General features: G+C 33.0%; 6 protein-coding genes across 12 annotated transcripts in view; 3 read left to right on the forward strand and 3 right to left on the reverse strand.

Moving 5' to 3' along the window:
* Positions 1 to 1,147: 1,147 nt before the first annotated feature.
* LOC101209718 (peroxisome biogenesis protein 5) lies at positions 1,148 to 13,836 on the forward strand. The gene is made up of 15 exons (XM_004147925.3): positions 1,148 to 1,576; positions 1,755 to 1,877; positions 1,972 to 2,149; positions 2,866 to 3,059; positions 3,646 to 3,897; positions 5,826 to 5,948; positions 6,197 to 6,352; positions 7,336 to 7,517; positions 7,615 to 7,861; positions 8,618 to 8,702; positions 9,396 to 9,505; positions 10,625 to 10,849; positions 12,797 to 12,862; positions 13,059 to 13,153; positions 13,237 to 13,836. The coding sequence occupies exons 1-15, from the start codon at positions 1,460 to 1,462 to the stop codon at positions 13,313 to 13,315; spliced, it is 2,232 nt and encodes a 743-aa protein (XP_004147973.2). The 5' UTR covers positions 1,148 to 1,459; the 3' UTR covers positions 13,316 to 13,836.
* Positions 13,837 to 24,585: 10,749 nt separating this feature from the next.
* On the reverse strand, positions 24,586 to 27,383 carry LOC101213853 (scarecrow-like protein 18; the record flags this gene model as incomplete). The annotated part of the gene is given in 2 exon segments (NM_001308923.1): positions 24,586 to 25,559; positions 26,228 to 27,383. Coding segments are annotated over 2 exon segments (1,182 nt in total). The 3' UTR covers positions 24,586 to 25,074.
* Positions 27,384 to 36,356: 8,973 nt separating this feature from the next.
* LOC101209961 (probable protein phosphatase 2C 6) lies at positions 36,357 to 44,358 on the reverse strand. The gene is made up of 5 exons (XM_004147926.3): positions 43,498 to 44,358; positions 41,101 to 41,478; positions 38,978 to 39,095; positions 37,390 to 37,613; positions 36,357 to 37,111 (listed from the first exon to the last, which is right to left on the reverse strand). Exons 1-5 carry the CDS (start codon positions 43,819 to 43,821, stop codon positions 36,584 to 36,586), a joined length of 1,572 nt encoding a protein of 523 aa, XP_004147974.1. The 5' UTR covers positions 43,822 to 44,358; the 3' UTR covers positions 36,357 to 36,583.
* Positions 44,359 to 44,858: 500 nt separating this feature from the next.
* Positions 44,859 to 48,477, forward strand: LOC101214095. 3 transcript variants are annotated; one of them, XM_031882541.1, is made up of 4 exons: positions 44,859 to 45,300; positions 45,385 to 46,204; positions 47,035 to 47,201; positions 47,928 to 48,061. In XM_031882541.1, the coding sequence occupies exons 1-4, from the start codon at positions 45,119 to 45,121 to the stop codon at positions 47,989 to 47,991; spliced, it is 1,233 nt and encodes a 410-aa protein (XP_031738401.1). In that variant the 5' UTR covers positions 44,859 to 45,118; the 3' UTR covers positions 47,992 to 48,061. The 3 variants fall into 3 exon arrangements, with proteins under 3 accessions (XP_031738401.1, XP_031738400.1, XP_004147991.1); XM_031882540.1 differs by having other exon boundaries at positions 47,897 to 48,036; XM_004147943.3 differs by having other exon boundaries at positions 44,869 to 45,300; positions 48,036 to 48,477.
* Positions 48,478 to 51,357: 2,880 nt separating this feature from the next.
* Positions 51,358 to 57,176, forward strand: LOC101214338 (glutamyl-tRNA(Gln) amidotransferase subunit A). 2 transcript variants are annotated; one of them, XM_011652143.2, is made up of 13 exons: positions 51,358 to 51,614; positions 53,354 to 53,431; positions 53,514 to 53,615; positions 53,707 to 53,931; positions 54,298 to 54,380; positions 54,459 to 54,559; positions 54,774 to 54,897; positions 55,016 to 55,170; positions 55,490 to 55,626; positions 55,699 to 55,869; positions 55,948 to 56,172; positions 56,450 to 56,686; positions 56,789 to 57,176. In XM_011652143.2, exons 1-13 carry the CDS (start codon positions 51,480 to 51,482, stop codon positions 56,924 to 56,926), a joined length of 1,911 nt encoding a protein of 636 aa, XP_011650445.1. In that variant the 5' UTR covers positions 51,358 to 51,479; the 3' UTR covers positions 56,927 to 57,176. The 2 variants fall into 2 exon arrangements, with proteins under 2 accessions (XP_011650445.1, XP_011650446.1); XM_011652144.2 differs by lacking the exon at positions 53,354 to 53,431.
* Positions 57,177 to 59,915: 2,739 nt separating this feature from the next.
* The window catches only part of LOC101214578 (DNA-directed RNA polymerase IV subunit 1), a 16,083-nt gene continuing 4,861 nt past the window's right edge, over positions 59,916 to 71,137 (reverse strand). For 2 of the 4 annotated variants that reach the window (XM_011652147.2, XM_011652149.2), the window contains 15 exons: positions 69,164 to 69,217; positions 68,831 to 69,058; positions 67,905 to 68,060; positions 67,692 to 67,787; positions 65,680 to 67,599; positions 65,022 to 65,191; positions 64,855 to 64,921; positions 64,646 to 64,764; positions 64,360 to 64,508; positions 63,192 to 63,445; positions 62,893 to 63,066; positions 62,663 to 62,800; positions 61,787 to 62,049; positions 61,394 to 61,505; positions 60,702 to 61,033 (listed from right to left, as the gene is read on the reverse strand). In XM_011652147.2, coding sequence (XP_011650449.1) covers positions 60,863 to 61,033; positions 61,394 to 61,505; positions 61,787 to 62,049; positions 62,663 to 62,800; positions 62,893 to 63,066; positions 63,192 to 63,445; positions 64,360 to 64,508; positions 64,646 to 64,764; positions 64,855 to 64,921; positions 65,022 to 65,191; positions 65,680 to 67,599; positions 67,692 to 67,787; positions 67,905 to 68,060; positions 68,831 to 69,058; positions 69,164 to 69,217 — 4,071 coding nt within the window. In that variant the 3' untranslated portion in view covers positions 60,702 to 60,862. Of the gene's footprint in view, positions 60,245 to 60,266; positions 61,034 to 61,393; positions 61,506 to 61,786; positions 62,050 to 62,662; positions 62,801 to 62,892; positions 63,067 to 63,191; positions 63,446 to 64,359; positions 64,509 to 64,645; positions 64,765 to 64,854; positions 64,922 to 65,021; positions 65,192 to 65,679; positions 67,600 to 67,691; positions 67,788 to 67,904; positions 68,061 to 68,830; positions 69,059 to 69,163; positions 69,218 to 71,137 lie in introns of those variants that run through there. The other 2 variants (XR_004214942.1, XM_011652145.2) reach the window with 2 other exon arrangements.

The following is a 71,137-nucleotide window of genomic DNA, read 5'->3' on the forward strand; positions in this document are numbered from 1 at the left end:
ACAGAATTTTAGAAGTTGTATAAATTTAAATCCTAATTCATAATTGCACTAGTTTAGATCCTAAAATTTCATAAATGTATCAATTTAAACTCTAAACTTATATAAATGCATCAATTTAAACCCTCAATTATATTTTTTGGAATATATTTATGTTTAAGTTGGTACACGTATGAAATTAGTTTAGAGTTTAAATTGATATGTTTCATGTCTAAATTGATACAACTATAAGCTTAAAATTTAAATTAATATAATTATTTATTTATGATTTAAATCGATATCAAGAGGTATAAATTGAGATATGGTCGAAACAATTACATTGGAGTGTACAATATCTAAAAGATAAGAGAGGAAAGCCCATCATGGGCAAATTATTAGCCCAACTTCTAATAGTCCAAATGTAGCCCTTTTATCAAAGGGATTTCTATATAAATACTAAATAGCCTAAAGTTGGACACAATATTACATGAACATTGAAAATTTTCAACATTTTCAAATTTGTCTCTATACACATTTTATATAATATATAAAAGTTCTTTCTAAAAAAATTAATAAACTAAACTTTAAAATTATCATTTTGTGGAATTATAATTCGTGAAAGAAGGAGAAAGTGGAAAAATAAAAAATAATAAAGCATTTACACTTTATATAAAATTTAGATGAAATGAGTTTTGTTTTTAGTGATTATTCTTTTAAATAATTCTCTTTTTTTTCTTTCTATTTTTTTAAAAGAAACCCAATAATAAAACTATCAATTATTTGAATTAAGTAAAACTTGGTGTGTCAAATATGAAGTTTTAAAGTACATTTTTATTTAACAATGAAAAAACATATAGTAAATAGTAAAAAGGAAAAGAAAATGGGTTGGAATTGTAAAATCGTCACGTGTTTGTTTATTTTTCATGGAAATGAAATCTGTAATCATTATCGTAATACTCTTTTATATTTTTAGTTAATTTTATGACTCTCTATTCAATTTTTTCTAATTCTTCAAATTCTTTAAAGAAATTTTATTTAGCAACTTAAATTATATATTTTACATTATTTAATATCTCAACCAAGAAACGTAGGATTTAATAATTTAGAAGGAGAAAAATCCTAATCAGAGATTAAAACACATAATCATCCATTTTGGTTTAGGGATTGGATGGATGTTCTTGGAACTTCTTAACTATGGCGGTGAAAGGAATAAAGAAAGATGATCATTTTTTAATTTAATTTTGGTGGACTCGGCTCCAGTCCACAGGGAGGGAAGGTTCGCAATTCACAATTCACAATTCACAATTCACAATTCACAATTGTGGCTCTAAGTGTTCAAACAGAACACACCCAGAGCCCATCCCGTTATCGCCTTTCCCTGCAATTTCACCTCAAAACACATCCTCTACTTACGTAATCGATTCCAGTTCTTGGGAAAGGGAACCAATTTGAAACAGCTAACGGAAAATTCAAATCGATAGATATGGCGATGCGTGACTTGGTTACCGGTGGAGCTGATTGTGCTGTTCCTGGTTCTTCTTCTTCTAATCCACTCGGTGCTCTTGCCAACGCTCTAATTGGCTCCTCTTCCAAGACCCAGGTTGGGTTTCAATTTGGTATTTTTGTTGCTTTCTATTATCTGGGGTTCTTTGGGATTGTGTTTTTTTTTTTCTTTTTCAGTATATTGATATGTTAATTCATGAATTCGCTGTCTTTTTTTGTGCCTTGTGGAATCAGATTGGTTTTTCATCTTATGTTTTCAACTATATTCTGAGCAGGAAAGGTTACGGGAAATTCCTACATCGCAGCTCACAGGTCCTGGAAGGCCTTTTGCCCCTGAGACTCATGGGCAGCTTCCTGGGTCTGAGTTTGATCACCCACCGCTTCAACCCAATCAGCAGGTTCTCTTTGTTTCTTTTTTTTTTCCCCATTTTTTTAAAGAATTCTCATGGAATTTTCAACTTATCTGATTTTTTCTGCTTTGCTTAATGTCAGGCGTCTAATTTTTTGAATGCCTTTCACTCGGCTGCTGATCCTGGTCTGGCCTCTGCATGGAATGAGGTTCAGGCTGGTCCTCCTCCTGCCCACTTGAGGGAAATGCAACCAAGTCTTGCTGAATTTGATCGAATTTATGACCAAGTACCTGGTTCTCAGCATCAACCGATTTTGGATGGTACTTCTAAGTTTTCTCTTTAGGCTTTCCTTAAGATTCTGGATGGTTGACATCGTTGGCATTGCCTTTTGTGTTGTTGTGAAACCTTGTTCAAGGGACTGGTGTTGACAACAAAATTTTAGTTCAGCAACATTCGTTGTCCATTAATTCAGGGTTCCCCATTCAGGACATGAACTCAACTACTTAAAGCCATAAGTAAATTAAGGGAACCCCAAGTTGTAGTTCAATGCATGAGAAGATTTAGTTTAGCTAGAGACATGGAGTTCCAGGTTTTTGACCTGGAAGGCCTTTCATCCATAACTTGGCTTGTGAAGATACTTCATACTTGCGTATATACTAGTTGATGCAATACCTTGTCGGTGTAGTATTTTTAATCGAAGAACTTCCGGATCATAGTCTTGAAACTCTAATTCATGGGTATTATTGCCAGAATCAACAACTGTTGAATTTCCAATCTCTGAATTTCATTTTGAATTATCTAAAATTTTCATTCAGAGACTAAATCCTAATTAAATTTGTGTCAGTGTGCTGGGTCTTGTACAAACCTAAATAATGCTATGAAATATGCAGAATTTTCAACCACTATTGGCTTGGAAGAATAGAGGATTTTTTTAGTTCATCGCAAAGTTCTAACATTTAACCTTGACTATGTGACATGACACCTATTTGTGTTAGAGCTTGAATTTAATATTTAACTTCACCTTTACTGTAACCAGGGCCACCGCAGAGAGTGCTGTCAACCTTTTTGCACTCATTTGTAGAAAGTAGCCGTGGCGGAGTGCCTTTTCATCCAACACCTCTGCCTTTATTGGGACTATCTGAGGGTGATAAACAATGTATACGAGATCGTAGTAGCATAATGGCTCGACATTTTTTTGCAGATAAGAGTGAAGACTTCATAAATGCACAGGTTTTGAGAATTTTATCTTTAGTACCTATTCATGAGAAAGCATGTCGTTAATTTTTCCATATAGATCATACCAAATTTCCAAGCATTATCCAACCACTAGTTTAAAGTGCAATAGGATTTCACCATCTTCATGTCTCGTGCTCTTGTCTCATGTTTAGCTCTCAACTTTTCCCATTTTGTTCAACTCCATGTTTTCATTTTATTTTATATTTCTTACAGATTTATTTTTTTGTGGGTTAAGAAACACTAATTCCGTTTATCTTGAAAGAATGAACTACAGATCATGAAAAAGTATTGTTGCTCGAAATATTTATGATTTCTTAGTCAAGAGACAATTCATTAATGGAAAAAGAAGTATGTGAAAAGGGGGAGTCATTGGCCCTAGACACCAAATGTATTAAAAAAGTCATTCTCTAATTGTGGTTGTAAGAAGAACTATAGTCTCAAGAAAAGAGATTGTAGACCTTTTTATGATTCTTCCAATTGTGTTGCAAAGAGAAGGATTCACATATCAACTTTCTGTTAATTCAATTGGTAAATTGCAAATGAAAACTTATGTGAGTTTCTTTGATTTCAATTCCTTCAGTTAAATGCACTTCTATCTTCCTTGGACATCGACACCAGTAAACAGGTTGGGGGGCCTCAACCTGGTAGGTTCCGCGAGATGGAGGATTATTGGAATGAATCTCAAGCTCTCCAGAGACCTGGTGGTCATGTTGCAGATGGGTGGGCTTCTGAATATAGCCTAAACAGGGAAAAGTTTGCTGATCATGACGCTTGGGCTCAATCCTTTGAACAACAATATGGTGCCAATGGTTGGGCCTCTGAGTTTGAGCAGGTAAGGAGCTGCAGCTTGTTCTACAAGTTGCAACTATAGTACTGATCTTCATATGACTTTTCCATACTACATGACCTGTGGCTGTTATGTTTATTGGCTTTCTAATAATCATTTTATAATTAATTCTTTGAATTTGAGTGATCAACTGAATCGTTTGTTTTTCTTATTCAAAAGGAAAAGATAGAAAAATGACAATGTGTTTTTTAATGATAATCATGAAACTGTCAATCTTGTCATTAGGTAGGCATCACATCGTAAGCTTATGATCCTTGGTAGTTATTCAATTAGAAACATAAGTTTCTGCTGGATCAATTGTGAAGTTTAGCCTGTAGACTTGGTTAACATAGTTATTTTAGCATTTTAGACAATCTGGTCATACAGAGTTATTTAAGCCATGCCTTTTGATTTTTCATGTTTAGACTATGATAAGACTTCTTAATAGTTGTTTTGGCCAGTTTATATCTTGGTTTACCACCATAGGATTGTGGCGAGTAAGCATGGTAATCACCTTTTGAATGGGTGGAGAAAGGGGTTAAAGGCACACACTGGAACCCTTGGAAAGATATATCTTCCTACCTTTTCTCATTTTGTGAGGTGTGCTGTGGGAAATGGTAGGGATACATATTTCTGGGAGGATCAGTGGGTGGGAGATGGTACTCTTTCTACAGCTTTTCCTCATCTGTATCACCTTTCTTCCCTTAAAAACTGTTCCATCTCTGATTTTTTGGTTTGATCTAAGAACTCTGTTTCTTTTTCCTTTGGATTCCGTCCTAATTTGTCCAATAGGGAAACAATGGAGGTTGCCTCTTTGCTTTCTGTATTGGAGGGGTACTCTTTTAGGGAGGAGAGAGGGGATGTTTGCATTTGGAATCCAAATCCTACAGAGGGGTTTTCTTGTAAATCCTTTTTCAGACTGTTATTAGATCCTCTTGTTTGATATTATTTGAAGGATTAAGATCCCTAAGATAGTTAGGTTTTTTATTTGGCAAGAATTGCTCAGTTGTGTGAACACTTATGATACGCTGGTTCGGAGAAGAACTACACTTGTGGGACCTTTTTGTTACATTCCGTGTCAGAAATGGAAGAGGACATGAATCATCTTTTTTTGTGATTGCCAGGATACAAAGACAGTTTGGAGTTCTTTCTTGCAGGAGTTCAGTGTTAGCATCGGTGGGAGAGACATTTGAGCCACAGTCGAGGAGTTCCTTCTCCATCCAGCTTTTGGAGAGAGAGTCGTTTTCTGTGGCTTGCTGGGGTGTGTGCAATTATGTGGGATATGTGGGGGGAGAGGAATGACAAAGTTTTTAGAGGAAAGGAAAAGGACCCTTGTGAGGTGTGGTCCTTGATGAGATTTCATGTCTCTCTTTGGGCTTCGGTGTTGAAGATTTTTTGTAATTATTCGCCAGCAAACATCTTTCTGGGTTGGAATCCTTCCTTTAGTGGGAGCCGGGAGGTCTATTGAGGATGTTTTGTTAGCCATAGTAATATTTCATCTTTATTCAATGAAAGTTGTTTTGATAAAAAAATCTTGGTTTACCATCATCAACTACACACTATGGCCTTTGTGTTACTGATGTAAGAAGACTAAGAGTTAATTAGGTAATATTCTAGGTTAATTCCCCTTTTACCCCCCACTTGTAATAGAACTCTATAAATAGGAGTCTTCTCCTCTTGTATGAAGCATACTATTCATTCTAATAAAAGATCCACAATCTTGGTTCTTGGAGGATTTCTCCTTGAGGTTACTTAGGCTACACCAGTTACTGGACCTCGTTTTACTTTCTATGTGAAACTCATGTCCTTCATTCTTGGTTAGTATAATAATAGATTATATATGCACAGTGCCTAATGTGACTCTCATTCAATTATAATAACTTCTATTTGACTTTATGGTCGTGGATTGTAATTCTCTTGATATATTGCCACAGGAGAAGTTTCAGTTAGCATCGGCACAAAATATGGCAGGTGGTAATATGATGAACTTATCTGCAATGGAGCAGACTCGCAAGCTTGCAAATACATTAGCTGAAAACAATGACCCTAAATTCCAGGTTGATATTTTGTAACATGTTTTAGTATTTCAGTCATCTAAAACATATCTAATGTTTTTCATTTTCCTGTCATATTTGATAAAAGATTGCAACAGCCAAGACATAATTAAATGTTGACAAACAGTTGGTTTGATCAACTATGTTTGGCTGCGTTGTAAAATTAGTCTTACTAGAAAAATGTTCAAAAATGCATAACCATTTTTAATATAAAAAAACCATATTTGATCTCTGAACTTTCTGGGATGCAGAACTCAAAGTTTCTTCAGTTTGTTTCAAAGATGAGTAGGGGTGAACTTATTATTGATGACAATCAAGTCAAGCCAAACTCTTTATCTCCAACAGATAACTGGGCTTCCGAGTATCAGCAACAGTATAGTGGGGGTCTTCCCTGGGCTGATGAATTTGTAAGTCATGAAAAAAGTTGTATCCCTTCCCTTTGTTCCCCACCCCACAATCTTGACAATCTGTTGGGTGGGTGGGTGTTTCTATGAACAATTTTCTTGTTTGGATATTGTTTTGTTTTTTGTTCTGTTTTCATTGTTCATTGATAAAAATGAAAGAATGAAATGTCGAGAGTGCTAGAAAATTTTCCCATAACTAGGGGTGAAGCAAAAGTTTTTAATGAGGCCAAACTTTTCATTAGGCATTTGTGTCACATGTATATGTATATATAATTTTTCAACTCTTACAAATTTGTGAGAGAAAATTAGATGGAAATGTCAAAATTGTTTGAGTTATAGGCAAACTCAGGGGCAGCAGCCCTAGCTTGCTTGAGGAGAGGAAGTTATACTACAGGCTTCCAATTGTCCAAAATTTTGACAAATCCAGAACCTTTAAAATGTTCTAGGTAGCGTTGGAAACCCACCTGGATTTAGACAAGTAGACTTGTTCCTATTCCGACCGCCCCACCAAAACTCTACCAGAGTCTATCTACAGAATTCTCTTACCTCTTTCCAAATGATTAAGAATATCTGAAATTAAATCACTAAGGTCCCATTCGATTACCATTTGGTTTTTGGTTTTTGAAAATCAAGCTTATAAACACTACTTCTACCCATGAACTTATGTTTTGTCATCCATTTTCTACTCATGTTTTTAAAAACTAAGCTAAGTATGAACACCAAAAAATAGCTTTCAAAATCTTGTTTTTGTTTTTAGAATTTGCCCAAACATGGTCTATGTCTTTAGGGTTTAGGGTTCAAGTGTTTCTTTAAGATAGGTAAATTTTGTAATGGAGAAATTGGAAGAAAACAGGCATAAATTTAAAAAACTGAAAACTAAAGACAAAGTCGTTATGAAACAGGGTCTATTTTATCTCTGTGTCCATGTGTCATGGTGTTTTAATGCTCTTACAAAATTTAAACTTTCTAATAAAAAATGGTTTCAGGTTTCTAATCAAACTAATCGGTGGGCTGATGAGTTTGCTGAAGAGAAGCAAAATGTGTCGAATGATCCATGGGTAAATGAATTTTCCAAGTTGCACATGCAAGACTGGGTGGAAGAATTTGGTCAGCAGGTTGGAGAAGGGGTTTCTGGAGAAGCAGATAATTGGGCAAATGCATACGATGAGTAAGTCTCATGTTTCACTTCAAGCGCCTACATTGTAATGCTGTAACACCTGTCTATGATAAATTATTTTCTGCATTCTGCTCTTCCCTTCTGACAGGTTCGTAAATGAACAAGTAGCTGCCAAAGGAAAAATGGATGCTTCCAAGGGGATATACGTCTTTTCTGATATGAACCCATATGTCGGTCATCCTAATCCCTTGAAGGAAGGTCAGGATCTGTTCCGTAAAGGCCTTCTGAGTGAGGCAGTGCTTGCTTTAGAGGCTGAAGTTATGAAAAACCCTGAAAATTCGGAAGGTTGGAGGCTTCTTGGAATTGCACATGCTGAAAACGATGATGATCAACAGGTATTATATGTTCTTGATGTAGAATTTTTGGCTTGTAAGAGTAAGACCAAGTGGGTATTCTTTTTTTTTTAAAAGGGCACCGAGTAGGTATTTAAAATTCTTGATGTGAAATGTTTAGAAATAGAAGACCAATTAGGTATTTAACATTCTGGATGTGAAATGTCTAGAAATAGAAGATCAAATAGGAACTTAATAAATTTTATACAAAACAGAATGATTAGTTTGATAAATTTTTGCTTATACCGGTTAGTAGTATTTTGCTGGAATTTCTATGTTTCTTCCGGATTGTGAACTAAATTATTAATTGAAAGCACTCTCTCTTCTGTCAATGTTGTTTTTATTCACCATTTTTGGTCAACTTGTCAATTCCTCTTATGAAATCACTTGATTATGGCAGTCAGAAGGCAACAAAAAACTATTAGTTTACTAATTTCTTATGATGAGATGAACTTGGACTTAAAGTTTCCAAAACCTTGGGAAGTAGTTGTAGACTAGGTTTGTATGTGAAATCTTAAAATTTTCAAAAGGGCTTGCTCAAGTTGTATTACATGCTTAACCATTTTCTAGAGACCTGTTGCTTTTACTGCCAATACTTTTCTGACATTCATAATGCTAGTACTTCTGATTCTATTAGTTTAGGTGATCCCTTTTCATGGCAAGTATAATTCTGGTATTGTGGTGTACCATCTCATGTTTAATTTCTGATTTCTAATAATTGTTTGTACAAATAAATATAATATAAATTGATATGTGCAGGCTATTGCTGCAATGAAGCGGGCACTGGACGTTGACCCTACAAACTTAGAGGTGCTTCTTGCACTTGGTGTGAGTCACACAAATGGTCAGTAGTTGCTTCCTTATCTAATTACATGCTTTATATGATTTATATTTCACTAAAAGCAATTTTTCTAATTATCTTGGCTGAATGACAGTTGTTACTAGGGCTGGGTTTTTGTTGTGAGTTTGCATATAGATTATATATAGCTTCGCTAGAGACTTTAATTTAAATATGGGTTTGGTAGTGGTCAGAAAGTGAACTTTTTTTGGTTAAATATCGTAAGATTAGATTCTCAGAGAACTCTCTGTTGCCAAACACTGAATGATCCTAACCACCATGGTTTGGCTAGGTGATTTTCTTATCAAACAAAAACCTAAGTTTTGGGTTCAAACGTAGGTGTCTTCCCACCTCGCATATTGAATATTGTTCAAGTTCTCTAGTAGTATCAAATATATAGGTTCAAATGTTTGAACAATGAAATTAAATAAAGCATGCAATATAAAGAGAAGAGAGGGATTTCTGTCCATATGATTCAGCCTGGCCTCCATCTCAACTGATGTTATGTTTTCTAAGGGAAAATGAAGAGAGTGGAGTGATGTGTGAGATTGGATTTGTCCACCAATCGGAAAAACCTTAATCTTTGTGGTTTTCTCTTTTTGTTCACGCACCCTTGTCCTCCCTTTCGAATTTTTCAACATTTAATGGGTGTGTTTCTTAAATAAGTAAATTGATCAAAGACTAAAATAATTTCTGCAGAACTAGAGCAAGCTGCTGCATTAAGATACTTGTATGGATGGTTACAGCATCACCCAAAGTACGGAACACTTGCAAAACCAGAGCTTTCTGATTCATTGTACTACGCTGATGTAAGCACCATGCTATTTGTGTTCATTCTTCTTTCAGCTTTTATTACAAACTTAGAAATCTTGGGAAATTTATTATTAGAAAATGTGCCTATCTGTAGTTCATTGCTTTAGGATGATCTTGTGAAGGCTTAGAAAACTAGGTGAAGGTATAACATTTCCGATTAAATCCAGTTATCTGATTCATTGATGTGCTAAAATTAATTTCAAGTCCATGTTCTTAAGTTTTTGACATTTACTTTAATGATTACTGCAGTGTGCTAACTGCTATAAAAAAAGAATGTGGACTTGGGTGTTGTAGCAAATAGCAAACTATTCAGACCCGTGATAACGACCGTTTTTTTTCTTCTTCTCAAAATGCCATTATTCTTGGCTTTTTTGTTTTGTTTTTTTTTTTTTTGGGGGGGGGGGGGGGTTGAAGTTCGAACAGCAGAAGTTGAATATTTGCTTTAGCCCTTAGTTTTGTTGGGAGTTGATTGAGGAACTTCTCCTCCGTCCAACTTTTTATGAGAGACTGGTTTTTGTGCTGGGTTGGGGTTTCAACTGTTTGTGGGGGCAGAGACAATAGAACCTCTAGGGTGAAAGAGAGTTCTGCCTGCAAAAAAGTGGGATCCACAGGGTTCAAACACTTACAGAAGAGAATACTGGGTGAATTTAGAGATAGTTTAACAGCAGATGAGTTGGGTAATCCGGCCAAATTAATCAGTTTTTCTTTTATGCGAAGTGAACTGTTGAACTGAACTGGTTTTATTTTTGGTTGGTTCAAGCATTTATTTAACTTTTTCAGTTTTCCCCTGCTCAGTTGCACCCCTAAAGTGTTCAAGTTAATTCAATGGGGGAAAAATAGATTCGAAGAAGCAATTTGTTTAATATGTTTTTTAGATTAAGCTTTGCTTTTTGTTCCTGGCTCTTTATTTATTGGCTTAATTTTTTTATTGCCCTTGTATTTCACTTTTTCTTGATATTTTTTAAGGAAATTAAAGTTTGGGTTTTCATAGCAATAATTCTGATGAACAACTTTTATTAGCATTATGAGTGTTTAGTATGGAACTTAAGATGATAGTCATCAAGCACATTTCTCTCTTTGGTCTAAAACTATGCATCATTCTTCTTTCTGTATAGGTAGCCGGCTTATTTAACGAAGCTGCACAAATGTTTCCTGATGATGCTGATGTGCACATAGTACTTGGTGTCCTTTATAATTTGTCCAGAGAATTTGACAAAGCAATTGCATCCTTTCAAACAGCCTTGAAATTGAAGCCGCAAGATTACTCTCTTTGGAACAAGCTAGGTGCTACACAAGCTAACAGTATCCAAAGCGCTGATGCTATATTAGCTTATCAACAGGTAACCAGCCCTGTTTCTCTCTCTCTACAATGTGTCTTTGGTGCTTGACATTTTTTTAGATAAAAACAAAATCCAATGATAAATAGTGGTCTTAAGTCTCAAAATAGTTGAAGAAGGGAGATATTTAGTTATTCATCAAGCTGCAAACAAGCAACATTGGAATTGAGCGAGAGTGAGAGAGGGTGAGATAGGTCACTAAAAAGCTGGCAGTATTCATTTAGGGTATTGAATATGGAGTCTGAATTCTTTAGGATACTCCTTAGGTGAGTGTTTGGAGGAGGAACAAAAGCAGCGAATAGAGGAATAGTTGTGGGATTGATTTGCATCCAACTAGCTACTGCCTTTTGGAATGAAAAATGTTAGGTTCTCTTGGGGAGCCCCAAAGACAACAGATTCTTTGGGCAAACAAGAGATTGTGACTGTTATGGTTGGAGAAAATCTTTAACAAGGGGGAGGAGTTCTATTAATCTGCAATGTTAGTTCAAATGGATGGAATAAGCAGTTCTAACAATATTATCATTTATCGTTTCTGATGAATCTATTGCCTACATCACCAATTCAACCAGTATCTGGAAAACCCAACAAACCAATGAGGAAGGTCTACATTTGAATGTTTAGCTGAAGTTCTTTTCTTTATGAACAAGGATTCAGCTTAAGTTGCATTTATATCTTATCTCCTACAAATAGTTGAACATCACGATTCTTATTATTGGCCGTGTCCGTTGTTGACTGACGTGTACCCATTTCAGATGAACTTCAACTTAGTCGATATTGCATCCTTGTCATTAAGTTGCTGCTATATCTCAACTACAGGCATTGTAAGACAGTTTAAGGATGGCCAGTGTGGACAACTATATATAGTTCAAGGAGAGGATCAAATAAATATGTGGATGTATTGTAGCTATGCTTTGTTCAACAATCTAACTATTTTACCCACTTCTAAGTAGTCAAGGTTAACAATGTAGATAAAATTCCAATTGTCTATTTATTTTGTTGGTTTAGGGCTTCCATTGTCGGAGGGTTTCGGTGGCTTAACCCTTCTGTCTATCTACCATTTACCCAATTCAAACAATAATACGATTAACCTAATACAGTTGATCTTTTTACCTTTCACACACAGACTTCCCCTACATCTAACTCATTTTCTTGTTACAGTGCAAAAATGTCACTAAGGAAACTATTTGCATTCCGTAATGGTAGGGTAGCTTAGGAGATCATAGCAGACCATAAGGATCAAATTGGAAACTTTCAAAATTTTAGGTAGGGAGGAAACTGAGACGAGCACAGACTAGGGTTGGAAATGGTGATTAACCTGGAAGAAATTGGGAAAAAGGTGGAAGTTGTTGATAAGTTAGAGGAAGTTAGATAACCTGTCTGTAGAGGAAGTTTTGTATAAGTTAAAGGAAGAAAAAAAGTCGACTGTAGGGGAAAGGGAGGATACTGTCTTATCTTCATTATGATAGTGCAGATTTGTATACCTGTATTTTAATAGATGATTTCACGAGAGTTCTTTTGTATTCAAATTTGTGAATGATACAAAACACTGAAGCAGGCAGTCACATAATCAGGGTGACAATAATCTCCCAACTTTAAGGTTTGAACTTTGAAGAAAGAGTTGAATGTTTCTATGCTATGGTTGTAGAAACACGTGGTGAAGCTGTGAACTCAAGTTTGAACTGTTTTTTCAATTTATGCGTCCCTCGTCGTTCACTATATGGTTGGAGACATTTTGTTGAACTTTTCATGTGTATGGTCATGGTCTCATTGGAGACAATGTTCTTTGCTGGTCACCATGTGAAACTGAACTTTGTTAGGCCGTGAACAACTTGCCTTATCCTTATCGCAAATTGTGTAAATAATGCATTCTGCGAAAATAGTTGCATGTTTACTCTGATTTATTTTGGCCTTGTCTGTCGAGTGTATAAACTGACATAATTTGTCTCTTAGGCACTTGATTTGAAGCCTAATTATGTACGTGCCTGGGCCAATATGGGAATCAGTTATGCCAATCAGGTATGTCCTATGCTTAATTATTTCTCCTTTTTCCTGTCCAGTAAATTATCAAAAAGTTGAAAGTCCTCTTTCTCCAACATTTTCTTCAGGTTTTTAACCAATCATAACTAGTTTCTAGGAGGGATCTTTCATCTACAGTTAAGTAATAAAATTGTATGGAAATATTAATTGATTCTCTCTTTTTCTGCACTTTTAGGGGCTCTATGAGGAATCAATTAAGTACTATGTGAGGTCACTTAGCATGAATCCAAAGGCAGACAATGCGTGGCAATATTTAAGAATTTCACTAAGGTATATGATTTGGAGAGATTTTATTCTTGCATCACTTACCCTTTAATGCAAATATGAAATCATAGAATTTCTCTGTTTTGCAGCTGTGCATCAAGGAATGACATGCTGGAAGCCTGTGATTCCCGCAATCTTGATGCCCTTCAAAAGGAGTTCCCATTATGAATTATTCACAAGCGTTTGAATGAATAAACTTTGACAAAAGAGCTACATCTCTGTTAAATTGGAGGAGGTTACAGTCAAAATACTTGCTGCAGCTTAGGACTGTTAGTCTTTTTTCTTTCTTTTTTTTTTTTCTTCAAAAATTTGTTGGGGGTTTGGGGAAGAAGGGTGTGTTAATATTCCACCACAGTTCAACAAGAAAATATGCTGCTGGTACTGTTGGAAGAGGAATATTAATATCCTAAGCGTTGGTCTTAGCGTAACTCACCATTTGCTAGCTGGTGAAGAAGTTAAAACGAAATTAGCTTTCCCCTTGTATTAATTATGATTCAAATATGATAGTACTTTTACTCTACACAAATCAATGTATTCTTTCAGAAATAATTGCATCTTTTGGCTAGTTTGTGTATTACTACACACCAATAATGACTGTATATAAATATATACATAGCTCATGTACGAATCTTCTTGTTTAGTTTTCAATAAACAGAAAGAATATATCAGCTTCGATGATATTTAATTTCCATCACACATTTTCTTTCCTTTTTTTTTTCTTTTTTCATCTTATTAGTTGGTCATTGATTAAAAATACAGTGAAAGTGATGGAGCTTTGGTTGTGGGATTGATGAAGAAACTGGAAAACTTGCAGAAATGGTGAAGTGATTCTCATGCCTACTTCTACGCTGTGGTAAATACCTAAACTTGGCTCTTCTCTTTCTTATTGTAGATCCTGATAAGTTTAAAAGCTACACACTGAAAATTTCTGTCATCACTTGTGTAAGAGAGAAAAGAAGAAAGGAAAAAAAAAGAAAAGTTAAATAACACTTTTTATCCTTAAACCTTCAAGAAATAACAATTTAGTCTTTCAACATTCAATTTTGATAGATTTGCAATTTAGTTTATAATACTTTTAAACTTGTAAAGATTTAGTTCCTATATAAAAGTGTGCATTTTATAAAAATATATTGAGCATCTAATTAGTTTATTAGTTTACTTATACAATAAATCTCACTAAATATTAACTCTATTTCTATTGTATGGATGAAATAGTTACAAATTTTAAAATATAAATACTAAGTTGTCATACAGTAAAGTTTAGATACTAATGATTTGTTTGAATTTCTAAATATTTAGATACTGTTTTTCATTTAATACACTTTATTAAATTTGTTCTAAATATACACTTTAATGAAAGTTAGGGATATTTTTAAGCCAGGAAGATAGAAAAATGGATATAGGGGAAGTTTTCACAGTGTCGATTATGTATGTTTTTTTCTCACTGTCTTTGTATCAAAACACAACAGAAACACAACTTGTACACTCCATAGAACAATGATTTAGGTAGGATAATGCAGTGGTTCTGATAGAAAGATTGGTACGATCTACTATGAAAATTATTAAATAAATAAATATCTGCTTACCCCATCTTTGCTTCTGCTCTCTTTTCTCTGCCATTTTTTTTACTTACTTGTTGCACACGCCCCCGTTTTCCTTTCCATACAGCCTTTTGACATGTCCCTACAAATACTCAGTTTGCATACCCCTACTCTCTACTCTACTCTTTTCACATTTATTATTTTCATTTCTTCTTCTCTCTCTTATGAATCCTGAATTTATCACATTACATGGCTGTTGGCTATTGGCTATGCCATATGCTACTCAGTTTTTAACTTAATAAGATTGGCTTTTTTGATGATTCTTTTGTGTTGCTTCTTGCTTTCTTTCTACTCTTGTTTGTGGTATTATTTCCTTATAATGCCTCCGTGATCTCCTTTTCCCTTTTAAGGAACTTGCACTAAATGTGTGATTATTTTGGATGTTTGAGGTATCTTGTAGTGTGTATTGGCAATCAATTTGTGTTTGTGTTTGAATTTATTATTGAGAAATGTTCCTGTGGTGTGGTGGTAGCTCTCTACCTACCCATAGTTAAGTATATATGAACAATTTTAAATAATTGCAGATGTGACAAATCTATGGATGATGAACTTTACCGTTTATTTGAAGATTTTTAATAGTGGTATTGTATGTTAATGTTCACTCTTATTAGCAATATGATCTATTACTGATAAAATATTATCTATATCTAAATTTTATTAGGACAGAAAATTCTTTAATATTGTGGTATGTATTTTGGGTCAGATTAAAATTTAATTAGAAATTGTGCACGTTCCAATATATTATCCGGGTAATATGCAAGAGAGATTTAATAGAAAAACACTAATAATAATAACAATCACTTCCATTGCAATTCATACACAATTATAGAATATCGGATCAATTCAATTTTACACTCAAAATGCAAACGTTATTTTAAAATGCGAGTGTTAACCTTCTCTGTAATCTTAATCTTAGACAAAAAAAATTCCATCGTAATTAGATTTTCAATAATCTTGATATCGTTATGGTGGGTGATTGAGATGATTGAGATTGTTTGATATGAATGAACGGAGGCTATTGAGAAATTGTTTGATATGAACGGACGGAAGCTTTGGAGTGCATAGGATTGGGTATTGTGAACATAATGCAATTGTTATACAATTTAAGATGCAAGCATTTTGGTTATAGGAATTGATTTCCTTATTTCAAGGGAGATTATACTAAAATCTTTTTAGTCACAAAATACATAAATAATAAATCAGTTTTCCAATGTGAATGAAATCTATTCATTTGGCTTCCGAAGATTTCGTTTTCATGTTTCTCATTTTTTTCAAACTATATAATATAAAAATGGTCCTCACAAAGAACATTACAAAGTCCGTTCAAAAGGTACTATAAAAATATTCAAGAATCTTGACTTCAACAACATGTTTGGCAGTAGAACTATAACATGTGCAAGAAAGAAAAGAAAATTTGTACATTAAGTTGTCAAAATGTTGTGGTTCTCAACTTTGGACTTTAAAAAGTGTTGAAAATTTAACATTTTGATATGTTCTTGTACGGGGAGTAGTAATACGAGTACTGTTATCGACATGATTGAGGTTTGTATAGATTATATATCCGCTTACACATGCATTTATGTTTATTTACTTATTTCCTATGAACATATGGTATCTAACATTTTGTTTACGTTATAATTTGAACCGTCGACACCACGGTCGAGTTGAATTTCTCAACTCTACGATGAATGATTCCTAATGTGATGACACGATCTAATGTAAACTTCACTTTTTAATGATATTTATCACGAACCATCACTCGCAATAGGGAGGTCAAACCCAAGTCCAATGCCATAAGTAAAGCTTTGCTCGATATTATAGTTTGAACCCTCTAGATACATATAACAATTGGTTCCATGTACTGTCCGTACGTTGCGATAGGGATATCCAACGAACCCAGCTCAATGACACCTGCAAAGCACTGTTCTCAGTTTTGATTTCGAAATCAAGGCACAATATCATGAACAAATTAGTTTAGTTATTTAGATGTTGATTTGTATAGTATGAAGACATGTGGGGATGATGTTTTTCACAACTTTTGCAATAGAAAATGAAGAGATGATTCCAAAAGTACATGATGTTTTTATTCTAATTGATTCCATTCCACAAATTTAGTAAAGTCATAAAATAAACGAGAATATTCACTCTCATTTTTCCTTCATAATTTTTACCTTTTTCCTTTTAAATTTTTGTGGAGCATAGGAAGGAGAGATTCTTACTTAAAAGAAGATCCTCTCCATTACAACAAACTTTTTGATAAAAGAGAAGCAAAAAAGTGAGTTTTCTTTTTTCCTCTTCTTCCTATTATTTGAGAATAATTAATAGTCTCTCTTGCAATCTTCCCTCCCAACCTACAAAAAAAATAAAAAAAAATCCACGAACTAAGTGGTGGTCTACTGTGATCCATCTAGCTAGACTACGGTATTTTAGTTTATTTTGCTATATTCAAAAAATTTATTGCTAGCTTCGTCTGAAAATTTCATGAGATTAACATATTTAAATATATTTATACAATAATTATCAATATAACTCTAACCCACATATATCATATCATTTTGTACGAATGTTTTTAACTAAAAGAAGAAAATAAAAGAGAGAAGATATACATTTTTTTATATGTATGACAATAATTTCTATATATTGTTGTTGAATAATAGAGTATTGTTTGTTAATTATATTGTTCATTTATATGTATGGAAGCACTTAAACTCTCTACTCAATTATTGAGAAATAAAACTATGATTTGTAAATTGTTGCCGTGATCTTTTCAACAAAATAAATGTCAAAATGAATTAGTTTTGATTCCATTTATCCTCAAAAGGGTTGAATTTAAAGTGCTCGAGAAATTTCCAACAATGGTTTAAGATTTATTTTCTCTTTTTAAAAGATCTAACTCTATTTATTTTACTCATTTATAGTTCTAAAATAACTCTATTTTTAGGTGTGACGAGAACCGTACTACGAAAATAACCTTACTTGACGCATTTTATATGTATGTATTTGTTTACCTAATATTTTTAAATGCGTTAAATAATCCAGTGTCAAGAATGAGATAAAATATACGTGACACTTTATAAACGTTAAGTATATGAGATCAGTTGACACTTTTTACGTGTCAAGAATTTGTTTATTCTTGACATGCATATAATATTTGTAAAAAATATTTAAATTCTTGACACGTTTTGCATGTCAAGACTTTTTTTTTTCAAATGAAAAATTGTACCTGCTTTGAAGTCTAACAATGATATATAACATGATCAACTTAGACAACACATAAGCAAGAATTTAAGTTTTTCATCAATCGAACTATTTAAGTTTATTGAATAATCAACTCAAACTTTCGATCAAAGAACTAACAAATTGCATAAATGTCCTTGAATATACATATAGTTGATCATTACATAAGTATGTTTACAATAACATAGAAACATTGTTCATATTCATATTACAAAACGAATTATGATCATCGTTCTTAATCATAAAATACAAAGTATTAGTAAAAATAAGAAACAGAGATGTCACCCTCCTCCTACAATTAGTGATAATATGTAGTTTTTAAGTTTGGTTGAAAGTCCATTTTAGAAACTAATATAATAGACTAATTAAGTCATTTGTAAATATTTTGAATATACATTAAATAGTGACATTTCTAATGAGATCAAAGTTTACCAATATTATTTTATCGTGTTTTGTTGGAAAGCAAAGAATAAGAACCAACATGATCTCATGACTTTGAATAATTCACTTTCTCAATTAATTTTGTGGTAATAAGTGTTCATCCATCTACATACAATATTTTATGAGTCATTGGATCTAACTACATGCAATAATAACAATAATTGTATAGATCATAAAAAAAATCTTTTAACTTTTGATCGAAGCAAGCATAATCTAATTGACATAAACATATGTTAGTGACTCATTGTTTTCTAATCTAAATTCTTAATAGTATTTAGTATTTTATATGCTAATTAGTAACAAGTATGTTTGGAATCAACACTTTTGTTAGGAATTGAAAGTACTATAACTTGATGTGTCAATTGATATCAATTTTATTAAACAATCGGTTGTCAAATATTATTTGAATCAATTCGATCCATACGATACATATCCAAATTTTAATAGATAGTAATATTAAAAAATCAATTTTTTTGTGGTCTATGTTGTACACTTTTGATTGTCCATCATGATCAGACATAGGATGAAAATTGATATTTTTTTAATATGTACGTGAAGCTAAAATATAAGAAATAATTGTACTAAAAATATATATAAAAATAATTGAAGGATATATACATAAATATGCATATTTTTTATGGATTTACGTATCTATATATATATATGATTATTTAGAATATATAACGCACAAAGCAAGTCTATATCCCATTAATTTGGGTTTTATTAATTTAACAAAAATTAATGTGAAGTGGTAAAAAAGTGTATATTTTGGTTATAATATAGTCTAATCGATGAAGAGTAAGATGTCTCCCTAATTATATATATAGTTGGAAAAAATAAACAAACGACGTTATATTATTAATCTTGTTCTTACCAATAAGAAAAACAATCATTGAACTACATATACCATTCGCCATATTATACTAAGAATGTTTAAAATGTTTGCGAGCTTGAACCTCAATTAAATAACGCTACCTAGAGAATTTCAATTGATACGTTGTAATAGTGTTAATTAAATGTTAACATGAAAATGCTCACCTTTTTATTTAGGTTGATCTTTAATTAAAATTAAGTGTTAAGTAATTATGATACTAAATGGAGCTAGGAAATCAATTTCAAAGACGACATTTAATGCTCAATTCATCATAATAATTAAAACTTTATGGGTACATTTTCATTTGGAGTGATTATTACTAAAGTTAGATTCATATTTTTGAATCTAATTTTGTTTTTTTAGAATATGGAATCCACACTACCATTGAATGTAAGAGGAACCCACCAAATTTTCTTACATATCATTAATTTTTTTTTTCTATTTTTTACCTATACTAATATTCTCTATTTTTAAAAATCAAATTTATAATAATGTGACCAAATAATACTAGATTTTGCATCTACCTTTATTTTTTGTGATCTTAAAAGACCAAACTTAAAAACTTCTTAAATTTTTGTGTGTTTCTTAGTTGGCTACCAATTGTCCTTGAATATTACATCACAAAATCTCTACTATTTATTGCAAAATAAATACCATTTTTGCATTAAGAAATAATAATTGGAGTGTGTATTTATATTCCATATTTAGACTGCATATTCCTAACTACTTTGTGTTAAAACTTTTCCCATGCATATATCTATAATAAATATATATAATGACACCAACCATTTTCTTCTTTTTTTCTTAAAGTTTTTTTAAATAATAAATAACATATCCATCATAACTTCATCAACTTTTCTCTATAAATATTTTAATAACAATTATTATTATTTCTTCATGTGTTACATAAATTCTAATGGGACCCTAAAAAACTATATTATTTCCCATTTTTTCATTACTCTTTGGTTGCTATGTATGTGTCATGTGTGCTGCCATTAGTATCTCCTTTGTAACTCCTTTTTCATTTTCAAATATTTCCAGCTTGGATTCATTTTAGTTTTTAAAAAACGATCATTTTATGCTACAAAGTTTTAACAAACTTATTTATCTAAGGATGATTGATTTTGTGTATCATCCATGTGTTTAGTGTTTATTGTTTTAGATCTTATATTAGTTACCCTAACCAAATTAAAATAGTGTTACCAATCTAGCTAGTTAGCAAGATACCACATGTTGTCTATTAAATGAGTATAATTAACTAAGTTAATATATAAAATTTGTAGTATCGACGATCATATTTGATTTTCCTTAATTACCTTGTATATTGTAAAAACTTAAAAGAAAAATGATGACCATGTCATACCATTTTTTTTTTAAAAAAATACATGAAATATAAGTAGATACCATAACAAATTTTGAAATTTTAAGAAAGCTACATATACCATTATCGATTTTAAAATATTCTTTTTTTTTTTTTTGTTATACCATTCAATTGGATACGTAAACATAATTCTATTTTATTTAGCATGTTTGATTCTTAGAGTGTGAAAATTTAAGTCTCCAACTTTTGATTGATAACATTTAAACCACTCAAATTATGCTTATATTAATTAATAAGTAAAATCAAATACTTAAACTACTACGTTTGTAAGCATGAGACAAAAACAAATTAAATTAAATTACAAGTTGAAGGACGGATTGTTTGGTGACTCATAATAGAATGGACAAAGTTTACAAGTTTAACTTGTATTTGGATTGATCGTTTTGGATCCGAGTTCATTAGGTTACAACATCTTTTATTGTTTTCACGCTTTAAGATCATTCTACTTTCGATCCATCTTTAGTAATCTTAATTACATTTAAGCTCTATAGCTCTATATACGACGTTTTCCAATTTCTATAACCCATAGTAATTTATTATCTAATTAACACGTTTGTTTTTGTTTATTTAAATATAACAAAATAAACAAAATATCACAATAGATTATTATGATATTGTAAATAATAGGTCAGGGTAATTTATTATATTTATAAATGAAGTTAAAATGAAAGAGAAAAGATAGGAATTAAATAGGGGAGAGGAAGTATTGGAATAATAATTGAGTAACGACACATACTATTCCTTCTTCCATTAGACTTACAAAGTTTCAGCAGCTTCATTCATGGCAGCCGATCCAGCGTCGACGTTTATAAAGATCCCATACCTAAATATTATAAATAAAAATACAAATTCTGTATTTGTTTCTTTAATAGTTTTCATTTTTTTCCTCTTATTTATTTATTTATTTATTTTTCTCTCTCTTATTGAAGTAGTGATTCTCTACACGTGCGTACACAGGAAACAGTCAAACAGAAAAGCCATACAATTCTGTAATGATATTGCCATTTGAGGGTCAAGAGAAACACAGCATCAAATAGAGAATCAAATTTAAAACAAAGAAAGAAAAGATTCCAATCTCAAAACCCTAATCTTAGTTCTACCATCATCTTAATCATCTTTTATTATTAATTAAGTTACTTAGATCCAAAAGTTAGCACATATTCATCAAGAGGCGACCAATTAATAATATCGTAATACTCTAGAGTTAATTTTGAACCTACAAAAGGTTGTAATTTCAAAGTTTAGAATAAAATACATGAAATAATTCTTTTGAAAGAAAGAATTTGTCGTAGATAAAGTGAAAGATAGAAAATGCTCTTTTTCAACAATAATACAACATGAAATTAGAACTTGACAATACGAATTTTGTACTATTTGAGTTATGTCCATGTTAGTGTTAAAATAATTGTATACATAAGATTATATCACTCACATCCAAATAGGGTGAATTCTCGATATGTTATTGGAAAGGAAACATAGTTTGACTCTCAAAGACAAAAAAGAAGTTCCCATTCTACTAATGCTTTATTGAATGACTTATAAACCTAAATGTGCAACTTAATTTTAATCATATCTAATATCTATTTTTAATGTCGAAAGTGAGCTTAACTCATCAGTAGTTGACATGACGATCTACTTTCGTATATGTACGTGTATATATATATAATTGATATTAAAAGAGAGGATGAAAATGGAAATAGAAAAAAAAGAATAATTCAAAAGGTAAGGTCAAAATCAGATTGAAAGATGGATGGATGGAAATGTCTGAGGCATGCCATATTGCCATGCGTGCACCAACAACTCTTTTACCCCTTCACTCATCACTTTTCTTTCTTTTCCACACGCAAACCTTCTTCACTTCACTTAATATTATTATTATATCATCTCTTTCTTTTTCCCCTTTTTCATTTTCTTCATCTCACCATCAATCTCTCTCTCTCTCTCCCTTTGGTTTTCAACAACTTTTATTCCTTTATTATCTCATTTCCCTAGCTCTCACATTATTATTATACATAATACATATGTATATTCATTTCTCTCTATTCATTCCAACTCTAAACAAACGATATTAATGAGATTATCAGTATAGATGCATCAAATATCTTGACGAGGTTGATACATTGTTGTTAACATTTTTCCAACAATATATACTAGAGGAAGAAATTAGTAGACAGTTTTTTAAACTAGGTTTCACACCTTAGTAGTATCTTCATTATATCTCAAGATCAATAGAGATACATTGTTAGCATTTTCATCATACTCTACTTTTAAATCTCTTTCTGATTAAAGTAGTATGAGATGGATCATAACTTTACTTTTAAATCTCTTTCTGAATTTAATGGAACTAAATTATTTGGGAGTTGAAAGTTAGGACTTAAATTTAATGAGTTATCTAAGGAAAAAAAAGAACAATGTGTTTTAGGGTTTGAACAGTACAATAATAGTTTTTCTTTTCTAAAGAAAAACAATTTGAATTAGTGTTAAACAGTGATTACTAAATATTTGTGAAATAAGTTCTTGTTCTTTTATAGTGGCTTCCTCAGTTGTCATCTCACAAAGGACTTATCAAAGTGTACCAAAGATCAAAAGAAAATTATGACACTAGGGATTGAACTCATTTGGCTTTGTTTTGATAAACCCATGCAATTCTTTTTTAGCATTCCAAGTTAAAATTTTGAAAACATATCTCAACTAATATACAAATATATCAGCAACTAGAAAATCTGATTGAATTGCTCTACTTTCCTGGTATAAAAGAAGACATCCTTAGCTTTATTTCATTAAAGAATGTATTTAACACTCTACCTCGTTTGAAAGGTAAGAAAATAGCAAAATAAAACCCATGAGTTTAAACACACAAACAAAAAAGAAAAAAAAAAAGCACACACCTACTTCAATAATAAACAATAATACTAAATCACTAGTAAGCAGAGAGCCAGCCAATAGTTTAAGGTATATATATAATAAAGAAAAGGATAAGAAGGAATATACTTTAATATATAGTTTGAAGAAAAAGACAAAGTATATATATATATAATATATATATATATTCCCTCTTTAAAAGGCAAGAAGAAGGGATCAAGTGTCCCTAAAAAAATTGGTCCTCCAACATCCATAGGACATGAGAGTTAAGGGATACCCTTTTGGATCTCTAACACCATAGCTTTTTAATTAATTTAAAAGAAACCCTAGAGGGTGCCAAAGGGAAGCACTAAAAACTCCATTTTGAAAACTTTTATGGTTTTGTTGAGGGGACATAAGGCACAATTTCTGGTTTTTTATTTTTTTATTTTTAAATAAACAAATCCCCACCCAAAATAAATTAATAATCAATAATTATATATTACTACATGACCTTATTATTATAAATATAATAATAATGGTTACACAAAAAAGTGCAAAGAACAAGAACCCTCATGGATTCCCTTCTCGAAGCTACACACACCATAATATTGATGCAACAAATGGGAATGTAAGGGAACAAATCAACCATTGTATTTATATATTATATGGGTTAAATTAACATTTTAATAGGAATGAGGTTTATAACTTAACGTTGCATTATCTTTTTCTTTCTAAAAGTAAGAGGTTCGATTTCACATTTCTATTCACATATATGTAATTTGAAATTCACAGTGAAAGGCCTATGGACTAAGATTAAATAGATATGGAACTAAAAGAATCAAAATGAGATTTTAACATAAGAGAGTAGCCTTGATTAATATGCCTCATTAGTCATTGTCATTAACCTTAAAAAAAGCAAAGCATTTATGCATTAAGGAGACAAGTGACCATGTTAATGAAGATAATGTTTTATATATATATATAATCAAATTTGCTAATGTGGTTTATGTCCTAATAAATACATATATATTTCCATAGGTGGACAAGGAGTGGAAAAATAAAAAATAAAACAGAGATTTTATTTAGTACAATAACAAAAAATAATAATACATTTTCAATATTTGTCGGTTTCACCCTTTCCCCTCTTTGAAAGAACACCTGAAAAGAATCTAGGCTTTTACACATTTAATTAAGCAAAGTTAGCCAGTATCATCATATGCCAAATTACATAGGCTAACAAACCAACCTTCCACTAGTTCAATAGAGCCTGAACATCTCAATTAAGTCAGACATGTTATTCATTGCACCCCATCTAAAAGCATGCTAATTTCAAAGACGATTAATACTTCCTTTTCATGCAAACTCTCCATATTCTTCTTGCTAATTTTACTTAAGAGATCTGAAGATGTACCTAAACATCTTAACTAGCTAGGTTGATACATTCTTGGCACCTTCATCGTTTCTCTGGACATTAAAGCTCGTCAATTCCTCTATTTTTCTTGACGAGGTTCTAAATCAAACCTAATTTTTAATTTTTTGGGTTTTTTTTTCAATGCCATGAAGAGACTGAAAAGAGGGGTTGATTTTGCCAACCAAGAAAAAGGGAATCATGAAGGATTTGGAGATGATAACCTTCAGAAGGATAATGAAGTCTAAGAAGGAGTTTAGCTTGTGAAAGAGCAAAAGGGCTTAAAGGAATATTAGAAAACCCTAAACTTTTAAGCATTGTTTCCCATGATTCATACCTTTCAGCATAGTGTTGTTTTTTCTTATTCACTTCTCCTGAAACGATGTCGTTTATTTCCCTCCCAAACCAAACTTGCTCCACTGCCAATCTCTCCCTACTGTTTGGAGGTAAAGTTGCTTCTAATGAATCAAATAATAAAGTGTAATGATTCAATGCCTCTACAAATCTTTGCATGAATAATGGATGGTTGAAATTTGCTTCCTTTTCAGCTATTGTCACCACTTTTGGATTCAAAGCCTTGATTTTATTAAGCAATACTCGAACATCGTCCTTCATTAACCTGTAAATTTATCGTAACCTATCAGCTTCATTAATGGTTAATTAAGTCAAATACTCCAAATCTAACACTACCATAAACCACTCATTTGACCTTATACTAATATCCACCACCTAAAGGTTAGTGCATGCTAAGAAAAATCTATAAAGTTGAGTAAATTTAAGCTCTTGAGTTTAGTGGTGGTTCAAAAACATTATTCTTCCTCAATCCATTTGTTACATTGATGACATCATTTCCTTTCCAACTAACATTCATGTTTTAACATTGTACAAACTTTGGAACTTATACACATTCTTGGCTAAAAATACGATTTTCCAAGAAAACCTCCCACCATTCAAACTCAAACAGTCTACAAATCTACAGTTCTCGTGTAAACTTAAGCTTTGAGTTTAGTTGTAGTTCGAAACATGAGATCATAAGATGTTTCTTCATCAATGAATTTGTATTATCTCATTCATGCTCTCGAACTTCGTACTAATTAACATTATTAAACTTTATACATGGGTTAACTTAATAACTCATGTAACTAGAAACTTATGATTTTCCATGAAAAATTTCTCTACCTTTCAAACTCAAGGCAACAAATCTAATAACCTCGATCTGTTTATACTATCTATACCAACTTTCTATACAGAGGTGTAAAAGTTTTAAGTCAATGAATGATTTAAAGTATACCGTACCTGTGCAAGTAGAGTACGCAGTTAACGGCGAGAGCTTCATCGGGGAAGAGGGTAAGAGCAGCAGGGATAACGCGATGATGATCACGATCATGAAGAAGAAGCAAAGGGTGAAACTGAAACCTCAAACCAAGTGATTGGGCAAATTTTGAGAGTCTATCACCAGTCTTATGAAGGAAATTAAGATCAACACCAGTGGCAGTAATACGAAGCATAGGAGAAGGAAAACGATCAGCCAAAGCTTGCATAAGAGGAGGCCATTGAACACCATGCATAATATCGAAATCCAAAACATGAATCATACCACTTTCTTCAATACCTTCTAAAATGGCTTGATTTGCAGTTAAATGAGTGAATCTAATAAAGGGCGTGATTTGATTCAATGATAAGTAACAAGATTGAATCTTTTCAATGTCGTGATGATGATGATGAAAAGATGAATTATAATTTGATGAAGGGAGGAGATGAGAAAGGGAAGAAGAGAAATAATGGAGTAATCTTTGAGTTGAATCACCATAAGGAGAGGAATTTGAAGAAAGAATTGAAAGAAGATGATGAGCTGAAATGAAATCAGATTGAGAAATAAAATGAGCACAACGGATAAGTAATTGACGCATTTGTAAACAATGATCTTCCTGTTGTTCTGGTTCTTGTTGATGTTCTTGATGAGAGGAATTGAAAGAAGGGTCCATAAGCATTATTATTATGAACCAAAAATTTAAAAATGGTGTGTGAGGATTTTTTGTTTTTTGTTTTTTGTTTTTTTGTTGGGTTGGAAGGGATATAAATGGAAAGGGGAAATGAAAAAAATTTCGTTTTTTTTTTTTGATGACATAATATGAAGAAAAGTAGAGCCACATCATTATTATCTCTCTCTCTCTCTTTCTCTCATGAATCTGAAACTTGTAGTAGTTAGTAACAGTAAGAAGCACTGTACTTTTTTTTTCTTCTTTACTTTTGATGCTTTGGTTCTTTAACTTTTTCAAGTCATTGTTTTTATATATAAAGGAGGGTAAAAATGGAGGGATGCAACATTCATTTGTGACCAGCAAAGTCAAACCCTTACCCTAAAAAAAACGAAAATGGAACTGAGCTGACTCTTAACCTCGTTGAGTCCTATTAGATAACATTAGGTTCTATGTTTAAATATTAACCCGTAATGAGAGAAGTGCCTGGTGTTTTTTTTTGTTATTGTGAATGACTTTCTTTGGTTCTTTGAATGTAGAATCTCTCAACATGTAGTGATTCTTTGGGTTATTCACTAATTATAATCTTGGGTGGAATCTAATTGATTTTTTGTGTGTTTTGCATTGAATGCTTGTTTGGGTTTCATGGGTTATGATATCATATCAAATAAATTGGTTTTACTTTAGCCGTAGTTAATAAATGAGAGGAGTAATTTGTGAATTATGATTGTAAAGTCTTTTTTTGGTTTCTTTGATGTAGAATCTTTTATATATATATATATATATATATATGCTTTTTAGAGATAGTGCTTCTTTAGATTTATTACTCATGAAAATTAGATCTCTGTTTTTTTTTTTAATGATTCTATTTTAAAACTAATTAATAAGAAAATGAGTAACTCACATTTTTTCTTTTAATATGACATCTCAATAAATCCAAGTGAAGGGAGGAGAAGGACAATTACTTGTAAGGTTTTTTTTGGGAAGTTAGAAAGAGGAAAGAGATTTTTAGTGGTTTTGATTTTGGAATTAGATTTTTAGTGGTTTTCAACAAAAAAAAAATTAAATTCTGGGTGAGGATGAAAGAGGATTATCTCTATCTATCCACTACTAAGCTTTATACATGCATTTATTATTTGAAAGAAAATAAAGTCTTTCTTTATTCCTCTCTTTGAACTATATCTTCATGATGGGTTGTACAAAATCTTCATGCTTTTCTAAAAAACTATACAACAAAGTTAAGGTTTTGAATTTTCTTCCCTCCCTCTACTGTACCCTTCATATTACACCCATAAAAGAATACTTAAAAAAAATCATTCCCCTAGTTTAGGCTTTATACAAGACTTTAATGTCTTTCTATAGAATAGGTAGTGTTTATCCACAAATTTTACAACCCATAGTTAAATAATGACTCAACTTCGTAGATGCTAAAATTTACACGTTTATTTAGAAACTCTATCTTCACAACTCTAGACTCCAAAAACACGTGCTTTCCATCTATATATATATATGGTGTTACAAAGAGTTCATAGACTCCATATAGCTAAAAAATATTAATTTTAAGTCTTATTACTACTCTAAATACTCAGACAAACTCTTCCATTTAGGAAGATATGTGAGTTCAAGTTGTGCTTTGCCAACCTAATGAAGATTAAGGTGTAAAGTGAGAATCACAATGCATGTATATATGGAAGTTTTTTTTTCCTTTCTTTGAGAGAGATGTCAACTCATGTTTGAGCTAAACCTAGCTAGCTATAGAGTTATAACCTATGTATGAAAGAGTGGTTAGCCAAGGCCCAAAAAAGGAGTTTGGGACAATGGGAAGCCCTTATATTGGAGAGTGATCTAAGAAGTGCAACTTAAAAGGGAAATGTTGTGTTTTGAGAGATGTTGATTAATAGGAAAGATTTATCCACCATCTAATCACTTCATGTTGCTAATTCCTAGAAGTTGGATGGATTATCCAAAGATATGTTTGATACTCATTTCTTTTTTTCAATATTTGATTTTTTTAAAAAAATTGTTAGGTATCTTTTTATGTGGTTTTCAAAGTCTAAATTAGACATTGAAAACTTGGAAAGTAGTTTTTAAATTCTATTTTTTTTTTCAAAATAAATATATTTTTCTAAACAATAACTAATTGGAAACAATTAAATTCATTTTTAAAAAACTAAAAATCAAGTAGTGAAAGTTGCTAACTTACTGGTAGCCTAGTAGTAATAAAAAAAATCTTTACAAAAAAAGAAAAAAGAAAAAAAAAACCATTATTTAAGTATAGTACAAAATTGGCTTCTAAGTCTAACCCATCATTTATCTAATAAATAAAATATTATTATTATTATTTTCTTTTGAAACAAAATATAGTAGATGATTCTCGGTAGTGTGGAATAATAGTCAGTCTTTTTAAACTTTGCTTCCAAATGAGTAGCAATAATAGAAGAGAGCTTAACGATAAAAGACTATTTGACACAAATCATTTTGAGTTTAAGTTGAGTTAATTTTTTTCGACAAACATAATTTGTTATCAACTTATTAATTATGTTGTTTAAACTTATAAAATTGAAGATCAAAATTTACATTAAATATTTGAAACAAGAAAAAAGAGAAAATAAATTATATATAAAATAATAGGCGTTTGAGTTGAGTCGAGTATGAATTAAAAAAAGAGCACACACGTAATGGTAATCTAAAATGTAGTAGTAAGATCAGTATAACCAATCTTTGGGTCGAGTAGGTTCTTGGATACCTTATCATAGTTCAAGGCTAAAAGCAACGAACTCCCACTTGTCACCCCTCGAAGTGACTAACTTCTCAAGAAGAGTAATTGGTTGAAGTCGATAATAAGAACGCCCACCCATATTAGGGGTTTGGAACACCATGAAGCCTAAGTGATTGTTACGGACCATTAGAGTTGGGCGTGGAGGAAATCAATGAGACTGATAAGCAACGTGGTCATTTTAGTAAGATATAGGTCACATCAATTAGGAATCTTGCCTTGAGGTACTTTATGTCCCTAGGTTTCTCAAGTAAAGAAGCTCCTTTGGATGTTATGCATGCCTTAAAAAATGGCCAAAGCCAAACCTTGTCAAGGTCGACCACTATACATGCCAAACCAAGAAAAAAAATACACGATAGTCATATCAAACCTATAGGTTTTAAACAAAATGAAGCTAAACCAAAAGCAATAAGGTGATCCTCTTGGACCAAAGTATGTAGGAAATGGACTAAATGACTAACAATATAAAAGGAGCACATAGAGGAAAGACGAACGATAGCTATGAGGAGCTGCAAGCTTTGAGGAAAAGTTAGTATAGTAATAAAAATAAATTCCAGAACAATGGATTATGACAAGGTATGAAAATATATAAATTAGAAGTAATTATAGATAAAAGAGAATCATTTCCATACATCAAGCACAAAGTAGATAATAATCAATTCCACCCCATTGGGAGAATTTGGCTACAAGATCAACATCAACACGACGATATATGATAGTGACTAGCGCGGTGTAATTAACCACACTAAATATATTCTAAATTGATTGAAAAAATTGAAATTAAGCTATGCACTTGAATCAAACAGTAGTACAATGAAACATTCCAATGTAATTAGTCCATTATATTTTATGTTACACATTTTCTCTCTTTTTTTTTTGACAATATGGGTTGGGTGGTGGAGACTCAAATTCATTTTGACAAAATATTAAAAGTATAATTGGTTAGCCAACCTAAAAAAGGTTTACGAAAATTATGGACACTTGTCTTACATTAAAAGAATTTAAGAAATTCTTGAGTTTTTTCTACATTAAAAAGATTTAGAAAAGTCCTAGACTATAAAAGGAGACTATGCATTTAATTTTCAGTTGTCTCAATTAGATAAGCACTTTAAGCTTAGAGTGCTAACTCTAATTAAATTCATTTTCTATTCTAGGGTGTGTTACTCGATATGTTTGTTTCAAACCAAAACTACATTACTTTTTTCGATAGTTCATACTTCAACCTTATTTTTGTTTAATCTTTTCAATAATTTGGGAATAAACAATAATATTATATGTTCTTGAACTTTCACCTTTCAAATCTCTTTTTGTTACCTTATTTACTATTTTTCTACTCATCCTCTCTCCCTTTTGTTTGTCACAATGATTGCACTATTAATATTTTAATCAAACTAAAATAGTTTGGCACTCTAAACACAAAATTATTACGTGAGCAATTAAAATAACATGCACTTCAAGTACATACTACCATAACTCACATACTATATACTATAGTAACCAATCAAATACCCTTATAATCAAAATGAAATGTAATAGAAAGCATGCAAATATATATTTATCAAAGTAGTGGAATGAAATTGGTTGGGATATTGAATTCAAAGAAGAAACCCTAGTGAACTATATATAGAAAAGTTAAAATAAAAAACAATATATATAATCAAGATCAGAAATAGAGAAAAAGAACATACAAATGTATCTAAAAATCATTATTTTAGATCAAAGTAGAAAAGCCACACGCAAAGTGAAGATGTTAAAGGTTTTTACTTTTTATGTACATTTTTTTGCAGCAAACTTAACCCCCAATTCTTCGCTTAACACTGACACTCCCCAATGCCTTTCCCTCCTCACACTATCATTTTCCTCAATCTTCAGGATTTTTCCATTCTCTCGTCTTCTCCAAAACTTGTTTCTATCACGATCCAGAAATTATTTGACAAGATGGAGATGAAGATTCTTACACGGATAATATATATGTCTCTGTTCATGTGAGACTTTGATCCAAATAATGAAACCATGATTTATCAAAGCATTTTGAAGATCATTGTCCCTAATAGATACTTTTTTAACTTGATATATCTTAAGCTAGCTAGTATCAATTTAATTATCCACTCTTTGTTAGGTATAGGTATGATATGTTGAGTCTATTGCACAACTTAATTATCATATTTTATTCTTTTGTAGATTTCTTCATATCTATTCTTTCTATCTCTTTTTAGGACTTTTGCATGCTTCTCACATTTGCTCTAAAACTTTAAGTGTGATAGATAGCAGCAAATTTAACCGTTTTTGATCAAACTTCTCACAATTTTAATTTTGAAAAGGATCCATAATAGCTTTCGAAAAACTTTCGAAGTTTATTTCAAATAATTTGAATGACAAACTTGTAAAAATATTTACAAAATCTAGCGAACTAGTATCTATACATAATGTATAGAATCTAAAATTTTATTATAATTTGTAAATATTTTAGTTTATTAAAAGCTTTTTTTTTTCTTTTCTTTTGTATTGAATTAAAAATGTTACTTATATTCTTTTTATATTAAAAAAAGAGTCAGCTTAATGTTTTTGTCTGAATCCTCGTAAGTTCTTGTCATTGTGTGAGAGAAAAAGAGAGAGAATCAGACATAGACTATAAATGTTTTTAGCTTTTGCATCACAACAACTTCGATATGTCAAAATCAATACCTCATTTTTGTGCTTTTTCTTTGCTAATGATCTTAGTGATAAAATTACAAAGCTTCTCAGGACAGCTTCAGTGATGAAAAAGTCTTAGCTATAGCTTTCCCTTCTTCAATGGAAGTCCTAATAATTAATATATATATGAAAACATTCTGAAACATATTTGAAAAAACAAACATTAATTGTCTCATGTTTATTGTCAGATATTTCCACAGGAGTTTTTATATATTTATATGCATGAATCATCAATAACTCTCATGACAATAGTTTTTAATTTTAAACTACGTATATTTTTGTGTATCGATTATCTATTGTTTTACATTCTATCTTCATTCTTTTATCAGATTGTATTCTCTGATCCTGTACTTAACTTTTGTGTTAAGGTAGCATGATTGAGGCCAATGCAAGGTGTGGGTTTGAGTAATAATTGAAAGTCTTCAGTAGAATTGTTAATTATTAGATTAGGTTATTTATTTATTTATTAATTGTTTTGAAGAATATATTAGATTAGGTTATTTGAAAGTATAAGTTTTCATTTGTATTTGTAATGATTAATAAGGTGTGTACTGGTGACTGCAGATTGTGAGTTTGGTGGTTTTCGTTAGCCTTTTTTTTAAGCCCTACCTCTTAATAGGGTTTGCTGGTAGGGTTAAGCAAACTATTCGTCTATTTGATGCAAAACACCAATCCAACCATTTTTTAGGTTATTCTCTTGGTTCAATGATATGAATGGATGAAATGTCTTGAATTTGTTATATGATATTACGAACAGTTGGTGGATGGCTTGGGAGCAATGCTCCATACCTATTAAAAAATTATATTCAACATATTTAATAATTAAATTATATGGTTATTACGATTATGATATTAGGGTTTAGAGAAGTTTACTTTATAAACTTTTTAATCAGTCTAGCGGCATCATTTTTATTCTCAAAACATTATTTCTAATAAATTGATCTTCCCTTTAGTTTGTGTTTAATGGATGTAGCTAACCGTATGTCAATCTTTTCTATTCTTTTACATTTTTTATGTACTATTTGATTTCATTTAACCGTTATTTCAAAGGTTGTAAAAAATGAAGAACTTCAAATCATTTAAATTAAAATTCAATTAACATCCAAATCCATGCACCATTTTCAAGCTCAACAATACAATGTTGGTGTAAGATTTGAACAAAATCTTCCTCTTATATATATAATAGATATAGATATGTAACGCATACATACACATGTATATATATGCTTTAACCAGCTAAGTTTGATATATTCTTTAATCAATTTTCCTCTTAGTTCAACGATATAATACAACAAGTCGCTAAAATTAATTATAACTACATCAATACAAGCATTCCAAGACATATATTGATAATTATATAATGCACTAAGACATACGAGAATCTTAAGAATGTATGATTTAAAACGACACCCAAAATTATACCTCTGGAATATAGGACATCCTAAGATAATATATTGGGGCTACCTCGAAATATCTATCCATATCTAATATTATATTATACTTTTTTATAAAACAAATAGTATAATCTAGATATTTACATTTGTGAGTGGCCTCAACTTCAAGTTGACAGTGGACTATTATAATTCACTTCATCTTCGTTTTTGTTATAATATTTACTATTTTTGTCGTATTGTTATTTACTATTTCCTATTCATTCTCCTCTCTCTTAGCTATGTTGAAGTGTTTACCATTTTCTACCTAAATTAAAATAGTAGCATGCAACTCGAACACTAACCCTTATAATTTAAAATACAATAGTTTATATCTTGACTCAAACATAAACTGTTATAAACCACAACCTATAATAACTATTGATTTTATAATACCCAACAGTTCAATGCCCCGCACACTCTTTATACTCCCACCAAACAAGTTATGTTTTAGCTTTGGATATAATGTAAAAAACCCACCCGTTTGAATTGAGTGCTTTTGGACATAACTTGTAATACAAAACAATTCTTTTTGATCTATATATTTAGACAATTTTCAATTCAATCATCGTTTTCACTATTTTCACACTTCATAATCTCATGATCACACTGTTTATATATAAAAACAGAAGGTCTTAATTGGGGTTGTTTACTTATAAAATGCCTTGGCAATGTTCTGCACCCAGTCATCTTCATAAACCCTATATGTTCATGTTTTTTACCCTACAAAATAAAAATGTGGAGTGCAAGCTTTAAAAAGCTGAGTTATTTTCTTCACTTCAATATGCTTTCTTTTCTCTTTTCAAATCAATTCCTTTGGATTTGACATTTCTGAACTTCCAAAATTTTACATTTCAATCATTCACCCTCTTCTACAGTTTTGTTTACTTCTCATTAATTATATTATAAAATACTTCCTTCATGTTGCTGCCATGCTTAATTAGCTTATATATTCTGCCTACTTACTTTCTTTTATTTTTTTTCTCTAACATTGTTTTAGATTCTTGTTTAATGGGTCTTCCATACCATTGATTAATCCTTGGCTTTTAAACTTTTGTCAATATGTCTACATTTACTTGCATCTGTTTATGTCTCCACGTGTATACATGCAGTTCGATATCGACATGAGGTTGTAAATCAACTTACTATTATATTATAAAATAATATGACATATAGCACATAAATAAATGATGAATTATCTCTAATACAAATTAAATGTAAATGATTAGGATATCTAAGACTATTGAAATAAATATTTTCAAATATAGTAAAATAATGTTATTGTTTATCAAAATAGTTCATGATCAACTCATTTTACTATATATTTGAAAACAACACATCTTTTTAAAGTATTTTTGACAAGGGTAGAATATTTACTTATTAATTTAAGCATTTTTAAAGTTCTTTCGAAAATATTTACATTTTACTATTTTCACAAAATTAAAATCTCGAAACTTATTTATCTACGTCCACATTCTATATCTTGAATGAAATGATTTTTTTTTCATTTTTTTTTTGGGAAAATGTAAATGAATGATTGAAGGGATTGTTTGAGAGTGTTTTAAATGATTTGTTTTTTTGACAAGATAATACTTTTTAGAGTCAATGTGAATAAGTGGTTTTAATGTTCCTCAATTTTGGTGAAATCTATAGCCCCAAGGAATGAAAAAAATTGTGTATAGTCTCTATTTTCTTTTTCTTACTTGCATTTTATCATTTTGGTATTATCACATAAATGAAAGGGACTTTAGATTCTAGTGGTAAGAAATATTTTTTATTTTATGAAAAAAATATACAAATAGGATTGAGTTCATGCAATAAATAATTAATAAGTGCCAAACGGTTTATATATTGAAATTTGAAAATTTATTGGTATTTATAAACCATTGAATAGAGTGGTTGTTAGTTGTTCAAATAGTTAAATGTGTTAGTTTCTTTAAGTTCAAGGTGTCACGTCTAAATTTAATAGTTATTCAAACAAAAGTTAATATAGCATGTTTTTTCTAAATCTTTGAAGGGAGGAAGCGGATTGAGTGACTCTTTCATTTCTCTACTTCAATCGTTATAGTTGGGTGAATACTAAAACCGACCAAATCAAAAGAAAATTTTGATTTTTGATTCAATGCAATTTTGAATTTAGAAATTGAATCCAAAGCCAAGTTGTACCAAACCATATATACATATATATACATGAAAATCAAATATTTGTAGTTTGATTCAATTTGGTATATATCCAAAATTGATAACTTCAATTCAACCATACTAACTGAACCGAACAGAATAGTGGATGTCTCTAAACTTGACCTTAACAGGATCCAAACTTTGCCCAATTTCCTTCAACTTGAGCTATGGCTCAACCTCAATCACTCTTCACTTTCTTCATCCTCTACATACAAGGTAAGGGAGTGAAGATCCATTTCTCTTCTAACTTGCTAATCTACCATTGACTAACGAACCATCAGATATTAGATTCAAGATTAAAGATGGGAGTTCAAGACATCATATAAACAAAATTAGAAAGACCATACCATATATGCCTAAGTCTAAGATATACAATCGTCTTTTATGTGATGCTTAATATAATTGAGATTATATAAACAATACTATGTATATCTTGTTCCAAATATAAGAGAAATAATTACCACATACAAATTTTCTTTTATTTGCAAGATCAGAGCATTGAAAATGAAGATATTTATATCCACAAGAAATATGAACTTTCTGCCTCCAAACTGACAAACAATAAAAATGACACTTGAAAAAGAGAAACTTCATAGCCATTTCCTCCAACTGCCTGATCTTTTGTCACCAGAAAGGAACCTTGGAAGGCTTAGCAAACTATTCACTCTGGTAATACCCTCCAATGCAGACCATTCCTCCTCTTCATTTGAAATGCACTCAGCTAAGCTTCTCTTTGACCGGTTTCGCCCTCCAGCTACAACCTTCTCATCCGTTGAGTCGGAGATAGGTACAATCTCATTACAGCTTTGTACAGTGCCTGACTGCTCGAAAACAGTTGTTCTACAATCATCTAAATCAACTTCGATGTCTTTTGCGTCGTTGCTTGGTGTGGCCGGAACCTCTTCCACTGGCATTGCACAAGTTTCCGTGTTTTCATCTACGTCAGGCTCATACTCGAGAAAGAGGCATACAACAGCGCAATCATCATTCTTGGATGTGGGATATTTCAGTCTCCATGCACGAACAGCACAGTCGACAAGAGCTCTGGCTGCTGTTTCTCGAGAAGGGGCTGACGCAACAATCTCGATAGCTTCTTTATTTGAAAGAACATCCCAAACCTGTGTCACGTAGTGGAATGATTGTATTAAACACATTTTCATCTGAAAGCGTGTTACTTCCAACTGAAAACTTCATTCTGGTTTAAAGATACCAGAAGAAATGCTCTAATGAAACATATACTAGCACGATGCCGAGGATACCGATATCCTGAGGACAAACTTACCTAGCGAGAAGAAAACGCACCCTTCTTCCATACAAATAGAAAACTACAAATATGAAAAATTAGAGGATTCTTTAAAGCTTGATCAGAAAAGTGATGAAAGAAGAAAAAATATACCCCGTCAGTGGCCAGAATTACAAACTGATCTCTTGGGGTAAGGTGACGATAATAAACATCGGGAACAGAAATAAGACCGAAATCCTTCAGACAAAAGTCTCCAAAAGCTCTTGCCATCGCCAAACCAGGCGAATCGTTATTTGGCAACCAGAATCGTGCAACCTCGGGCTCATCCTGCAAAGCAAAGACCCTTCCTTTGCATTGCTGGATCCTAGCAGCTTCACCTAGATTACAAAAATAAAAGTTTGAGAATGTCCATACTGCCGGCTCAGATTTACATAACTTGAACAATATAAGGTTAGGGTTTTTAAATGTTATATTACTAATTCACGATAAATATAGAATTGATCATTTGAAAAAAATAAGAAGTTAAAAAGCCTTTTCAATAGTCAGAGGAGAGAAAAAAGGAGCATTAAGGAAAATCTTTTCTGGAAAATTTTGAAAATCTAAGGGGGTGTTACGGTGGCTGGGTTATAAATTATAATAGTCTACGTTTGAGATACAAGTTATTATAGTCTTATAATACTTAGTGTATTAAGTGCATGTTATTTAGTCTGTCTTTAAGGTTTTTTCTACTATTTTTTTCATCAATCATCATAGTAGTAATTTTACCTGAAATATCATACCTTGAAAATATAAATAAAACCATTTGTCCCACCAATTTATATAAAATATGTTTGGAGTTTAAATTGTGTTGACATCGGTCCATTTTGGGATGTACCAATAGTGGTGAACATGCAAAAAGAATACATTAGATAAGGCTATAATTCATATCATTCATTATAGCCTAATCTAATATACATTTTGCATGTTCACCAATATTGGTACACCCCAAAATGACCAAAATGGATGGATGTTAACTTAAAATCCATTCGCATTTTGAATAAAGTGGTGGAAGAAATGGTTTTATTTATAATTTTAAAATATGAAATTTCATGTATACTCATATGAAGAAAACATAAAAGGAAAAAACCTAAACACTAACTAAAATAATATGAATTCCAAACACAACTATTAATCAAGACTACAGCAGTCTGCATACCAAAAACAAACTATTATAACCCACAAACTGCCACAAAGAGAACTTGTGAAAGAGAAGTAACGAGAGAGCGGAAAGATCAAACAAATGAGTAGAAGAGAAGTAGAGAAGACAAAACCCCAAAGAAGGTGAAGTGCATGAGATCAAAATCATCCTAGAAACCCTAATGAGGAGAAGGGGAGATGAAAGTTACGAAAGATAGAGTTTGTGAGAAAGCAGACAAATGAGAAGGAGAATTGTAGCGAAGAGCTTGAGTGGAAAAATAGTGAAAACTATAGAAGAAGGCTTTACAAAAGTATTTACCATAAACACTAGGTTACTATAGTATGGATCCTAAATATGGAGTGGGCTACACCCACTTGTAGTTGGGGTCCCAAAGTGTAGAACAGCATAAAAATAGGTTACTAATGTCAGTTTTTCATTAAAGGCTTTAATAGGTAAAAGCTAAATTTACAACTTATTAAGAACCAAAGAACTAAAATGGAACTTTTGAACTTTAAGGACCAAATTAAAAATGATGGCACATTTCCTACTAGTAGATGAGTTTACCAGGAAGGTCAGGTTTCAAGTCCACCGTTAATTGAATTGGAATCAAAGAGTTGTCTTCATCTATTGTAGCCAGCACTGCTCTCGAGTCACCAACATTTCCAAGTATGAGGTTTTGACCCTAAAATACATCATTTTTCACTTTCAGTTTAGCTACATATAATGGGATAAAATGGTACTTTATGGTATCATATGGAGAGTGCAGTGTATATACTTCTTTCAACATGAAATAAAGATGCTTATTTATAGAACTCAGTGGTCAGTGCTATATATTGAGAATTAACTTCCCAAGTATATTATTTGCAGTTCTTAAAATGAAGAACAAGAATCTATGCTCTCTCTTAAATTACAAGTTCAGCATATATAATAGGTCCAGAATAAGATTTTCCTTAAACAAAACAGTTGCAAATTCCAATCATATACGAAATGAACACACAAGACCTGAAAGAGCTAAACATAGCAAAACATCCTCCATTGGGTACAAATCAAAGAACCAATTAAGGACGAAAAAATGTAGACAATAATGATATACCTACTCACAAATAGTTAGCAAATCCCCTTTCACTAACTAGAGAAAAGCCTTCTGTTTCTCTCCTACCAAGTTTCACAAAGCATCTCAATTCACTAAGCTAGATAGCTTAAGAGTTCTTAAACCTCCAGGCACCAAAATTGACAAGAAAATTTTACTTCACAAATGTGTGGATGGGACCCTAACAGACTAAACAATGGTTAAAGACCTTCAGCACCAATAGTTCAAAATTTGGAGAATCTTTTTTCAGTAGGGACCAAACAATCTTCAGAGAGAGATCCATTCAGAAGTGTGGTTGTCTGATTCCTTCTCTAGATAAACACCGAGGAAAGGGGCCAGCAGTAGCAATCAGCCACCCAAGCATCCTTGAAAAAAAACAATTCAAAGAATCTAGGTAAAGAAAACTCAAAATGCTGAGAACTCCACCGATGATCCTTCCAAAAGTGAAGATAACAATCATACCCCACCAAACTCTAGGAGCAAAAAAGTTTTTTTCCCCTTCTATTTTCCAACAAGAAACCAAACATTTCATTTAACAAAATAAAATATATATTTTTATTTTCTTTTTTTCGAACAAGAAACCAAAGAAGAGGTTGGAGAAGGTGTTTAGGGGAATCGACCATGAAGAGAACCTGATTGCAATTAACTGGAAAGTAACCTCCCAACCTGTTTCCAAAGGAGGGGTTGGAGCAGAGGGTTATGAAGCAAAAAAACATGGCTCCCCTTGAAAAATGGAGATGGCGGTTTCATTAGGAAAGACAAATGCTCTTTGGAGGAATATCATAGCTAGCAAGTACCAGAGTGGTGTCACTTATAAGGCCCTGTAAAAGTTTCATAGACAATTGTGGTGACGATTCTTCTTTGGAAATTTAGGTTCAAAAGAAATAAGAGGATCTTCCAAGGAGGAGACTACAATAAAGGCCTTCTGGGATCCAGTTAGTGTTTGCCTAGTATTCCATCTCAAAAGACTTCAAATCATACTTTCTCCCATATCTGTACCAACTGGGAAGTTTAGTTTATATACATATATATAATTTATATTTTTTTGTAATTCCCAAGGTTTGGAAGGCAATACCTCATCTCCCATCCTTTTTACCCTCATTTAATAACGACAGTATTATTTCCTTTTCAATTTTTCTAATTAAAATAATAATGATAATGATAATAATAATAACAATTGATATGTGTATGCCATAATACATGACTTATTGAGGGCAACTAAACTCAAGTGATGTGAGACACCTCCACCTAACTTAGCTCCTAATACAACCTTCGCTTATTTCTAAATCTTTGAAGAAAACGGAGAAGACTAATAACCGCCATCATTTACACAGTTGCTGCCGTGCAACCAGTGTAATTGTCTCTCCCACCCATTTCCAAAGTGTACTCATTTAAGATTGAGTCCATCATTTCTAAACCAACTTCCATGAACTCATATGTCTGTATTACCTATTCTTAAAGCATACTCGTTTTGTCAATTTGGAGTAGGAAGAATAAATGAATGAGATTTGATTGTTTTAACCTTTAACAAAATGACTCTGACAGATAAATGTATGCAAATACACTAAAAAAATTCCACTGTATGATGCAATATTACCTGCTTTATTAGAGTCACAGCCGTAGATCCACTGCAAAAACAATCAATTTTTTGATGCAGTTTCAACTCTTTATCCATCAATTTGAAGGACTTCAGTAGAGATACTTTGAGTGGTAAAAACATCTTGGGGAATTTTTCATTTTCTTCGCCCTCCAATGACTTGTAAGAATCTTCATCTCCTTCTAGAGCAACAGAATCTTCAGAATTTGAACTTCGGGAATGTCTCGTTTTGCTTTGGTCTTCATTTGATTTAGATGTCCATTGTGTACATAGGATTAGAGGGAGGGTATCACGAACTTTTTTCGCAACCATGTGTCCAAAAGGACCATGTCCATCAAATACGCCACAAAATACTGTATCTCTTTTTGAACTGAAATTCTGTCAGAAGTATTTGAACCAAGTTAATCCAAAGGGCAATGAAATGTAAAAGGCCTAAGCCACTAATGACTGTTAAAAGCAAACATTGGAACTGATACACGTGATTCACTTATTCACAAATAAGAAATACATAAGAGCTTAGACAGAACTTCACAACAAAATACAAGCCATGATAGAGTTATAAACCCACCAAGTAGGAAAATAATATGATAAATAGCATAGCTTTAATAGCTGAAGTTCACCAAATGCTAGGCACTGACTAATGTATTCCTCGATGTTTGTCTGCTCCAAACAGTGAAGGTAAAACCCATTGTATCCGATAAGTAAAAACTTAACTTGGCAGATAGGAACTGTTTCGTAGTTGTTCTTAAATTCCATTTTCTACTTTAAGAGTATGAATAATGGGAGGAAACTTCGTTTGAGATATAAATCATCTTATGTTTATTGCTTATGTATCTGATTTATTGAAAAGCTAGAGTTTGAGAGACAAAGATCTTTGGTTACTTAAACATTGGCAAACGGGCTTTTCTCTTACTATACCTAATCTACAAAAGCACAAAACAAAGTAGTTACCCTATTGAAAAAATTCAACCAATAAAAGTTTTTTAAAGTAGTTTTTTAGAAATGTTTTGTAAATCAAGCTACTCAACAGCTTCTGAAGTTTCCAGTCATGGCAAAGATGCAACTTAACACCTGGTTAGCCTATTTCTAAAGCTTAGCTTCAGCACAGAACAATTTTCAGAAGCTCCTGGAAGGCACATTCATGAGTAATATGGTGAGATGTGACCTCACAACTTGTGAAATGTCCTGCCAAGAGCATGAACACTCGCTGGATAAATAGTAAATCATGATCTGACATTGATTTTAAGGCACAATTAAGATTACCGACATACAACCTTTTCTGGAACCCTTCATAAACCCAAATGACCCCTGAGACTGCTTGCTGAGTTCCTCAAGCAATCTAAAGAGGCAAGAATCAATAAGCTTAGTAGCCACTAGGAGCAGACCCGATATTTTTGACAAATTCACAAAAATCTAGATTTCATGCTAAATGAATATTATTGGACACAACCTTCGCCAGATCCTTTCAAATTAAAACACAAGAATATCCAGAAATCTTCCGACAGTTGTGACTTTCATTAGGCTACATTTTATTCTCTGAATTGTCCATTTAAACATGTTAAAGCTTACCAATTATTCTAGGGGCTGAAAATTGGAAACAGAAATGTTACTGCAGGTATGTTCATAAGGTAGAGAAGATAAAACCCTTAACCTGCTCCAAGAAGGCATATAGGATTTGCAATAAGTAGCCGAGGATCTAAAGAATATTCCCTTGCCAAACTACTGAATTTTGGATAAGCTGTACTTCTAAGTGTGGTACTTCTTCAATCAATTTTCCACCTTCGATAGGAGTTTATATTGAACTATATAACCAAGACCCATGAACCTTTTCTGAAGTACTCTGCACCATCTCAAAAGCATACTAAACTCGCCAACTTTTACAACTTTAAACCACTAGAAGGAGTAGACACCAATCTATTAGTTCCTACCTGATCTAAATAATCTGCTTGTAACTGCCATGAACCTTCAGTCCACAAAATGCTCCGGTAGACACAGGACAGTCAGAACATCAACAGTAAACAAAATATGAACTGTTGAGATAGCAATCCTTTCTTCTTTAGGGATGACAGTGTTCTTTTTCCATGTAAAAAGCTGATAATCAATCCTCAAACAGAAAAATACTAAAGAAGAAAAAACAAGAAACCTTCCCAGAAGCTAAAAAGTGCATTTTTACTACATCAATTGAAATTCCAAAAACAAGGAACAAACAAGCAAAAACCCTAACATTATCCAAAAATCAGTAGAACCTCCATATCTGCTCTCAAACATCTCCCTTCAAATAATTTAATAACATCTACTTTCAAATAATTTAATGTAAGCTCAAAGGGACACACTGTTGATCAACTAAAAACGAAGAACACAGGGACGCAACAATGTGAACAACAATTAGGTACTAACCTCCTGCACAATCATAGCGTCTTGATTAACCCCTTTCTTCCCCTGCTGCGTATACAAACAAGCAATTCTCGATGACCCATTTGAACAAATCCTCCCCGGAACCTCGAATTCATGGACCTTCTCTGAACAAACCGCAACGCCAAAAGTTTTAGTCGAATTCTTCTTCCACCAACGCGGCTTCGTCGAGTACAAAAATGAAGAAGAAGAAGAAGAAGAAAATGACTCTGTTGTAGAAACAGTCGGAGCCTCTCCCGGCGCTGCGGCGGCAGAATAAACCCCACCTCTGCTCTGCCGCCTTTTAGGAGACGAGTGACAAGAACCCATCAACAAAATCGGCTTAATCAACAAAAATCAACGCCAAAACAGCTTCCTCTGCCCCTTTGTTGGGGGTTATGGCGCAACTTCCCTTCCGATTGAATATCGGGTTGGAATTAAATTATTTTGCTAGCCAGTGTTGGGATTCCGTGAGGAAATAGAGGACAATATGGTAAATAATTCGAAGCTGATGAAACATCGTTATCGAGGTGTGTGGATCTTAAATTTTTTATAAAAAAAACAATTAACTCTTCTTCTTTTCTTACTCAATAAAGGGGGATGAAACTTTTTCACCAATTGGTTGATTAGGCCGTTTCCGGTTTGTTCCGCCGTCGTATACGGTGGCTGTGGTTGAAGTTAAGCTTTGTGGGTGTTAGCAGCTAAAACCTCGGGAATGGGCAGTCAAAGAGTTGTCTGGAAGGACAGGACAGGACATGACACGATGCAACACATGTACTGGAGTGACAATGGTGCAATTTGTCGTGTAAGAGATGAGTGGATTCGATTCTTATGAGGATTAGAATCAACAAAAAAGTTGGCTCTTTTTTCTTTTCCAAGATGGGCATTGGTCTGTGGAAATTATTGTCTGCTACTTTTATGGTGAAAGATGATGACTTTAATGAACCATTGCTTTTCTTTCATCATTTTGACTTTTAAACTAGAGTCAACATTGTCAAAATCAACGTGTTTGTGGTTTTAATTATTATTTTAGCTTATGAAACGTGGTTAGTCTCCATTGATTTGGAGAAAAATCTAAACCAAAAACATTTTAAAAAAGTTTTAAAGATTTTGAGCAACCTTTTTTACACACGGATTGAATATAGAGTTGAATGAAGTAGATAAAAAAAACACCTCTATTATTTTATTATTCGTATTAATTTATATTTTTTCCTTATTAACTCACCATGCAAAGCTCCTCATTCTTATTGGTGTCAACTCTTCTAATTACCACTTTGATGTAATTATCAATTCATCTCATCTAACTGGACTCCAAAAGAACTCAAATCAAAGATGACCCATACACTTATAACAAGAATGTTGTTAGAGGTTCTAACAATCCTCCAACTTTAATTTGGAAAGGGTGGTCTCTCCCCAAATCCACAACTCTTCCTCTCTCTTAGAACACACACATCTTTTTCCATCAACTCTAACACACTTTTCTATCTTTTATGACAATGATTATTGTTTGGAAGTTATATATATAGTTTTCTTGTCAATTCTTCTTCCCAAGGCATTAGGCATTTTGATGAAATTTGCCATTTGGGATATTTAAATGGAGAGAGTTTATCACCACTAAACCCCAGCAATGGCAGAACCAAATACAGTAGAATTGGCCAAGCAAAGATGCAAAGCGATTATGGACATAATCCAAACCCTACCTTCTTCCACCAACATCTCCGTTTCATGTACCCAAACTCTCCACAAATTGGCTCTTCGCGAGCTCAATTTCCTCTCTCGTTGCTCCTCCTCGTCTTCCGCCCCTCTCAGGTTCCGCCATTTTCTTGAATCAAAATATTTACACTTTTCAATCTTCTCTATCTTTCCTCATATTCATCAATGATTTCCATACAGCTTGAATATTGGGCACCTTGAAGCTATTGTTCACATTCTTCAACACCCTTCCGTCACTGGAATTTCACGTGTTTGTAAGCCGATTCCATCTTCCTCCTCTTCGCAAGCTGTTTATGTTGATATAATTTGCACTTTGAATAGGAATCCTGTGTGGGTTATTGTTTCCGATAGAAAACCTAGGTATATTTCTTGGTATAAGGGCCACAGAAGTAAGGGCTTGAAATCTCGACTTGAGGAAGTGATTGATGCGGCTCGCTCTTTGCACGCCTTAGAACCTTGCTCGATCATTTTGTTTTTTTCGCATGGGCTTGATCAGTTTATTCTGGAAAGGCTCCGGGATGAATTCAAAGCCACTGAGTTTCATTTCAATTTCTCGGATTTTGATTTTGCTTTCTCTGAGATTGATGGTGATTGGATTAATGTGCTTCCAAGAAGCTATGAAGAAGCTTGTGTTCTTGAAATAAAAGTTAATGATAGGAATTGTGGGGTTACGAGTTCAAATTATAACAGTAAAGTATGTTCTAGTGGTGTGGATGAGCCGGAGATTTTGAACAACAATACCGAGATAGATTTTGGGGATTCTTTCTGCTCTGTTGTTATGGCAATGAAGCCTAATCCTATGAACGGTATCGAAGATATGGAATCCGCAAATTTTGAAAAATTATTGGGTGGTGATAGTGATTTAATAAATTTTGATACCACGGCGTTGATTGCATTAGTGTCCGGCATTAGTAATGGCTGTGCTGCTAAATTATTGTCTATCCCAGAGAATGAATTGAGACAGAAGTACAAGAGTAACTATGATTTTGTTATTGGTCAGGTGAATTTTTGTTTGCAGATGAGCATTATCTTCCACTATCTTCTATTACTTTTTAGCCACTATTTTACTTACAAGTTAGGTTCGCGTAAATGTATAATCTCCGATTGTTAATTTAAAGCAGGAGATTATGCAGAATATATAATATCCCACTTGAATGAAAAAGATTGTAACTGAAATAAGAACTTATTTTCATTTTCGCTGTAAGTTTTGCACTCTAGTCATTACTAGTTAAAAACTAGTGAGTTATCTTGAACTTGCATGTAGACCACATTATGTTCGAGTTGAGGATGTTCCTTATTGCCTTGGCTGGATTGTTACTCCACTGAACTTATTTTGCTTAGTTGCATTACTGGACTATATCCCAAAATAATCCCTCGTGGAGTTACTCAAGCATTCCTTTTACTAGTTACCTTTTTTATTCGTTGTTGGCTTTTTTGTTAAATGGTCTTTTTGTTTACTGTCAAGTCATCTGCTGAAACAATTTACAAATTTTTCCTCTCATATTGTAACCGATATCTCTCTTCTTGTCCAGCCAGATAAGATTGGTATACGGTAAGCCTTGGTGGAAGTTTTTGTTTGAATTAGATTGTGAGGAAACATCCAAGGCTCAAATACTTTCTATTGAGATTTTATTTACCATTGCTTTTTATCATAACAAATGCTCTTTTTGACTTATTAGAGTTGAAAATTAAGGTTGATTTACCAATCAATTGTTTGGTTGATTTCTTTGCTAGTGTTATATGGTCTGAACTTGGATTTCCTAGTATTATTATTACTTTTGCTTGTAGCCAATGTGATTCTGTCTCTGAGCTCTCTCGATCTTCTGCTAGGCAATGTCAGAAATTAAGAAGCCTATTCTTGTGGAGCTGAGTTCTCTATTGTCTGGAAAAAGAGGAATAATATGCCAGAGTGCTCACTCTGAGTTCAAGGAACTTATAACAATGTGTGGAGGGCCGAATGAGAAGTCCAGAGCAAACCACTTACTAAAGCACATCATGTGAGTCAATTAGAACTAGGTTTTGTTGTTATTTCATTTTCTTACTTTGATCCTTGATTCACAATCATTTGAAACATGAAAAATAATTTGGATTTAGCACTTTTAGTTTCATAAATCTAAAATTGTAACAATATTTTGGGTCCGTCCAGAATTACGTGTTGGAGTTATTTGGAAGCCTCCAAATATTTGCAAAGAATCGAATAATTTGTCCTTTTAATACTCTAGATGCCAAGTGCAAAATCCTAGCATGCCACCATGTTTATGGATGGAGAGACCTTTCAGGCTTTTCAACATGATCTCATCCCACCAAGTGACTCCCACCTTAGTACCTTCAACACCCTATGAAAGTTTTGCATTTCTTTCTCTGAAATCTAGGCCATTTTGGTATGTATTTGAAAGTAAAACATGAAGTAGATAGAAATGCCTTGGTATTCGTTCACCATATATTGTAGCCACCTATTGAGATTTAATATCCTACAAGATAAAAAATAATAAGAGCCATGTAAATAATAATATCCTACTATAGCTTAGCCACCTACTTAAGATTTAATATCCCACGAGATACCTTGTCAATTAAATGTATTAGATTCGAGTGATACACCATGAGAATAATTGTGGGTGTGCCATGGGGAATAGAAAAGGTAGGTAGAAATAGACTTTTTCAGCTTAATCAGAAGTTCAATTTGCTTATGTAGGTTTGTGACCTTGTGCTATCAATACTTTCAGTTTCAGTTTTTCTGTCCTTGCAACCACATGGAGGATGTTATGGATAAGTTTATCATCTAGGTAAATGTCAATACATTAGTGCACTGATTGGTGTTGACAATGAAACAGGGTTGTGCTGGACATGGTATCAAAACGCATGACATGCCTCCCGACCACGAGAAAGTTAGCTTTGAAGAACAAGGTTGTGTTCGGTACTGGTGACTACTGGAATGCCCCGACCTTAACTGCTAACATGTCATTTGTTCGAGCAGTATCGCAGACTGGGATGTCCCTTTTTACCTTTGAGCATAGGCCACGAGCTTTAACCGGTGATTAGTTGATGCGCACTTTTGATTTAAATGCGATATCTTTGTTCTGTTAGTTCTGTTAGAAAAAGGAATGGTGGTAGGGAGATTTGAATTTTCAATTTTGTTTTTTCTTTCAGAATAAAATGTAGTTAGTTAAAGACAATTTCTCCCTTGTTGTAGAATGATAAATTATTGGCCATATTTTGGTTGGTATATAAATTAAATCCGTGCATTGCATGCAGGAAAAGGAAAGCTTTGGTAGATGATTGCGATTGAAACAAGATATACTAACATGTAACATCTATTGGGAAACATCATACTATATTAACTGGTGTCCTAATTGCAAATAATGTGTTATTTACCTGCCTTATTATTGGATAGACATGAAGTTCCATTTAAAGGTTAACTAACAATGAGACTAGTAACTTATGAGATGGTAGGGTTTCTTCAATTTTCCATGCAGAAGTCTCTAACATGTCTTCCAAGTTTGTCGTTTGGGTTTATCATTCTTAGAGTATATATCAATTTCATTTGGTCTTCATCAACTTTGATACTAACATGGTGAGAATTGTTAATGTTTTTTATATGAAATTCTTGCTCGTTGTTTTGCTTTCAAGGGGTCTTTTAAGGGACTGTTTAAGCCACCAATGCTGTGTTCAACTATTTATAACATATAATCAAGTATAATAAATATTATTTTACTAACTCTTTTTTCTTACAATATTTTATTTATTATTTTCTACTAATTCCTATTTCTAATATACTTTGTACCTTCAAGATTTTGCAAACGTTTCATTTGATTTTTGAAATCAAGGTCAAAAATAGGGTAGAGTCAAATCTATTGACAAAAATAAGTGTTTTTGGATGCTTCAATTAAGTGTTTGCATGGACCTTGCATGGACCTACGCCTTCTCTTTTTTTCATTATTTATATATGTATATATACATTAGGTGTGAGTCTACACCTTTTTCCTTTTTCATTATTCATATATATTATGAGTGAGTTCCACACGTTCCTTTTTTTCTCATTATATATATGTTTAATGTTTATAAAAAAATGAAAAGAACAAGAATTGTGAAACAATTCAAAGCGGATGAAAATTATTGTTTGATTGCAAATTAAATTTAGAAAACCTAACCTAATCAAATTAGGACATTAATATGAGAAATTTATTGTTTTATATTATTAATTTAATCCTTGGGATGAATATATTTTTTTAATATTTTCATATGTAGCAAAATGATTAATTTGTTTAAATAAAAGTTTCTTTTAAAGAATTAGTTTTATTTTATAATGAGCAAATTATTATTTGTAAGTAATATAAATAAATGTATATACAGATAAAATTACCCATAAATTAGGGTCTTTTAATCACTCGAAATGGACTCAAAATAATAAAAGTAAATTTAATTGAGTCAATAACTCAAAATTAAGAAGAAGAAAAAAAGAGGGAAGATTGAAATATTTAATATATATAAAAAGAAAAAGAAAAAATTAATTTAATAAAAAAGATATTTTTAGAATTTGAATATTTAAATAATGAAAAGAAAAAAAAATGTGTGGAACACGTATACTATATATGAATAATAAGAAAAAAAAATGTGTGGGAAGTGTGCGTAAAATATATATAATGAAAAAAAAGGATAGGCGTCAACAGACTCTTAACTGAATCCAAGAACACCTATTTTGTTCATAGGTTTATGTCATTATCCTATTTTTTACCTTAGTTTAAAAATCATATTATTTTTTTAAAAAATTCCTATTGCAACGACCGACTATAATAATTAATTCAACGTCTCAAATATCTATTCATGAGACGATCTTTTAGGGTATTGAGAAAGTTATAATAATTTGTTAGGAACTTCTTAAATGAATTGATGAAAGATAAACGATTGTATTTATAATGTATGACGTGGTTGGATAACGTTGAACTTTTTTCAAAAATATAGTGATTTGAGAATCTATTCTAAAAAATGAGGTTGGACCAAAACTACAGTATTTTTAGGCCCTACCTCTTCTTTTTCATTATTTATATATATATATTAGGTTTTATGCTTTCTTTTCTCATTATTTATATAAAATATATTTACTTGTTAAAATTAATATCTTTTCAATTTCAATTTATTTTTGTGCTTTATTTATTTATATAAAATATATATATATATATGCAGTGAAATACAGCATGAATTAGCCCATGGAATTTTGGAACATGAGCCATTGCTACCATAAAGCAAGACGACTAACGCCGCTTTACGGATCCAAAAAGATCCTCATATGAACGTTTCGGTGCATCATCTCGAGACACTATTTCAACAACCTTGTAAGAGGCTTGGATTCCGACGAGGATGTGTATGGAGTTAAATCAGCTATGGAGTTGATGTTGTTTTTCATCCTCACAATCTCTACAACTATGGAGTTAAATCAGCTACTGTTGTTACTAAGTTGTTCAATTGTGGAACTCGATGTTGCAGTGTTTGGAAAGAAGGATTATCAGCAATGGCGAGATTATCAGGCGGATGGTGAGTCTTCGTAAGAATGTGAATGATTTTGATTTTCATATTTGTTTTGAGCTCAAAATTTATCGGATTTCTCCATAGATTTATTGGAGTTACTGTTTTGTATTTCTTTGAACTTATGCTGAATCATTTAATTGTATTCTTGAAGTTGATCATTTGTGATATAGAGGCTGTAATCGATGTGATTGAGAAGAATTTTGTTATTTCATTATCTTTAATGTATTATTCCAACCCTTACTAGATAGGTGCAAGATGTGTACGAGATAAGAGGGGTAACAATTTGATTTTGAAACTAATAGTAAAAGTTTTGAAATGTGCAAGATAGGTGCGAGATGTGTACGAGATAGGTGTGAGATGTGTACGAGATAGGCTAAGAGGGATTAAAGAAAAATTCAATCAGTTTACAAGCCTAGAGGATTAATAGTGGAGAGTCGTGGAGAAGAAATTGATGGAAGTGGAGAAGAAATGGACAGAAGAGAAGAAACGTTCATCGGAGGAATCAACTCAAAAGTTGAAGGAGAGAAAATTAAATGAAGGTATTTTCGTCATTTCACATATTTTGGCAATTTTTATCTACCCAATTTTTGGCATATTAACATAGACTTCTCACTCACTTATCTGTCCCAAAAAGTCTTTTTTCCATCAAAATAATCTCATTTTTTTTTGGCAATTTCCCATCCCAATTCAGTGCCGGCGGTGACTCAGTGGTCACTCAGCAGTCAGCCACGCCGTTCGACAAGTGTCCTACAATGGCGTCGACTCCTACTATTAACTGCTTCGTTGTCTTCTTCTTCTTCTTCTTCTTCACAGTTTCGGTTCGATCTTCCATTTCCTCCCACTTCTCTTCTTTCCCTCAATGTTCTTGGCGTCGCTTCACACTAATGGTAACTTCTCTTCTGCTTTTACATCGCAATTTTCTCCCTATTATGCTTTTTTGTTCTTCTTTTGTTATCGGAAGGAATCATCACTTCAACGTGTTCTGGAAAAGCCCCAATTAGATACTATACCCTGCTTGTTTAAATCTTAGATTATGATTTTCCTATCCACATATTGTATAAAATAAATTACTTTTTGTTTTTCATTAGAGATGAAGAGAGGGGATGGAGGCTAGAGCTAAGAGGATATGAAGGGTTAATAATAATAACATTAATGATACTTGTATATTAATATATGATAATAATTTCAAATTGGTTGCCAAGAAGAGTATGACTTCACCAATTTAATTTAGTTTTTCTTTTTACAATTTAGGGGTAAGGGATTGGACCTCCAAGTTATATGTCATTCTTGATATTCTTATTAAGCTTTGCTATTTTTCCCACCAATTTTGTATTATTATCATATATTGCATTGCAATTATTATTAATGTTTATTATTGTTTGGGTTAGTTGCTTAAATGACATTTAAGCATAACTCAATAAATAAGTAAAATTAGAATATTTAGCCCAAAGATAAAATAATTACATATATAGCTCAAAAGAAAAAAAGTTGGGAAAAAAACTCACACCTATAAATGTTATCACTTATAGCTACTATCTAACGGTAACTTTAAATTTGAGAAATGTGTTCATGAATGGATATCAACTAAGAAGCACAAACACCGATAGGTCGATTTCTAAAATTTTAGGATACTGACACGTGTAAGCACAATGAATTGCTATCGTTGACAGCTATCAGGGATGGAAACATGTCCATTGATAGCTATTAGCAATGAAAACATGTGCATTGAAGGGTACACCTAGAATTCTAAAAATTTTACAAGTTGATTGGTATTTGTTATACTTACAACTATTTCAAAGTTACGTTATATTTTTATACTATTTTCCTAATTGTGTTATTTGCTATAATTTTCTTTATTGTTATGGAGCATTTTCCAATATAGCAAAAACTTGGTTAAATTTCTCACTCAGAACTTGTCATCTGACATGTTATTTTCCTAAACCTGGGGATAATTGTGAGACCATTTAAAAGTATTTTACAAATCTCAGGAATTGAAGGACAACTTTTAGAACTTCGGATTAGCTCGTTTACACGGTTGGAAATTTAGAAACTTAGCTCTTGCTATAACTTTCAAAAGTAAATTGATAGATGTCGGTTGAGGCTCTTGGTTGCATTGAGGTGGGCCAAATTTTACTCGATTCTTTATTTATAGAGAAAGCCAAAATTTACCATAGAGAGTAATTTTGTAATTCCTAATCTAGGTCCCAAATGAAAGGACCAAACTCACAATGTTCTGTTTTTTTATTCAAGTGCAAAAACTATCACAAACACTAATTATAATAAGTGTTTAGAAGTTTGATATTCACTAATATATTAAGCTCTCAGTCTTACAGGAATATCGATGTAAATTAAAATGTCGATATCAATATTTTGTAAAATAATAATAAAAAGTAAAAAGATTGTTTAAATGAATCAGTAAACATTTCTCATTCATTAATAAAATGCTTGTTATTCGTATTATATGCTATTTATATTTGCTACAATTTGTTGTTTGTGTTTCATCAGACCATATAATAAAAATGTTGACATGTGGACAAAAATTTAGTACTCTACTTCCAGGGCATTTTGAAGTCTTTTTTTGTATCTTTTTTTTAAAAACTATTCTTTCTTGATAAATGTTAAACAGATGGGAACTTATAAAAAATTCTGGAAACTTTTGTATGAAAAAGTTGGGGTTCATAAGCCATATTCTTCCTTTCTGCAGGTAACATTTGTTAATTACTCTGCTAACCAATTGTTCTACTCCATTTTCGTCTTGTTGTTTCTTTTCATGTTCTTTTCATCAGGACAGCAAGAAAGACTCTGAGTGTTTGGAAAATATGGGGAGAACATCCGTTCTGAAATGTGTATTTAGAGCACTTGATGCAGATTTCTTCAATAACACCAAGGTTCAACAAAGCACCAATTGTTTTCATGTAGTTATATATTGTGTTGTCTTTTACACTCATGTAACGTTGAGAAACTTTTGTTTTTGAGTAGAGGGATGAGGTTTTAAAGGGAGCTGAAGAACTTAATGTGCCTATAATCAGAGCCAACCGGAAGTTAGTTGCTTCTGAAAATGGAGGTCTGCATAATCCTTCCTCTTTGGTGTTCAACCCTGAGTGGGCAAATGAAAACGTTCGGCATAAGAGCAAAAGATTCTGTTATCCTCCTGTTTCTGGAATAAAGAGACCAAACAACGAAGACGATATTGCTTTCATGAGTGTACGTCTGCACTGATCTTTTTAGTTTGAATTGAAGCTAAATATGTACTTTAGTCTCGAGTGTTTGAGTTTTTTTTTTTCCTTTTTCCCTCTGATTTGGAAAAAAGGCCCACAGTTACAAATGTTGGAATTTCGTTGATCGAGTAAAAAATATGTTTTGCTTGATGTAACCATAAAATAAAATAGTATTCATTTTATATCCCTTAGCAAGTAGTAACTTGTTTGGCCCAAAATTGCTTATCGTTCTCTAAAATCCATCCATCCAAATATTGGAATACTATCAAATTAAAACCTAATTGTTTTTAGATTCATATGATCCTTCTTTTAACATTAGGGACTAAAGGGAGTGATGGTTGAATTCTATTAGGTTCTTGAACTTGGAGAACTGATTAAAACGGAGCAGATTTCATCTCAGGAGCTTGTTCGAATTTTTCTTCAGAGATTGAAAAGGTATATAAAAAACCAACTTACAGTCTTTCGGATCGAAGTTGAAGTTCTTATTTAAAAATTTTCTTTAAACAATATCAGGTACAACCATGTTCTTGAAGCTGTAGTTTCTTTTACTGAAGAACTGGCTTACAAACAAGCAAAAGAGGCTGATGAACTGTTTGCTCAAGGAGTGTATTTAGGTTCGTGTCTTTTATGATGATAATTTTTTGCCCTACTTCAATGAAAGTCGTTGATTTGGGTGATGCATTTATGAATTGTAGTTCACTGTTTGACTTTCGACTTTATTTTTCAAATGCGGTGTTAAGTTTATACTTCACTTTGAAATAAAATATTATTCTTGCAGAGTTAAATTTATACCTTTAAACTTAGAAACAAAAAGTTCTTGTTTTGCAGGTCCACTGCATGGAATTCCATATGGGTTGAAGGATATAATATCTGTTCCAGGATACAAAACAACTTGGGGTTCAAAAAGTTTTAAAGAACAAGTAATTGATGTTGAAGCTTGGGTTTATAAGCAGTACGAAAAAAATGACTAATTTATCTAAGTATATTAATTGACATCTTTGCCAATAAATCATGAATCATTTGGTTTTTAACATCTTTACAAACAAACCGCGAATCCTTTGGTTTTGCAGGTTGAAGTCAGCAGGTGCTGTTCTTGTTGCAAAACTTGTTACCGGATCACTTGCATATGATGACATCTGGTTTGGTGGTCGTACGAGGAACCCGTGGAACATTGAGGAGTTTAGTACAGGGTCATCAGCTGGACCTGCAGCATGTACTTCTGCAGGTACGATTTAGACTTGGAGCTGATGGTTTCACCACAAAATGTTTTATTTTTCTTAGCAAGTCTTAGAACATCTCCATTACAACATCATCTTGAGTATAATATTTTTGGTTGAATTCCAGCAATTTTCATTTCAACTTGAGACTTCATTGCCTTAACCATTGATTTGCTTCAGGTGTTAGGTTCTTGTGTTTCTTAAGAAAAAAAGAGCTTGTCAAGTTTGTCATAGTTTCTTGCTATAAGAATATTTCCTTCACAATTTTGGATAATGAACCCAGAGGAGATGGGGCTTTATATAATGCATTGCCCCCTTGTTTACTAGGTATGGTTCCATTTGCAATTGGATCAGAGACAATTGGTTCGATGACTTATCCTGCAGCTCGATGTGGAGTTACTGCAATCCGGCCAACATTTGGAACAGTTGGTCGCAGTGGAGTGATGAGTATTTCTGAAAGCTTGGTAGTAGCCACAAGCCCTTTTTGCTTTGTTTCTCAACTCGCCTTTTGTATTTATTCTGCTTTTATTTAACAGGATAAGCTTGGTCCATTTTGTAGAAACGCGGTTGATTGTGCAGTCGTTTTGGATGTCATTAGAGGGAAGGATCCACATGACCTCTCCTCAGTTGAGAGTTCTCTTGATGATCCATTCTCCATTGACATTTCTAAACTTACTGTTGGATATCTTGACGATGCTGACATGGAGGTCAGTAACTCCATCAGAGTAGAGCCTTCTTCTTTGACATCTTTGATGTTAACCCAACTTTTAAAATGTTTATTATAGGTTGTTCGGATTCTTTCCTCTAAGGGTGTCAATATGGTTCCATTCAACTTGTCTTATTCTGTTGATTCTGTTCAAGGCATTATTAACTTCACTATGGATGTTGATATGTTGGCTCATTTTGACGAATGGCAACGTTTGGGGCTTGATGATGAATATGAAGCTCAAGACCAATGGCCAACTGAACTCCGTCGTGCACGTTTAATCCCAGCCGTAGATTATGTTCAGGTATTGTCTACATAAAGACTCAGTCTTCATTTATCAATAAACTTGATCCCGATTAGTTCATTAGTTTACACGAGCAATAAAATTCATTAAAAACTTTACTATACTACTTTTTTCCATAGACGGAAATTGTTTGTTGCACATTCTAATGTAAGACTAAATTAATACTTATTGAAGTTCAGGAAAAACGTCGGACGAGTATAGGAAGTTAATAGTTACCAACCAGACCGTTGTGACCAATTTTTTTTTTTTAACCCTTGATTATCCAATCCATGCACAGGCACAGAGAGCAAGGGGAAAGCTAATTAGAGAAGTTAGAGAAAGTTTCAACGTTGATGCTTTAATTGGCAATGCCACTGACTGGGAGAAAGTTTGTATGGGAAATCTTGTTGGTCTGCCTATTGTTGTTGTTCCAACAGGTTTCAAAAACATCTCAAACCCACCGTCAACTGGCACCACAAGAAGAAAAACCACTATTACCACTGGCATTTATGCTCCTCCTCACAGAGATCACATTGTATGCAACTTTTTCTTTTCTTGGAATAAAAAAAATAAGACTCCTTTTGGTTTTTGTGGGTAACTACTTATTGTATTTGATGAATGATTGTTTGTGTTGTAGGCTTTAGCTTTGGCTATGGCTTACCAATCTGCAACTGATCACCACAGAGCAAAGCCACCAATAGATGACTTGGGGCCCAGTGACGTTCTTCCAGATCCACCTTTGGTATCTATTCCTCCAAGGTTATTGCACCTTTGAACATGAATCTGCACCTCTTTTCCCTTGTCTTATCTTACATTTTGGAGACTTTTGTCTTCTGTTTTTTCTTTTTGGCTATAGAGAAAAACAGAAATATAGTTTAGTCCCGAATGTTAATATGCATACATCTACGACTGCGACATTCTCGATGTCAGAGTTTTTGTATGTAAATGCTGCTTCTAGTTCAAGCTCTATCATCCATTAAGTAATATAATCAATGTTATGGAATTAAAACTAGTTCATATTTTCACGTCTTTCCCTTTTTATTTCTGAAAATTGTTCCAAAGCCACCTCTGTTTACAGTTTCTACGATTGTTGCTGTTGAGAGATTTGGGGTTCTTAATTAAATGGGTCAGTTTTATATACTAATTTTTTCAATTTTAAATGTTAAAGTTCTCTATAAAATATTTGTTCTTTAGTGGTTAGATCTTGTAAACTTCAATTCATCCCCATGGAATTACTTCTACTTTTTCTTGTTGGGGTTTATCTGGATCTTTTGCTAAGAAATAATTTTCTTCGAGTTTAGGGTCAAGTGGGAGATATGCGAGTTGTTGAGACGTTTGATATGATCTTTTACCAACTCTTTTTTAATTTTTTGTTAATTGTGAGATTTTGAACTCAAATGTGTTTGGGAGTGATACTTCGCGATAAAAGATTTAGGTAAAAAAGTAATTATTCAATTATTTCTCAATAATTACAATTATATCTATTTCTCTTGTTTTTATAATGTTCTTTAATTCTTTTGAAAACTTTGTATTTTTTATATCAAAAAGTCAGAGTATAGCTTATAAGTGAGGGTTGATGAGAAGAGACGAGTTGAAGAGAATCGTAACGTCCTAGGTCTAGGATCATAGAAACTCCAAAGTTAAACGTGTTTAACTTGGAGCAATTCTATATTGGGTGACTTTTTGGAAATTTTCTTAGGATTCATATAAATGAAAACAAAGCATGTTGAAATGACTCGTGTTAGTTTGTGGAGAGAACTTTCTCTCTAATAAGCTTTTAAGACGATAAGGATGGTGTTGCTAGGTCATAGAGGATGCATGGAAATGTTAGGGATCCAAATTTTGAATGTTGGAAATGTTAGGGATCCAAATTTTGAATGTTGGTTGGATTCCTGAGCTTCGAGCATTACAAAGAGGAATTTTACACTGTTCAGATTTTGGCTCAATTCAAATAATGGTTGAAGTTTTGAGCATAACTAGATTTCTACATGAAATTTTAAGCTAAAATTTAAAGGTAAGCTATTTAAGTGGATAAGAACAAGTTTGTAGAAGAATTTTTTTCAAATTGATATATGAATTTTAAGTTATTCAAGTCATAAGTGAAACCTAGAATCTTTGAATAAACATGCAATTTCGAGTTGTGAACAAGCATGCAAGTGCATATGAAATCTTTGAATAAACATGCAATTTCGAGTTGTGAACAAGCATGCAAGTGCATATGAAGGCGTTGGGGCATTGAGCAAGGACTGATAAGCAATGATGACCAATATCTCAAGAGGTTAGCATATGTAGGTTGACAACTAAACACAAGCACGCGCCAAAATGTCATCTTGCATGCAATATTGAACAGTTGAGGGTGTGCATAGGTTAAGGCGTGTGACTTAGCACTTGCACACACGACAAGATCTTCGCAACACTAGTGTGCGTAACTAGGCAGTTTTAGTGTGCCAAAGGGCACTAAAATGGCAAGCGGCACATGGCATGAGATGGGCATGCAACAAGGCCTAGAAGGCTAACATGTATGTTGGCAAGGCTATCGCGGGTTTGCACGCTAACAACCAACGCCCATCAACCAAGCCTTTTGCAATACTAATGCTCGTTCTGCCGTTAAGCCACTTTTTATATTTTCTAGATTTCTAAGTTAAATTTGGATATTTTATAAAGGTCAAAGAAATTAATCAAAGATTAAATTCCTTTATTTCAAGTTAAGAAGTGAAACATACCAGCTTTGGGAATAGCTTAAAGTTATGTGTGACAAAATGATTTTAAAGCTTATTTTTTAGCATGTTTTTCTATCAAGCATGTTCTCTCTAATTTTTCTTAGATTTAGAACAAGTATTTTTTAAATGCTTTAGCTACCAAGCATAAGATTTATGTAAGTTTTAGTACAAGCATGATTTACTAAGATAGTACAAGATTTTGACAAGTTTAAAGTATTTTAAGTTGACAACCAAGTTAATTTATTTAAGTTACATGTGTGTTTTACATCTTTACTATATGCCAGAGATATCAGCTTAGACCTAATAAGGTACTTGGAAGAGATGATAGGTATTTGGGACCCACTTCAAAATGCAATAGGCTTTGAACTACATGTTGGGGTGCTTAGTCCTTTGAGAGTACTTACTATGTGCACGTAGAGAGATTGTCATTATCGGTGTTGAGTTAACTCTACAACAACAAAGACACTAAGAGTACTGTAGGAACAAAGACGCTAAGAGTACTGTAGGAACAAAGACGCTGAGAGTACTGTACGAACCAAGCTGAGAGTACTGCCCAATGGGTATTAAAGAAATAAAAGAATGTTTTAACGAGTTTATTTAAACATTTGTTTATGCTTTCTTATTTAAAGTACTTTTACAAGTATGCATTTAACATTTATTTAAAATTAGTCACTCACTACATATTCAACTCATGTTTCAAAATGTTTCACTTTCCAAGTGATTGTAATCCCTGAGGCTAACCTGTTATTGTACAGTTGATCCATGTATTTCTGTGTTGGAACTATGTATGTTAAGTAGAGGTTTGTGTTTGTATGTCTTAGGAAACCTTGGAGGGAAGAATAAGTGGGTTACAAAAACTTGTGCGGAATACACTATTGTTGGAGCAACATCAAAATTCCACATAGGTTGTTAGTGCTACAAAAGGGTTATGCAAACTTAATTTGTGAAAATGAGGTAAATTTAATTTTGGGACCTCATATTTGGGAAAGTTTGCCCCAAAATATATATATATATACACAGAACAAAAGAAATAACCCAAAAAGATTTATTCAAATCCAAAACATGATTGAAACCATTGATTTATTCAAATCCAAAACATGATTGAAACTATGTAAATTTTAAAAACAAATAAACAGCGTTGGGGAAAATTTTATAAGATGAACATTCATCTCAAATTCACCTTTCAGCTATTCATAACAAAGTTGGTAGGTTTTCAAGAACAATTCCATCTACGATAAATAGGCCCAGATCCTCCAGCAACTGATGATTTAAAGATCCCGATCAGATTTGCAAGACCCGACACAACAAACCATCTCAAAGAGAGTATTTGGTCACCAACATCCAGTTGACTCTATCTTTTAAAGAAGCCAAAACTGTAAACAGTCATACAGAATAGGGAACAAAAAAAAATCATGATCCCAGTAGCCATTGAACAAACAATACCAAAATGTATATCATCAAGTAAATTACATTATAAAGAGACCAGCCTGAACGAGCTTCTCTTTGCTGCTTCCACTAGATCTTTTCTGCCTATTGCTTATATTAAGGCAAACAAGTTAGAGTAGAAGGAGCAAAAAGAAGCTCAGGAATTCAAATATACAAGATGAGAGTTTATTATTTTTATTGACAAAAGAAACAAAGAAAGAGAATGGGTTAACAGCTTATCTAGCTCTCTTCCTGTTCACATATTCTACATCCTATACTAACTCTTGGCGAAATCGTAAAAAGATTAAAAAAATAAAAAAGGGGTATACGGATTCAAAAACTGATGAACCACACCATCACCGAAATCGAAGTGACAATTCATCAATAGTAGTGCAACAGGTCAGCAAAGAGAAACACCAAAACCTTTCCGGTGTTGCGCAAAGATAAAGACAACAGGCTAAGTCAAAGGCAACTTGACAGCATTCAGGATACTTCAGACCAAAACCTCCATTTTAATTTTGCCACTGTACATACCTGAACGCTTGAATATGTACATGATAGATGGATCACTCAAACTTTTCTTGCATCCATTTTGACTGATAACCCTTTACTCTATGAGGAGCAATGATCTCCAAAGCACCTAAAACACACTTGTGGTATGAAAAATCTTCTGTTGTTCCATCCGATCGTATCAATACGAAGCAACGTGTATTTTGATACTTTGAGTGGCTACCAACCTGCAAAAGAACAACCAGGTAGCAGGCAAACGTGATTACATAAATTGTACAATAAACATCAGACCTATCTCCTTACTAAACAGGTAGCAAGTATAAAATAACAGCATAGAGATCAGGTACATATTTACAGCCACAGTTAAGGACAAAAACATAATTAACCAAGGAAAGGATAAGAACATGTTGGTAGTCCATATGTCAGTTGTTTAAAGTTAAGGATCCCACGAAACAAGAAGGCATATTACCATTTATACAAGAGAATAGATTCTGACTTCAAAGTTACAGTTAGAAGGGAATTTACATAGAATGATAGTGAGAGGGATTTATATCCCAAAACAGTTTCATCTCTATTATAGAAAATACCTTAATGTCTTGTGCTCCAACACCAATCTTTTCATCCCGATGAGGATGAAAGTATAAAGCCATCATCAAAGTTGATTTGTCCACTTCATTTAATCTTTCATTTAGAGAATACCTACACACACAAGAGAAACCTTTTAGAACTCCAACTTCATTGTGCATATGGCATTTTCAGCAGCATTTGAAATTTTTTTAAAAAAAGAACAATCCAAGAGGGTAAGTGATTTTCAAGCAATAAACAATTATTTATTAAGCTAGAACATGGATTGGTGTTCTCTTTTTTTCTTTCCAAACGAAAAATTATAAATAAAAGAAAATGTCCAAATAGAAAAAAGGACACATCTGATATAATGCCAATTGTAAGAACTGAGCAATGCCAAAGAAGGAAGAACTAACTTGTGTAAAATGGTTCTCAATGCAAACGACAGCTTTTGAATATCGTTCAGTGTCAAAAATTTCCTTAAAATTGATTTAGAAACACTATCCAGCCTTTTAAGTCCTTTAATGGTAGAACCTCCATTTTTAAGCATTAACTGAGCACTATATTTCTCAGATATAGTGTTCTTATCAAGAGATTCAATCTTCGTGTTCTGCTTCTCACAAGTGCTTTGTCCACCCAGTAGATTATAAACATCAACAGGCTTATTAAGTTCGTGCCCCTGAAGAGTAATGAAACCATTAGATAGCTGAAATACTGCAAAAACCTGAACCAACATATAACAGGCACAGTGACCATTGAATAGACTGGTTGACATGAAAATTTCCATGCATCTAAGATTGAGATAAGATAGTATACATTCTAATTATCATTCATCGTTTGAACTCTGATTTTTATGGGATAAAAACACATGCACATAAACTAACAATATTTTAATAACAAAAGAAAAAGAAATACGACGCTAAACTTGAACAAGAAGTGCCATCATTTGTGACCAAACTAATGGTTAAGCATAACATGCGTGCATGTACATACGTATAAAAACAAAAATCCTATATCATGGACTCTTAGCAGGAGAAGAAATCCCCACATACACAAAATAAGACAAACATCTTAAAATTATCGTTAATTCATTTGCTGCCACAAATTTGAGAAACAATTGGCTTAAATCTTATTTCAAATAACAGATAATTCTACGGAATTGCACAGAATAATTGAAAACATCAATGAAATTACACTTCGGACATTGCATAAAAGCCTTTCTTTAGTCTTTTAAGCATCTATGGGCTGAAAATTTTTGTTTTTAAATATGATGTTGGAACATATAATCTCACCTTCCCAGAATATAGGATATCAAACTGTCCCCCCGTTCCCAGCGAAGGCATTCTCCCCCACGCCAAAGCATCTAAACTTCCTGACAGATTGTCCTTGATTCCAGCCTTGGCAGCTTTAATCATACAAGCTCCAGGACTCTGCAGAAAACCAACCACGAAATATATTTACTTACATTCACTGCTGGCCCAATATGATGATTCAAATGAAGATTAGCAATTAGATAACTAACTGAGAAGCAAGCTTGCATAAAGGGTGTTTTGACCAAAGCATGTTCCCTTTGATGTGTCAGTCCTTTCACATTTAAGCCAACAAATTCTCCTGTAGCCGAAAGAGAATTTGAAACAAGCAGCAAATGTTCAAGACGTATTGTTTTACCAACATCCAACGTTGCAGACTCCAAACTCTGCATAAAGATATTTGAATGATTAGAATTGAAGCATGCAAAAGCTCATGCAAAAGCTCCTGCAAATGGTCTGATGCAAGAACCAAGACAAACTTGTCAAAAAAGTAGTGAACAGAAATACACACGTTGAGAAAGTACTTCCATCCAGAATCTATTCCATACGCCAAACAGAGACTATGAGTGTTATCTGGATGACTACGAGTCCAATCAATCAAATCCATTATAGGAAGGCAATTATTCATGAGAGTTGCCCAAAATCTTGAATTTCCTTCTCCAGACATGGTCACCCGCAAGTATAGCTCACCATGACTACAACGGGGTTTTGGGACCTTTGGGCGGTCATTCCATGTGATGTCTACCCTGTCAATCTCAGTAAAGCCTAATGCAAATACCAAAGGAAAAGAAAACATAAATTTTTGGTAAATCTAGCCAAATAACTTACACAAGCAAATGACAGACTAGCTTAAAAAGTGCCCACTCCCTAGGTATGTCAAAAAAGTTGTCAGTTGAAACAGCTAAATATCAAAAGAAATCTAGCAATTTTTTTTTTAAACGGAGACAAGCCTCTTAAATTATTATTAATAAAAGAGCCTTAAGCTCAAAATACAAGAGTATTATAGTAAGAGCAAGAGAAATGAGAAGATTCAGTCTACATCTACAACAAAAGCTAAAAAACAAATTCCAAATATGCAAATATAATTTAAGTCTTGTCAAATATAGGGCATAGCATATAACGTTTCCTTTTTATAACTTCAGGAAAAGAAAACAAATAATTTCACGAAAGGCATGCATGCAAAGCTAGCAAGGGGGCACCGAACTTGAATCATAGAAAAAATTTCCAGCTGGATAAACTCAGGAATAACAGATAAAAGAGTAATTTGACTTTGCAGAAGAAAACACTCTTCCACATTCTCCATCTAGAGCTCAATTCAAGTGACCAATCAACCTTGTCTTAGGCATTCTCAAAATAAGGCTCTTTTTTCCCAAAATTCAACGGTCCTACATCTTCTCTAACTCCTAACTTGTATCTTATACAGATAGAATGACCCAGGTGCCCAGAACTAAAGCACACCAATTATACCCAATGTTCTGGGGAAAATGTTAAAGGAACATATCACTGGATACATTTTGACAAATTGCAACATTGCAACTTCAATCCTAAATTCAAGAAAAAGCAGACGCCAATGACAAGTAATAATGAAATATTATCAGATCGAAACATCAGCTATTCAAACTGGCCATGTTTGTATGGAAATGCACATTAAGTATTGCAAGGTGACAAACAGTACAGACCTCTTATAACTGTACCAAGAAGGAAATGAATCAGCAAATCTTGAATGAAATCTAATTGCAGGAAAGAGTTTTTTGTATTTTCAGCTATTGTAACAGTTAAGCACACTGTATCACCATCTTCTGTCAGTGAATCAGCTAGAGGACAATCCCTTATCAGCCAGCCACAAAACAACATACAGCTCAAGTGAGATTACGAAGGTTAACATGCTTTGATAGAAAAGCCCATACTAGAGAATATCTAATGAAAGGGAACCAACTATAAATGTCAATGCAAGAAATAACGTACTGGGTTATTATTTGCAAAGAGGGCAAATTCATTCTTCCTTCTTGTCTCATAGAGTCGCACCGCATATTGAGGGAATGGATAACAGAATTCATCTTCAATCTTCTTTTCTTCAAAATTTCCTGGATTGGTAAATTATATTTGATACCAGATACAGGACTTCAACAGTATACCCTTGCTCATATATCAAGTAAGTTTCCAGATTGCATTACCTTGCATACATGAAAGTGGCAAACCCAAGGACTAAAATGCTTCTTCCGGGAGGGCAGTGGGGAGAAGCTAATATCCATAGAAAACATTGCTAGTAATGTCAATTAAAAGATACCATAACACAGGTAATGACATCTATAGAAAAAACATTGAAAACAAAAGAACTTACATTATCATGACACTAGACACAATATCTTTAAACATTACTCTTTCTAAATGGTTCTTAACTCCTAGAGCTCCATACTCAAATCCATAACTTCGTTTTGAAAGTTTCTCTGATAAGAACAATGAAAAGGTTTGTTTGGTACTATTCCTCTTTGAACCACACTCCAGCACTCGCTGCATAAGTGAAAAATATCACAACCATTAGTCTTGGTATCAGAAATTGGATATCTGTTTAGAAGTTACACTAAAAAAAAGACAGTTTCTTAGGGTAGAAAACTTGGAAGAAAAGTTAAAAAATGGTTTTAATATAAATAAGTATATACATATGGCATGTAGCAAAAAACATAAAATTAATTTGCAAATGGTTAAATCAACACCAAACCCAAAAGCTTGGGTTTATGGGTTACTGTAAATTTAATTTTATTCAAAACATTAACGTTTTCCACACTTGTGGGCTTAAAATTTGCATAATGCCCAATGTTGTTACCGATATAAATGGGCCGGAAATGACATTACAATAGTCTTTGAATATAAGATTAAATCTATCAAAACCCATCAGCTAATTGATGATTCAACAAAGGGAGTTGAGAATAATAAAAATAACATATATTTCTCAAACCCTTGACTTAAATTGTTACATTGAAAGGAGAAGGCTACAGTACCTTTAGATTTAGCAACGGCGAAGCTTCAAGTAGACTAATTGGTTGGTCCAAAGCACTATATGCAGCTTCTGAGATAGCACAAGCAGCCAATGACCCAACAGGATGACCACCTATACCACGATCTCTATTATTATTCTCACTTTCCGATTCACTAGTAGGTCTATCAATGTCATAACAAAACTGAACCAGCTGATTTCCATATGCATTCCTCACTGTTCCATCATATGCAGTATATATATCCCGCATTAAAAACGTAAGTTTTCGTGTCAAAGTCCCAGGAACTTCAGCATTGTCACTGAAAGAGCTATCTCGATTTGTCACCGAATGAGCAAAACACTCAAACGGATTAAGCCCCGAGAGAAAGGAATTTTCAACCACAGCATAGGGTATGAAAGACTGTGTGCGGTCAGGAAGACCATCCTTCTGAATATAACGAGGCATCTTCTGACTGTTCCATGCAGCACACGAGAGCTTATGTGGAAGGCTAAAGGATAGAGTAACCAAAGAGTGTTGCAAGCCAAGGCACATGCTATGTTGAACTAGTTTCATCAAATTACCCTTGCTTCCAGCCTTGAACATAGTAAGAAGTGAATTGTCTTTACCAGAATACTTGTAAACTAGATTTTGTATATCCCGGAAAACTTTCTTGAAAGCATCAACAGAAGCTTGATTTAGAGCAGCAGATTTCTGCTTCTCATAAATTAAACGCTCCACTGCAATAGATAACAAATGTTGATTATCTTCGTCATTTCCAATGAGGATCTCTTTATGTGAATCCACCATCAGCTGCTTTAAATTACATGTTTCCTCAGCTTCCTGTAACCCACAAAAGATATCATCCATCATGTTTTCGTGAGAATATGAATCCACAGAGAGGTACAAGTCTGACAATGAAACGCTCAAGCCTCTCGTCGATAACCATTCACAAAGAACCCCTTGAGCATCACGCAAGTAATCAAGGGTCTTGCCCTCACAGTGTTCTATTAGCGCTTGGAAGAGGTTTCGACCACTGTCTCGAAGCCAGTAAGATCCTTCTGAAGATATTAATTCTCCCTTCTCAATGAAAACATTGTGAGAAGGAGAAGAATAATCAAAATCAGGAGGTAGGAGGATGCTGAATAACTGTTTCCCAGTCCAAGCACAATTTCTAAGCAAAGGGGATTTTACAATTGCTGGAGGCAACAACTGATGTAAAGTGAGCATTTGCAACTGCTGCATCTGGAAAAGATTTAACGAAACTCCATCTTCCAGAATTAAATGAGCAGCAGTTAAACTATCATGACTAAGTGACAGCAGATTTCTACCACTTTGGCCATTAGTTAGCTGTTTATCTAGGGAAACCAGCTCTCTAACCTCCACTCGGGCTTCCAAAGATTGAGGAACATAACCATGAAGGCAGTCACCATCAAAATCTCCACGGAAAGGAGAACAACAGAGTGGGTTTAAGGAAAGAACTGCAGAGACAGGAAGAAGCTTGACAGATAAAGCAATAAGTGAGTGTTGATGTATGGATGGTGGTCGATTAACTAGCACAATATCCCCATCAGCTAGGGGCCTATATATAGTGTCCCCCATGTTAAGTTCAAGAACATTACGTACACGAACTAAACGACCTTCACGACGAACATAGATCTCTCCCTTTTCAACAAGATGAAGGTAACAAGAAGTACTTAATTTCTTCATATTCCAAGAACTCAGATGTTCAGATATTTGCAATCTCTCTGCAACATGACAAGGTATGCCAATTTCACTTAACTCAATGTTTGGATCACCAACGACAACCATGCGGAAACAGTGGTCACTCCGCTTTCCAAGAACAACATCTTTGATCCATCTTAAACCAGATGAGCTAGTAGCAGTATCCTTAATTTTCTTTTGCTGGTAAACCAAATCCTTATTCTGTAACTTCTCTGGGCTAAGCTGCATAAAAGAAGTGACAATATAAGCAAGAGCAAAAGTTTCACATAATAATTAACATGATTAAGGCAAAAGACAAAGATATTGTAAATTGCCTTTGAAATTTTGAGACAATCGAGAACGCGAGAACCTAACTCATTGGCTGTCCCTCTAAAATCAACCACCTTCTTGTAAGCCCTGGTCCTTTCATCCTTAAATCATTGAACATGTTTAAAACCAAACAGTTAGAAAGAGGCAAATATCATTCAAACATCCTCCTGTTTGAATAACCTCAACCTAATAACGGGGCATAAGAAGAAAAGTCTTACAAAGATCAAACGCTGTCCATTTGAAAATGAATGTGCCATTTCAGTCACACGATGACTGTTCGGTGTAACAGGGAAAGAGTTTAGAAACAGTGAATCTATTGCAGGTACAAACTTTTTAAGAAACTTCGGGTCAATGTCTTTCAACAAATAATGAACCTGAAATCCAAGAAGAAAGACATAAGAAGCAGGGCAAAATCTTAAAAGAAAAGCACAACACGACATGAACTAGATGGCAGGACATCTATTCTTTTTATGGAATTAACTACTTTCAATGAGAAAAATGAAATAATAAAATACAAGGGTACGCAAAAAAGAAAAATAAAAACCCAAGCCCACAAAACCTCCATTAAGGAAAAAGGATCCAACAAAGTAAAAATCTAGGAAATCTATTATTTGTATAATCTTTAAAAGTTATCGAGCTTATGCATTTATAACCTAAAAAAAGGTTCTTTTAAAATTTATAATTTTGATGTTTATTATTATTTGTCTATGTACTATGCTAAGTATTTAACGGTAACAAGTGTTAGGGATTTTCTCTCTCTCTCCCTCCCCTCATTCCTCATTTTAGATTATAGAACATAAATGAATAAATAAGTGTGTTAGGTTCCTCACAAACCTCCAACCCACTTGCTAGCAGATCTTCTTTTTTTTTTTTTTGTCCTTGAAATATATCATTCTGCATTTCATTAATGGTTGGGTTTCTGATTTCAATTTTTTTTCGTTTTTTCTTTAGAAAGAAAAGAGAAGATACTTATAACAACGTAAAACAAATCAGGGTTTCATGGGGTTCATAATCATCAAGAAATACAATGGTTTTTGAAGTTTCAAGTGAAAACAAATTGAGAGAAATTCGGAAATGTGCATAGATGAAAAACCTGCAAAAATTAAATATAGTCAGGACTCAGATGCATAAACAGGCCCAATACCTGAGCGTGAGTTAGGATTTTCCGGTTTGGTCTACAGTAACTTTCTTCCTGTTGTTCATCTTTAGGGATAAAATCCCAATAATCTGAAGGCAAACCTCCTTTAGCCACCCTCTTTTGATATTTCTTCGACATATTTTCTTTCACTTCCACCATAATCATACTTTTTTTGAACATATCAGTAGTTGAAAGCTTAAACCTCATAGGTGGATACCAATCCTTTAGACTTCCCTATTGAGCAATATAAAGCACGGTTTGTAATAGAACTTTTTCATCAGGACAGTTTTTATAAACAGCTAAGAATGAAACATAACCACGTGAGCTAAGCAAACTTACAAAACAATATCTGCAACCCTTAGGTCGATTATAATCAGATGTTGGATCCTCAACCTGATACATGTAAAGAGAACCAAAACACAAGCTCAAAAGGAAATCTTAGATTAGATTAGGAAAAAAAAGCAGGAAGCTACCACCACCACACCACCAGGCAGTTATATGTGACCATGGTGAGTCAATATTGAACCAACCCAGATAAAAATTTCAAAAGGTGAAGAGTTCCAATGGCACAATGTCATCTTTTTTTTCCTGATAAGAAACAAATTTCCATCAATTAAAGAGATGTAAACTATGAATGGGAGTCTGGGACTGTGGGAAAGATGCATCGCCAAGCAACTCGAGCTACAAAAGACTCTCCATCAAAAGTAAGGAGAGAAAATTGGCCAAACTACAAATGGGTGCAGATAAAATGCGTCAAGAGGAAACTATTATAAAATAGTTCTCACTTTTCTGCATGCAGACTTACCATTGAATCAACTCTACATCTATTCAAGCTAATCATTCATCCTTTTCAGTTTTTACTTCTCTGCATGGAGACTTACAATTGATGGTTTACTACTGAATTCTTTGTTAATTCATGTCTTTAAAACTTTAAAGGCTGATTTTACGAGATATTTCAAAGAAATTCACAGAAATGAGCACATTAGTTCAAGTTTGATGAATGATCGGAGTCTTTTTCAAGAGATGGGCCAGATATCTTGGTGTTATCAGTATATGATTTAAAGTCTTAATTTTGTGGATAACTGCTTCTTGGTTGCTAATTATTATGGTGTGTTCTTAATGGAGCCTTCTCCTTTTGTCTTCTGTCGAAGATGTTCCAAAGAGGTTCAAGGTTTGGTGCTCCTTCCTCTACTGCAAGTCATATGAATGTTCTCAGGAGCTTTGTAGGGAGTTAGGAGCCTCTTTTGCAAATTCTTCTTGGCTTTGAGGTTACATTCATGGGATAGTGTTTCTGTTTTGAGAACCCACGGTTAGTAAGATTCGGAAAAAGTTGGTGTTCTGGAAGAGAAGTTTCTTCTCCAAGGGAAGTAGCCTCACTCTAAACTAGTTAGTTTTGATTGGAATCCCAACCTATTTCTTATCTCAGTTTCAGTGAGTAAATCTTTGGAAAAGTTTCTGGGAGATTTTGTTTGGGTGGGAGTTGAGGAGAGTAAAGGAACTCACTTAATTAAGTGGGAGACAGTAACAAACCAATTTGATTTTGGGAGGATTAGGGATAGGGAATATGAGAGCTCACAACCAGGCCTTAATGGCTTTGTTTTTCTTATAAGAAACTATTTCATTAATTGATGGAATATCCAAAGGTATACAAAAGAGTTCCAGTTAAAGGGAATACAAAAGATGTTTCCAATTTGTAATAAGGTAAGAGAAATCACAACTCTTAATGGTTGTTAAATTGTACACCAAAAAAAGTATTGAACATACTCGAGTCACATCTTAGGACTTGGACTTCTTCAGAAGATTTGGATTTGTCTTGGAAGATCTAGCATTTCTTTCATCCCAAATCTTTCAGAAAACAACTATGATGATGTTAGCCCATACAAGTTTTTTAGTAGCATTGAAAGGATGTTCCTTTAGCAGCAAGTGAATCCAACTTCTAGGGTCACTGGGAGGAAAAAAGGTCCATTAGAAAGCATCAAGAATGACAGCCACAAAGGTGTGGTTGATAAACAAATGATTATGAGACTCATTCTCTCTTTGGCAAAGGCGGCACCGTGATGGAGAAAGACCGATCCATGGACATCAATTTTGAAATCTATCCATTGTGTTGAGACATGAATGAGAGAGCTCCCATAATGGCTTAATGGTTGTGATATCAGGACTTTCCATAAGGTCATTGTGAGCAAGTCTAGGTCATCTCCTTTTGAATGGGCCTTGAGTGGGGTCAAATACACTTCCAGAAATCATTGAGAGGTATCACAAAGAAGTATCTTTATTCTCTCTCTTCCATAACTCAGTTGGGGCAGACAGACA

This window comes from Cucumis sativus, chromosome 3 (genome assembly GCF_000004075.3).
Source record: "Cucumis sativus cultivar 9930 chromosome 3, Cucumber_9930_V3, whole genome shotgun sequence".
In the NCBI taxonomy this organism is placed as follows: domain Eukaryota; kingdom Viridiplantae; phylum Streptophyta; class Magnoliopsida; order Cucurbitales; family Cucurbitaceae; genus Cucumis; species Cucumis sativus.

Excerpts from the sequence above, each read along its gene's own strand:
- LOC101214095 (XM_004147943.3), top strand. The coding sequence starts at position 45,119 with ATGGCAGAACCAAATACAGTAGAATTGGCCAAGCAAAGATGCAAAGCG. Across the intron at positions 46,205-47,034 it reads ATGATTTTGTTATTGGTCAG|GCAATGTCAGAAATTAAGAA; the intron begins GTGAATTTTTGT and ends ATCTTCTGCTAG. Across the intron at positions 47,202-48,035 it reads CACTTACTAAAGCACATCAT|GGTTGTGCTGGACATGGTAT; the intron begins GTGAGTCAATTA and ends ACAATGAAACAG.
- LOC101214338 (XM_011652143.2), top strand. The coding sequence starts at position 51,480 with ATGGCGTCGACTCCTACTATTAACTGCTTCGTTGTCTTCTTCTTCTTC. Across the intron at positions 54,560-54,773 it reads TGCTCAAGGAGTGTATTTAG|GTCCACTGCATGGAATTCCA; the intron begins GTTCGTGTCTTT and ends CTTGTTTTGCAG. Across the intron at positions 56,687-56,788 it reads CTCCTCACAGAGATCACATT|GCTTTAGCTTTGGCTATGGC; the intron begins GTATGCAACTTT and ends TTTGTGTTGTAG.
- LOC101209961 (XM_004147926.3), bottom strand. The coding sequence starts at position 43,821 with ATGGGTTCTTGTCACTCGTCTCCTAAAAGGCGGCAGAGCAGAGGTGGG. Across the intron at positions 39,096-41,100 it reads CTGTGACTCTAATAAAGCAG|GGTCAAAACCTCATACTTGG; the intron begins GTAATATTGCAT and ends GATGTATTTTAG. Across the intron at positions 37,614-38,977 it reads CTTGAAACCTGACCTTCCTG|GTGAAGCTGCTAGGATCCAG; the intron begins GTAAACTCATCT and ends TTTGTAATCTAG.
- LOC101209718 (XM_004147925.3), top strand. The coding sequence starts at position 1,460 with ATGGCGATGCGTGACTTGGTTACCGGTGGAGCTGATTGTGCTGTTCCT. Across the intron at positions 7,862-8,617 it reads AAAACGATGATGATCAACAG|GCTATTGCTGCAATGAAGCG; the intron begins GTATTATATGTT and ends TGATATGTGCAG. Across the intron at positions 13,154-13,236 it reads TATTTAAGAATTTCACTAAG|CTGTGCATCAAGGAATGACA; the intron begins GTATATGATTTG and ends TCTGTTTTGCAG.